The sequence below is a fragment of the Rhagoletis zephyria genome, unplaced genomic scaffold (assembly GCF_001687245.7).
Source record: "Rhagoletis zephyria isolate East Lansing unplaced genomic scaffold, Rhagoletis_zephyria_1.1 Rzeph_scaffold_00280, whole genome shotgun sequence".
Lineage (NCBI taxonomy): Eukaryota > Metazoa > Arthropoda > Insecta > Diptera > Tephritidae > Rhagoletis > Rhagoletis zephyria.
Genome location: NW_016157364.1, coordinates 219404 through 291492, shown reverse-complemented (window position 1 = coordinate 291492; position 72089 = coordinate 219404). Strand labels below are relative to the sequence as shown.

Below are 72089 nucleotides of genomic sequence, written 5' to 3'. Positions count from 1 at the left end.
AAATCAGGTGAAAGGCACTTAGAAAATTTTATGAATAAAGTTTTAATAGAGTCCCCACCCAAATATATGAACGGTCAATAAACAATTTCCATGCGTAAATTAAAAGAGAATTGGTTGAACCAGAACTTAAAATTAGAATTTTTCTAAATAGAGTTGCCATCTATATAAAATTTAATATTGGCATCAAACAAAAGGTGCTTAGGAAATTTTTAGTCCAGCAATTTTCAATTACGAATTCAATTAAATTAAATTTATTAGTTGTATACAATATTTCCAAAAATTCAACTCAAAAGAAAGCAGTTAAGAAATTTTAAATGTGGACGATATTAAAGTAGAGTTGCCTCCGTCAACTACAAAAATCAACGTTAGTTAAATTGATAAGCTGAACACAATTTCACTAAATATAGCTCAAGCTAAAGGAGTTTAAGAAATTTTTAATATTGAATTAGTCCTAATAGAGTTGCCATCTTTCTTAAGAAAAATAATGAATCAGGGTGTTTTAAATTTAACTATGTATACAGTCTTAAATTTAAGTATGTTTTTTTATTATTAAACCAATATTCTATGAAGATACTGAATGAATTTTTTTTTCGACAAGGGTTGCCTCCGAGACTGCAGATTACCGAACGGCTTAAGTAACAAGAAAAAGTTTGGCAATGCTTTAAAAAGAGAAATTTTGTCAATAGAGTTGCCACCAAGCGAAAAATCAAGTTGATTTAAGGACTTAGGTTTGTAAGATATTCAAGCGTGGATAACAAGTTAAAGGTCTTTAAGAAATTTTTTATTGAAAATAACTATTTCTGAGTAGGGTTGCTACCTCGAAACAGTTGAAATAGCAGTTTTCATAGCGAAAATTAACAAAGTAAGTTGGGCAATGGCTAAATTTACATATATTTCAGAATTGGACTTAAAGGAATTAATTTTTCAGCAAATGGAAAATCTCAAAAAATGTGCACTTAAAAATCTCGTTATTTCTTAAATTCAATAATTTTTTTAAATCATTCGCAATCCACACTTCCCCAGCAACATTCAATAAATATGTAAACGCTCAGTCTCCTCAAATATGTGACCTTGACCCACTAGCCAGCCAATGCTTTCATACCGAATTCGGCGCGCGCGCAAGGTCACTAGTTTCGCATAACAGCAGTGATCCCTTCAAAAGCTATTTCACTTTAATCCCCTTTGGCTGCTTGTGTGCATTTACGCAAGTACTGCACAACACTGTGCTAGCCCTTTTTTTGCATTAAGGCTCAGCGAAAAGACCTCGAAAGCCAGCCCAGTCGGCTTTTGAATGTGTGAGTTCGTATCGGTGGCCGGAAACCCAAAAGCGACCATCAATTATGTAGCCGCGCATTTTAATAAGTAATCGCGCGATTTTCAGCGATTTCCAGCAGCAATTTATAGCCCCCACGGCAACCGCCGCCAGCCGCAAAGCAGGCGAAGAGCAGAAAAATACGAGAAAAAATTAAATGAAATAAAAAGTAAAAGAAAAACGCGTACTGTGTTGAAGATAACAGCAAAATCGCAGCTACTTAATTAATTAAAAAGACAAGCGGCGTTGCGCTGCTTTGCTGCCGCCGCCGTTGTTGTGTTTTGCGCCGCGCCGCGTCTTACTTCGCGCGCTCATTTTTAAGCGTTTATTAATTTTAGAATTTCTTGCTGTCAACAAAAATGAGGGTGATGTTGCCACAGCCAGCAGTTGGCGGCTGATTGAGGCTCGTTTGTGGATTAAGAGGAAGATGCAGGCGCAAGCAATCAACCTCACGGAAGAATATGTTTTCATAAGTAGCAGGCGGCGAGGACCACAAAAGCATAAAAAAAGGTTTTGCGTTTTTAACGCCCGCAGGTGAAATAAAATGAACGCACCTGCTGCCTGTTGCTGACGCGGAGGCGGACGCGAATGTCGTTGGAGTTAATACGTAAGATATTAAAATTAAACACTTAATTTGCTTACAACGCTCGACTGTTGCGAAAGGACAAACAGCAAGGCGTGCAAGTAAACACAAACAGATGAAGAGAACGGCGAAGCGCAAGACGCAGCAGGCCAAACGGAGGAAAGGGGTAAAGTGACAACCACTTTTGCTTCCGCCTTGCCAACCCGCGTTTTTCCAGACAGCATAGAGCGCTACACACAGCTAAATATGCTTGTGCAAATGCAGCGCCGTTGTTTGTTGATTTTATTGTGATTAAATGTGGCAACATGCAGCCGTTGCTAGCCGCTGGCGTAATTTCTTAACTTTTGGTATTTCCTGCTTTTCTTAACATCTTCCGCTTAAACTGCTGTGCTGCTACTTTACGATAAACTTTAGTTTCGCCTTCGCTTCCTGACTTAGCCATCTGCCGCTCATCTTGCCCCTCCTTCTAACTATTTAATTTTTAATTTAAAATGTTGCAACTTTGGCTGTTGACAATCGCTTGCTGCTTGAGTGGCGATTTAGCGAGGATTTATTTTGCGCTGCGCGCGAGAAAATATATTTGCACGCTCAGAAGGACGAATGGTCGAGGATAATGAAAAGAATTCAATTTGTGGAAATGACGGCTTGCAATTTGCAGAAGTGGTGGATGGGTTTTATACAGTTTTGCTTGCTAAAATTAAATTTCTAGCATAAGCAGTGTTGCCACATAACGAAAAATGTAGATTTAATATCCGAGAAAAGTAAAAAACTCACTCAAATGAACTGTATACAATTGAATTGAGAGTATTTTAAACAGAAACGAGTGCAAACAGGGTTGCCAGCTGTGCTGAAATAGAAACAGTTTAAATAAGTTTTTAAAATAGAACTAATAAGGATACTATCTAGTATCAAACAAATGTTGTGAAAGAAAGCTTGAATGGAAAAAGATTATGAGCCGTTGCCACGCGTAAGAAAAATAATAATAATTGCAGCTCACATTTTTGTTAAGTCTTTGGCTGAGCTTCTCCTCAAATGGAGGGACATAGAATTTTATATTATGCTCGAAATATTTTTGACCACATTAAAGGAAATCAAATTAAAATTCGTTGAGGAGATATTAAAACATTTGAAAAAGCAAAAGTAGTTTTAGACAATTTTTAACTAAAGAAATGAAAAAAGTAAGTTCAGGATTGCCACCTAACGAAAAATCGAAAATTTCTAAGTTCTGAATTGCAATATAGAAAAGGTATTTTCATTTAACTGTTATGTATTACATCTTTACTACAGATATAAATACATACGTATTTTTTAGTATGGTTGCCGATTAGCTAAACATTCCAAATAATGCATTATATGTAGATATATTTTAAATTTCGTAAGGTTGTCACCTTAAGAAAATTTAAGAGTAGGAAAAATTTGTGTGTAACTAATGGCGTTTTCTTTTCTACCGAAAAATGTTGCCTTCTCAGTGCCATCCACGCACAAATACTAAGAATAGGGTAACGAAATGGCAACATTTTTTGTAGAAAAGAAAATGCCATAAATAACTAACTAAAAACTGGGTTTAGACAAAAGAAATTGTTTTCAATAGGGTGGCAATCCTAAAATAAATAAAAATAAAATTTAGATAAGGTTAAAAACTTAAATTTACTTTAAATAAAAAATAAAAATTTAAATTTACTTTAAATTTTTGCCAGATCGGGAAAATAATATTAAAAAAATTTCGTTTTGAGGCTAGACTTTTAATTTAGAAGTATTTTGCAATCAGGTTTTGATACAATTAGAATATCTAGGCTTGTAAATTAAAAAAAATTTAAATATGAAAAAAATAAATAAATTGTAAGTAAAACAAAAAAAAATATATATAATACAATATAAAGTAAAATAAAATAAAAGAAAAAACTAGATATTTTTGGGATGAGCACTTTTCCATTTAGATGATTTAATTTTTTAGTAGAGTTGCCATCTAAGGATAAACAAATTTATAATTACTGGTTTAGATTAAATATTAAAAAAAAATATATATAAAATAAAAGGATTTTGGGAAATTAGTTTAGATTTTCAATAGTATTACCACGGAAGTTGTTATTCAATGAATTCAAAATTCGAATAAAATTAAAATTAAATATTGGTAAAAAAAAATAAAAAATTAATTTTCTTTAATTAGAAATATTTCTTAAAACATTTGCCATTTGACAAAAAAAAAAACTTAATTTTATTTAAGTATTTAGATCAATATAGATATCAGATGAAAGACCATTTAGAATACTATAAAATAGTCATAATTTCGAGTAGGGTTGCCACGCAAAATTTATTTTTATTGTTTTTTAATAGCTAGGTTAAGAAATTTGCTTAAACTGACTTTGACAAACGTGATTTATGTATATTTAATAAAATTTCTCGAATCAATGCCAATGCAAGAGTGCCTTAAATACATACCTTTTCATATAATCCCTTGGCACTGCATATGCCAGATAAATGCTTTGAATTGTATAAAACTATATTTGTAAGAATTTTAACTATGCTGAATGCTTCCAGGCAACAACAAATACACACATAAAATTTGCATATTAAATTCACAATTTATTGACACAATGAAGCAAAAATATTGGAATTTAGAGTGTGACTGACTGGTGGTATGTGTAATACACTCGAAGGCATGCAGCATGCAAACAAATGCTTATAAATGTATGTATGTGCGTGCTTACCGCAAGTGTTGTGGCATATTTGCATATTCATATATGAATATAAATTTTTGCAATAAAAGCCCCTACGAGTATCTAAGTATATACAACAGCAGCAACTTTACCAACTTTGTAAATATATTTAACGCTTTTATTTATTTAGTTTAACATATTTATTTATACATACATACATATATTTTTGTGTTCTATTTTGTTGTAAAACGAATTTATTTTATCTGCATCTTCCAAACTATTTGCAGGCTCGTCTCGAACTCCCCGCATGCGGCATGCATAATGCAAGTGGCAAATGAAATCAAATGGTACTATCTTTAAATGTGTATGTATGTATTTTTGCCTGCGTATGCACTTGCTCTACTTAATACTACATATTTTGTAAATTTCATCACTTTGCATATGAAATTTATTGCGCGCATAATTTAACGAGTGCGCTGTTAGCTCTGAACTGAGCGTCAAACCGATGAGTGGCAGCAGATTTGCAACATAATGGCAATAGTAACACATTTGCTTATTTTCGCAAAATGGACGTGCAGATATGTATTTATTTGAGAATTATTTGCTGTATAAGTACATAAGTAACAGCATAAGCAGGGAAGCATATAGAGCGTAGAAATGAATGCGCAAGCTCATAAGCAAATTTTGTACTCACACATGCACACAAGCGGTTATTTGATGAACACATAAAAAATCTTGCTTGCAACATTTTTCAGACTCACACTTCTTGTTTATCATCGAACTTATAAGCATATGTATCTATCTATGAGTCAACAATAGAGACACGCTAGCGCATCTGCCAAGCTTCAACAAGAAAGCATATTCCCTAGTGCCATTTTACAATAGTCATGATTTTTTGATTAGCATCATTATTACAACAATTTGCTTTCAAAGCAGCCAATGACACGGAATTCCTGCTTTCAGTAAATATACATACATACATATGTACGTATGTATCTTTTTTCATAAAATATGCATCACTATGTAAGTACTCGAATGGCTATTAGTTTTCTTTTTTGTTTAAGGCATCTGCCATATGTGTAACTGCCACATGCCACACTTAGCGCCTAAGCGTTGATTGTCACGAAACATTATATTATTTTTAAATAGAGCCGTGCTTACCCACACTTTGTTTGATACCCATATGTTTTTTAATATTTTACATACAAAAATTGTTTCTATAAGTTCAAACTCTTGTGAGATGTCAAATCTACTAAACAAATTTTTTGTATGAAAATATTCAAAACAGCTGTTTTTGTGACAGATATTTTTTTTATTATATGTCACATATATTTGATTTGTGCAATTATTTAAATTTTGAGATTAGTGGCAACCCTACAAAAATATGTGTGTATACAATCTTGTACATACACTATTCGATTAAGACCATTGCTTTAATACAAAATCCAATCTACATACTTGTGTGCATTTTTAATTATTTTCTTTTACGGTTAGCTGGCAACCCCTACAGAAAATATATGTTTCTATTGTATCTTAAATGCAATTGGTTGGCTACCCATCTCCACAGAAAAAAACGTGACCAACTTAAAAAAAAAATAATAATTTATTTTAGCTAGCTGGCAACCCTATAGAAACTATATTTCTATTTTATCTTGAATGCATTTTGTTGGATACCCATATCTATAGAAAAATGTTTATTAACTTAAATAATGAAATTATTTTAATTGCTATTTTATTTGGTGGCAACTCTGGAACAACCTTTTTCCAAAATAATATAATTTTAAATGCCCTTCGTTTGATAACCATTTTGTAATATTTTAAATTTTATAAGCTTTAATTTTTTGGAGAGACGGCAATCCTGCTTAAAAACATTTTAAGATACAATTTTTTCGTTTCAGCACCTTCTTGTATACATTAAGTTGTTGAACCCGAATATTTTATTTATTTATTTTATAAATGCTTATTATAAAAAATAGCAATTATAATCAACTTAAGACTTACGTAAGTTAAATCATTTGATAGCATTATTGATAGCCATATAGCCAACTTTTGACTTTAAATAAATACTAGTGAATTCATTTGAATTCTTTAGGTACATACACTAGGCGACAAATGAAAGTGCACACCTTATTCTAATAAAAAAAATTACGATTTTTATGAATTTTTTTTTTTGCATTAATTATTTATGAAAATATAGTTCATTCTATAATAGTGTAAAACATATAAATCAAAGTTTCATACTTTATATAAAGTTCACAAAAATTCAAAAAAAAAATTTACTACTTATGACTCTACTAACGATATGTAGGTGGCAATTCGATGCCGTAAAATTTCCCGGTTTTAACTGGTAAAAAATATATAACCCTATTGATATCCATTTTAAAAAAATTCGACTAGCTCATGTATATTTAATATGTAATCATTTCAATAACTTATTTTATTTTTTAAAATGCGTCATACAATATTTTGAATCTTAAAATGCAATTAACCAGTTTTTTCAGCACTCACTCACTATTTACACACGCAATGCAAACATTTTCGAAGCTCTCAATTTCATCGCCCCTTGCTTCGCTCCTCGACCGCAATAATAAAATTAAATTTTCATTTAGACAGCGGCGCGCTAAATGTCTTCTGTGTAATGCCAGTAACGCCTCGAGGCTAAACATTTCACTTGAAACTCTTATCGCTTTCCGTCCGCTAAGCGAGTATTACACCCTTTCTTGCAGCTCTGTGCTTGCTGTCTGTCACTGCTTTTCGTTTGACAAAGTAATTTAATGACATTTTAATGTGACAAGGTCGGCGTCATGGTTGTGACAGACAGCTGGTAGTTAGCGAAATTTAATGGCGTGCAAGGTTAGAGGGGAAGGAATATTTTGGAAAATTGTCTTTGAATCGAATGAGACTACTGAGAGGGGAAGTTTTTCGTCGGTTTAAGCATAATAGTTTAAAGGGAATGAGAGGAAAGATCATGGAACAATATTCCATTAACCGTTAACAGCTAACAAAGCCGACAGAGAGAGAGAGAAAATGGCCTTCCACGGTCTTAGCGTTATCTTAGAAGAAATTCAGTTCCTATAAATCTAATACATTTGTGGGTAATTACCACACAAAAAAATATTGGCTGGAAAAAACAAGTATTTTACTTATCGATACAAATCAAAGGTAGTTCACTTGTGATTTTAGGTGTTAAAACGCACGATATATAAGGCGAAAACTCACCAAATTACACCCAACTACGTGGATGGACCAAAGCCTTAAAGATGAAGGAATGGTACTCATCCTTTGGACCAAATTTCGGAAAATGTGTGTAGCAAAGTAATTTCATTTAAAGAGGAGTTTTATTTAGTCAATCTTCCAGAGATCCCGAGTCCTGAAGTCTCTGAATATTGTCCTACACGCACCTTCGTAACAGCTTGGAAAATTCAAGGCTATTTTGGTATTTCCTGAATCGAAAACCCGTCATTAAGGAGACCGCTAGGGACATGAATGGGATGCACAATAGTGGCCAGCAAAAAATCAGCCCTACTATGTATTCTAGAATTTTTTATGAGAGCCTCAACTTCGGGGATCGTTCTCTGTTTACATAAGAATCACCTGGGAAATCAAAGAAAAAAACTTTCGTTGCACAAAAAACTTGAATACAAGGCCACATTAACCTTTACACCACTTCACGAATGAAAATCAATGCCCTGTGTTATAACTAAATAAATTTATAGAAATTCCTTATAAATGTGATGAAGGGGGAAGCGCAAGAGGCAACGATAGATGTTGTAAGAAACTTCAACTGTGCAATAAGAAATTTTTAGTTCTGAAGAGGTCGAAAAGAGGATCCAATTCAATATTCCTATGCTAGATGCCAAGATGCAATGAAACCTGCAAGGAGAGCCATACGAAATAATCAATAATTTTTCGTTTATTCATTGTTACACCCCCTTCAGACAAGTCAAGTCTTGCTTTAAAGTCTGCTCGGTGCGTAGGCTAAGGAGTAGAGAAGAGAGCGGAAAAGTACATTCGTCTCAACTCCTTCGTCTGAAAGGAGTCTTACATTTGAAATGCCTTTTCCTCTGTTAAGAGCTAATCTTGAGGACGGCTTGGTACATTTGGAGGAAATTTTTATTTATGAATAGCATTTGGCCACCACCCGCTTATATTCTAAACAAAATTTAGAACAATGTATAGAAAACAAAATTTAGAACAATGTAGGAAGGGGGTGGGAAGTTTGCAAAAAAACTAGTCTGATACTTGAAAGCGAAAAGGAAAGTGAATTAGAAAAGCTTTGTATTTGTCAATGTTATTGTGGCTTGTTAACATTTTATTTTTAATATTTTTATTGAGCTTAGTACCACGATTGTTTATTAGGAAAAATTGAAAAAGCAACAAAGTCTAAGCGGTAGAAGTTATAGCACTATTTCGGAGATCACCACATCTCCTCATCAGACTTCTTTTTCTAGACTTCAGCAGGGATCGATCGATTGCTTTGAAAGCATTTCTAAATGTGGGTTGCCACGTTTTCAAAAAATTTATTTTATTTAAATGTGCAAATTAAGTAAAAAAAAGCATTATGGGTATGAAAAGAGATATTTAAGAACATTTAAATACGAAGGCATTTGAAAGGAGAGTTGCCACTTATTTAACAAATAATAATTTAATTAGATATGAAAGTTAGGTAAAAAAGAATGCAACTCGTATCGAACGTAAGGCGCAATTTTAGTTTTAACCAACATAAATACATATATACTTTCGTAAAAAATGCTAAAAACCGAAATTAACTAATTATTCAAAACATTTGTATACATAAGGGTACGAATCAAAATATCTACATATTAGATTTCAACTTCTGGACTTTTTACGGTTTTCATTTTCCCAGGTTGCTCATACGCCCCGCCCCCCTGCGAAATGGCAAATTTATTTAAATTTTTTTTTTGCCAATAACTCATACGAGTGGAAAAGTTTTCAGGCGAAAAAAATAGTTTGCAAATGAAAAAAGATTAGTTTGTTCATGTCTATGGGAAATGACAACCGTCTGAGCAAACAAGCGGCATGCAAGCAATCAACTAATGGAGACAGTGTGCAAACAAAAAGTGGAAGCCGCAAAAAAAAGAGAAAAAATTTAATAAATGTGATTTGATATTAATTTCAAAGACAACAGTAGGTCAATAGTAATACACAAATTAAAACATAAAAATATGAAAAAGCATAAAAGGCGCTACTTAACAACAACTTGCAACGAAAAAAATTGCTCTGTAAAATTTATTATCCAAAAAATTTAAAAATAATAATTACAATACAAAATTTACAAAATTTCATTGATTGACGAAAATGTGCGAAAAAACGGCGGCGCAGCAATCAGCGAGCAATAAAAATTTGTAAAATATTTGAAGTATGTGACATACCAAAACAAGTGCGAAAAAGAACGGCGAAAAGAAAAATGTCACAGATTTTTTTGTTGTGTTTTTTCTACTTGCGCGATTTTCGCTGCTGCCACATTTGCTAAATATCTGCTGGCAACAAGTACTGCCGCCACTATTGGCTGCTGGCTGTTGCCTGCTGTCAGGCGACAATTGATTGATTTCGCATTGCAACAAATCACACAACGCCGGCGAGCAGCCGCCGCAAGCACTTGCACATACATACATACATACATCCGTTGTAAGTTGCCAATATTTTTGCTGTTTCTTTTTTGTGTAAAATGTTTTTTTTGATTTTTCCGCCTGCAGAGTTGCAATAAAACATGCAACACTTTTGCGCTGACTGCCTGCGCTAGTTTTTTATTTTGCGTTGCTGTTGGGTTTTTTCTCGCCGCTATGCTGTGGAATGCTGTTGCTGCCACATGTACGAAATTAACATGCAACATGCAGTTACGCGTTCAAAAGCGCGACACTTGGTGACACATGAGGCGCATACAAACAGATGTACATACATATGTACGTACACACGCGCTCATAGGCGTCATGCAACGTGAACGATTTTTTGGGCATTTTTAGTTGTGCTTACATTTTATTTGCGAAGAAATACCGCTGGCTTCTTAAACATTTTTGGTTTATAAATTTGTAAAAATCTTTTGGCTCGCTTTTTAACTTAAATTTTTTAATTAAAAAAAAAAAGTTTATAAATTTTAATTTGCTTAACTTTTTCAATTTCTTTTAATTTCAAACTAAAAACTACTAACTTACTAAAAAAATGCGACATTGTTTACTTTAATTTTTTTAGTGTTTTATAAAAAAAAATATTCTTTTATTTTGGACATTTATGGGGTTCCCGCTTATTCGAAATTAATATTTTTGTATTTTTTTAATATTTTTTTTACTTTTTCTAAATTAGTTTAATATTTATTTTGGACATTTATGCATTTTTCGCTTATTCGAAATTAATGTTTTTACAATTTTCAATTTATTTATTTTTTTTTTTTAACTTTTTTAGATATGTTAAATTATTTTATATTTTGGACATTAACGCATACTTTTCCCTACTCGGAATTAATGGTTTTATAATTTCTTAAAATTTTTTCTGCTAAGATTAGCGCCAACAATATGTGTCACCAAACATTTTAGCGACGGCAACACAAAAAAATTTGCCCCCACAGTTGCCTGCTGTATACATTTGTCGAAGACGAAAAACATTAATAAAATTTTGCAAATATAATAAAGAAAATAAAGCGCTCAGCAAATCGTCTCCGCCGCAACGCGTTCGTCGATTAATCGCCGTAGTTGTGTGCGCCGCCGCATTTTTTTTCTTCACTCACACAAACTGAATTTAAGGCGCGGCTTGGACATGAAAAACAACAACTGTTGTAAACAAAGAAGGCAAAAACCACTAGAGAAATGACAAACTAGTAGCGGCAGCAGCAACAGCACAATGGCAACAACAAAACAAGTAAGAGTGTCTAAGTTCGGGCGGAGCCGAACATTAAATACCCGGCGCAAGTATTAAATATATGTTTTCCACCTTTCCGAAAGCTACCGCTACATGATAAGCCGGGGTGTATACATTTTAAGTAAATTAGCGTCCTTAAATTTCGAAATATTGAAATTTCAAGCATATCTGAAATTTACCGTTATATGAAAAGCGGCCTCAATTTTAGTCCGATTTCAACAATTTTCAACGGTTTGCTTTTATGTGGCAAGCACAATAACCATACCGAGCTTGGTACAAATTGCTAGAACGGTTAGCGAGATACATATATGTGATCACAAGTGGGCGGTGCTACGCCCATTTTCCAAAATTTTGTCATAAACGTATTTCTTGGTAAAGAATTGTTGCAATCATCAATTTTGAATAAATTAGCTTCAATATTTACTGATTTATCGAAGATTTTGTATTTCTCGAAATTACCGTTATATGGGAAGTGGGTGTAGTTATTGTCCGATTTTAGAAATTTTCGGCCAGTTGGTATGCTGTACCAGGACCAACAACTGTGCCAAGTTTGGAAGAAATTGGTGTAGCGGTTACCAAGATATACACATGTAACCATAAGTGGGCGTGGCTACGCCCATTTTCCAAAAATTTATAATATTCTTGTTTTTCGTCTAAAAATTATTGTAAATATCAATTTTGAGTGAATTATCTTCAGTAGTTACTAAAATATCGCAGTTTTCGTTTTTCTGAAAATTACCGTTATATGGGAGGTGGGCGTGGAGGTGGGCGTGGTTATATTGTGCACAAGTGCGCTCGGGTATAAAAAAAAAAACAAGTTACTGCGAGTGGATCAGCAACAAAAGCGCAGCTACAATCATTCAAATGTATTGTTAAGGAATGACGAATACAGCCAACAATAACAACAACAAAAAGATATAAAAGTAAAGCAGCCAACAATCCGTTACAGTCACAATCGTTCACTAAGCATCAATGTTGCTGGTAGCCAACAACAATACCAACAAGCGATCAATTGTACAAGTTTTTTTTTATGTCCGTCGGCCTGGTTGTCTGTCTGTCTGTCCGTCGCAAAGTGCAACAAGATTTGCATTGACTGCAATTAGCCGGGCATTGTAAGCTGTACAGCGCAGCACAGACGTGCAAAAAATGTTCGTACACGGCGAAGAAAATGTGGAAAAATGCATGGCAAAAACAAATTAGAAAAGTAATCGCTAAAAATAAAAAATTTTACAAAATATTTTGCGCTAAAATTTTAATCGAATCCAAAATTTAAATATAACTTTCAAAACATATTAAAACACTCGGAAGTTTTGAAAAATAATTTGAACAATTGAAATTAAAATAAAGAAAGAAGAAAGTGGTATTAATAAAAATCTAATGTTTATATGTTTTTAAGATAAATCGTATTTAAAAAGTTAATTACAAAACGTTTAAATTTTTTTTTAATTTTCAATCAGTTTTCATATTTTTTTATGTTCAAAAACTACGCAAAAAATCTAGGTCAAATCGTTTTCATTTTTGTGTAATCAAAAATATTGAGTGTAAGTCATAAAAAAGAACCTTTTCATGAAAATCAAAAGATCAATTTATTAATATTTGTACCATAAATTCCCGATATTACCAAATCTTAATAAAAATTAGGCCTAATTAGAAACAGAGGCCATTGTAGATAATACCACGTCATTATCTAACCACATGAATTTTATTAACACGGCAGCGACATCATGAATTTGTATGAGTTTGACCTAAAATAAGAAGAACCTTATCTGCCACTCGACAAATAGAAATAAATTAATTATCCACGTAAGGGTACTTGCTAAAATAATTTGGTAGATGTAGCCCGTAGCCCGTCATTTTCAATGCGTTTCAAGCATGACAGTACTCACGAGAGACGAGCGCTGCGATTTTCCCTACCTGAGATCTACCATCAGCCTCCTCTCAAACTGTTTTCCTTTCCGGAATATTTAAAAAGGGTCCCATTCTTTTTGATCAGAAGAACAACTATCCTCGCTTACAGAAGAGAGACGACAAAGTTACTTGGGAGAAATCCGATCCCATCTTAGGGCGAGCGCGCCAATGAGGTTTCTCCATCCGGAAGTTTGCTCATACCAAGGAAGTCTCTCTATTTTGCCAAGACCCCCGGTGGAACATCGCTTCACTCCAAAATATTTAGACAGTTCCCAGTATGCTGTACCTCCCGAACTTAAAAAAGAAATCGGGTCGTTTATTGAATTATGCTCGCCTTCAGAAGGGAGAAAACAATAAATACAATTCCGGAAATTTCAAGGGAAGGTGCGCCAAAACATCTAACCTTTCTTATACAAGAAGTCAGTTAAGCCATTAGGTCATGATTGTAACCTTATAAGGGTCATGTATTCGGATACAACGTTTTGTTCGCACCAGATGGATTTAATGGCAAAGGCAGCCAGAGAGCTGAACTCTTACAGCTTTAACTAACCAGATGAGGCTATAGGTTTATGAAAAGACAAGAGTTTCCTATAGATAATGGTGTAGTTGCTGCCTTTATTAAGGTCCTGATGAATGCATACCCTGAGAAACAAAAGCGATTAGTTTTTTGTGAATCGCTGAAAATTGTGGATTTTTGAGGAGCTTAAGTCTCGCATATAGTTAGTCAAAAAATTTTCGAGAAGGTAAAGCCGCATCGCTTTGGCCATTATGGGACAGTGGCATAGAAAGTTCTTGGCGCTTTCTAGCGCTTTATGAATTCGTTTTTTCGTGAACATTAGGCCAAAGTGTCCACTTAAAGCATACCACACTTTAGCGAGATCTAGGATAGTCATATCAAACGATGTCAAGTATTGGCGAATCCATCCAGCGCTTTCCACGAAAAAGTAACTAAGCTACTCAACTCTTGGAAAAAAATATAAACCTAAAAATTATAAGCGTATTATTTGTAGAACAGTGCAAAAGACTTGAAGCCTAGACCTCAACCCAGAGTACATCGGCTATTAGCCAATCTACTGCCCTGGCAGAACCTATCTATGTTCGTAAGCCGAATAAACCAACACCCAACGCGCTCCCTTACTTCATCACATTTCAGTTATTTGCTTTTCGCATTACTTTTTTCTCATTTTCAACCAGCTCACGTGAATGCGACGCAAGATTCCCCACAAAATAAAACACTAAAACACACTTCAATAGTTTCTTTTTACTATTTTTCATCGATTTTTCGCTTGAGTGTCCAGGCACGTTGTTCGTGTAACTGTAAAACATGAAATGCGCATATTTACACACAAACGCTGGCAGTGAAAATGCCTTTTTCAAGCAAATTGCGCGACTTTTCTTGTAAATACCTCTTGTAGATACTTTACATCTTAGCCTTTGACTTTTCTTACTGAGACGACACGCTTACTTTTGCTCGTTTATTGCGTTGTTTTGTTCTCGTTATTTGTGTCGTTATTATAATTGTTGTTGTTATTGGTATTGCTGTTGCCGTTGTTTTTGGTTTCGTTTCAACGTTTTGACTGTGATTACTTTTGTTTTGCTATGTGCAAATGAATTTTTGCTAATTGCACAGCGGGACTTTACAAATGCGCCTAAGTCGTGGAAGTGGTGGAGGAGGTAGAGAGCAGACGCTAAAGCGACGACAAGAAGACGATTCCGGTATCGTTTGGTACATTTTATTTTATTTCTATGCAAATTTTTTACGAAGTCGTTGTAAGGAAAATTAAATTTTGGGATTTTTTGAGAAGTGCTGGGGAAAAGTTTTATGGATTTAAAGAGTTAAATTCGGCTATGAATTCGGTTGCTTAGTGAATGTCGGTAAGTAGTCGCATGACTGGGCATATGGGACCGTGATATAAAAGTGCGAAACAGTCTTTTATGATCCAAACCGGACTATATTTACAAGATATCGAGGTGGAGTAACCTGACTACTATTGAGCGCTCAATTACTCTGAATTGGCTAAAGTAAAGCGGATTCAGGCTTAGGTTTGTTGGATTTTGGCTGTCACTTCATAAAGGCCTCTAGTCGCCAAGTACTTTTTCTTTCCTTCCATCCGTGGGTAAAAACAATATTATGATGGACAGCTTTGTAGTTATCTCTCCAAGCAATCCTCTTTTTAGGAGTTGCTATAGGGGAGTTCGGATAACCTACACGTGTTCCTTTACTGAGCTGGTGAAGTAGTCATTTGCGGCCGATACAATGATGATTTACCCAGACTTCAAACCAGCCTTTTCTCGATAGCAGCTCGACTTCAAAGCACCGCCGCCAAATCCACTGCCATTGGAAACTTCTGAACAGACTTAATATTTTCCGCGCACTATTCGAGCTTGGTCTNTATCGATGTATGCAGATGTATTCAAAAGCAGTAATCTGTCAAAGTAAAATTTGCAGATGTTCATGAAAGGTATGAAGCCTTCGGCATAGCCGAAGACAGCGCTGCTCTTACTTGTTTTTTCTTATTTCTTCGATTTTATGATATCAGATATATTGCCTTGAAAATTACCATATCTACCTTTATATGCAAATAATTGGAATCTGCGCTCGCCTTGACTGCAGCATCAATAACATCAGGAAAGTTTTGTTTCAAGTCTTTTAATTTTTTCGTCGAATAAACCACCCTGTTCCTCTTATGTCGCACCATTACCACAAATTGGACGTGTACTTTAACCAGCATTTACGTTTCCTCTTCTCGAATATTTTTTCTTTTTACTTCTTCAATTTTACACCGATTCGTTGAAGTTGCCTACGAGATCCACATACCTATGTATTAACCTACCTTATGTTCTCGCAAGCAATAAGCTCTCATCGCCAAGCATCAAGACTGCCCAGGAAGTCAGCTCCATACTTAGCACATTTCTTCACGCTCTACATTTTCCTCACCTGTCACAATTTTAATTTCACAGACTTTCTGCGTTCTTTTCTCTCTATTACACATCGACATACCGTGTGATTCGTTTTGTATGGCTCTGCATGTGCAGTGAAATGTAACAGAAGCATCGTCGCGACCAAGTCAAGTTTAGTAGTTATATGATTACCAGCAAAACTCAGTGCCAATGTCTATGCTTTTACATAATTATAAGCCTTTGGTTTGCTCGTTATTCGTATAGTTGAGTAATGTGTGGTTTGCCCGGCTTATAGAATGCTCAGAAGGCGGCTCAGCTTTTCATGCACACTTCACATCGAGTGAACGCTTGACCGCTCGTGGCGTGAGAAACTTTTTGTTTCACTACTGTTAACCACAGCCTACGCATAGCTCCAGATCTTTTGCGCTTGTTCTTCACCTCGCCGCTGTTAACCTTTTTTTGTTTCATTTTACGTTTGCGCTTAATTCGTTGTGCACGTTCGCGATTCTCTATGTCGCTTATCTACTTTGTTCCCAATTTAATTTTTTGTGCTATTTTTTTTTAATTTTCATTTAACTACTTTAAAATTGCGGAAATTGCGTTTCTATTTTTTCCACTACTTTTTTATTGATGAAACACGCTAACTTTTGCGAGTAGCTCTACACAGTTTCGTGTTGCAAATTATAAGTAGTATGTCGTCCCTCTTTTTACGTAATTACTCAAAATTGCTTTTGGTAGCAATTTGCAAGATTTTTTTTCTGAAATTTTTATTACTATTTGTCGAAACTTTGTCTTATGGCAATGTCCCGTCACGTGGGGTCAACATGTGACATTGTTTTCGAAACTAAAATAATAAAAACAAAAATTTAAACAACGCAGTAAGCTATTTAGAGTCCCTCAAGCGTGAACTTAACCTCATTTGTGCTGTGTGCAAAATTAAATTTTCTTTTATTTCATATGTAAAAAGAAGATTTGGAAGTAATTAAGCTGGCTGTGACTTCACAAAGCCAGCCTCGTTTTGCTTGAGAGGAAGCGAACTCTTTGAACTCAAAAGTTTATAAAAAGATTTATTTTTAATCAAAAAATTTTTGTGAATATATGATAACGGGGTAAAATGCAAAAAATTCTGGGACGAACAAATATTTGAATGCTAAAAAAAAACAATAACTGCTGGTTTCACCAGCAATTTAAATGAAAAATTATGTTTTCATATTAACTTCAAATAAATTTTCTTGATTTTTCATATTTCCAACCCCCGTAGCTCGTTTCTGTAACAATTTTCTACCAAGGCGAATTGAGATATGAATTCGCTGCCCTGTTCTCTACTGCTAATGAGTAGTAGAGAATGACGTATATTCCTACTAGTAGAGAAATAATCGGTAGAGTTATAGAAACGAGCTACTAGAATTAATGGTAAAGCAAATTAAAAAAAAGAACAGTATTATACATATAATATTTTTTATATAAATTTAAGATTTGTAATTGTCAAATTTAAAATTTTTATTAAACAAGTTTTATACTAAAATATTGTTTTCACAAAAATATTAAAAAAAAATTTGCTAGTCCAAAAAATTGTAAAATAAGAAAAGTATTTTTGGAACAGAGGCCCTTTGACATTAACTTGAAATTTTGATTCGGGATTTTTATTAATTGAAAGAGTATAAAAAACCAAATTCACATTGAAACAGTTTCAACCTCGAACCTAATTTTTTTTGTATTTTTGGGACAATATTTTTGGGACACTAGGTTTTTGGACACGGGTTTTTCTACAGTCAGAAGTGTTTTTCTCCAATTTGGTACATAATTGAGTTTTTGGGACAAAACTGTTAAGATATTTCGTTTTGGGACAACTATTTTTAAGCTTTTTGGCACATGCAATTTTCCATAACGCATTTTTAGGCAAATATTTTTGCTATTGATACATTTTATGGGGTAAACAAATATTATTTTCCAAATTGTTTTTGTTTTTCTTTTTAACAAACGCAGTTTTTTTTAGTTTTATACTCACCTATGGTCATGTAAGTTGTAAAAAGCATAGCTTTTCAAGACTCCAATGCTGCTGAGAAATACACCTTTGAAGCTTTGGGCGAATAATCGAAGGCAGAACTACAGCACGCAGAAGAAATTTTTTCAAACAAAACTGGAGATTTTGCTAAGAATAAGCTTTGCCATTTCTCGCAAGTTGAATATAGTAAAATAAAAGGTTAGAACACAAATTTCACACGAAATTGCGCAATTCACATGCGAGTGACAAGCACATTTAACACAGATAGTTGTTTGTGCCTTGCACGCTGCTCGCAGTCGTAGTAATTTTTCTGATTATCGAATATTCGACGCTCACTCGTCAAAATCAACAGGCAATAGGAAATTTTCCATTAATTTGCGAAGAAGTAAACACATTTTGCGCAGCTGCAAAACGCTTACCGGCAGCGCGGCACTTTGTTTACATTTTGCGGTATAATGCTGCTTCTTTTGCGACTTTATGTTATTTTTTAGTTTTTTCACTTAACTATATACATTCAACGGCGCCTCACTTTGATAATATTTCGCACATTTTCTTCGTTTGATTTTAATTTGTGTTTCGCTTCACTTAATTTTGTTTTAGATTTTCGTTTATTTTGTTATGGTTTTTGTGGAACACGAAAAGTTGCTATACAAAATATTTTTACTTGCATATACATACATATGTATGCATACATACAAACATGTGGGCATTCTAAATTTTTATCGCAAATTTATCGCAGCTCGCTAATAAACACGTAGTTCGATAACAACAACAAGAAAAAAAACTACAAACTTTTCTTTGATTTATTTATCGTTCGGGCGATTGGCGCACGAGACCCAATAATAATAGCAATACATGCACAATAAATATAAAATAATGTCGCTACAGTAATGCATCACTTAATAAAAAATTGTTTTGGGTGCGGCGGCAATGAGATTTATTTATCGTTTCTTGACAATAATAACAAATTGATTGCACTTGTAATGTTATATATATTTAAAAAAATATTTTTTTATTAGTCGTTTTCTTTTTTTTTTTAAATCCATACATACAATATTATTAGAAATTTAATTAGCAAACGCAATTAGCTTTCAACAGCTACTCTCCTACTTTCCTAAGCGCGCCGCGCCACATCACGCCACAGTTGAAATCTAAATGTGAACTGCCGCTTGTGCAAATAATAAAACGAGGCGAAATTTGCATATGTCTACGAAATAGAAATTTACTTCAAAGCGTAGCTGGCGTGTAGCGGCTAGAGAGGGGGCGGCGGCAGCGGCGGCGTATAAACCACAATATTTATTTCTTAGAATGAGCTGAGCACAGCGAATGAATTGCATCTTGGCATTTCCGCTGTATTGATAAATTTTAATAGTTCAGCGAAGACACACTTACACACACACAAAGCTTTTGTTTAAATAACAGTATATGTATTTGTAGACTTTATTTGCACAAATTTATTGCATGTATGTATGCGTGCGCTTTGTTTACTAAATATATTTACTCGCTACTTCAGTTAAAGTTTTCTAAGAATTTTGCGATAAGCCTTATTCAGCCTTGGCAGTTCGCATTTACTTCCAAATGCTTTGACGTTTTTAAAGTGCCGAACGTGAATATTTAAGCTACATTAATGCATAGGCTCAATACCTAAAAGACGCCCAGGAGGAAAAAATTAGCTAGAGAATAATATTTCTAGTTCGGAACTAGTGAGATTTCGCCAACTGGTATCAGCTGAGGTGTCTTAAAAGCTTACTAGAAGTAGTTTAGTTGTTTTTTGCTCAGATTAGAACCTACATATGAAGGAATACCTAATCTTCACAACGATTAGCAAGAAAGTCGGAAATAGTAGTAAAGTCCTCAAATTTTTTTCCCTACGCACAGTTAAATGAGTGTGAGGTGATTGGGAATCATGATTTCAAACATCTGAATACCCCGCTATTCCTTCTAAACAATTACTTCTAGGTCAGGAGAACAGAAGAAACAGTCGAATTTACTAATTTATTAGAAATCTACCCCCGGAGAAAAAACTCGCACTACCGGTGACTCGGATCTTCTTAGATCCTCTTAAAAGCGAAATTGTTGTCGGTGAAAGACTAATGTATTATTTAGAGGAACGGCCTATTCTGTTACACTAAGCGGCCAAAGAAGCAATCACCAGTAGCCCTGAGAATATTGCGCTAATATAAAATATACAGTTCGATCCCTTATCAGCTTTTTACAGATCCTAATAAACTCACTGTCATTCGAGGGGCTTTGGTCGCTCAAAAATAGTACGGATTTTCGAAACATAAGATTTCTATGTATTTTTAATGCTGCTTAAGCTAAATAAGTAGGCATTAAATTGATGGTTGGTTTGAAGAATATTTAGCCTGGTTATAATATTAATTTAGCGTCATTCCAATCAGAGTGGGGTTTCTGTAACCAGTTAGCGCTAATTTGGGGGTCGCGACAGTTTTAGGAACGTTAACTGGTTACAGAATATAGCAAAATAAGTGGTATTTTGAGCTTAAACTGGAATGTGGTGAGCAGAGCAAACCTAAATGATGTTAGCGCAACTCTACAAGAAGATTTTTAGGAATAATACGTAAAAATAAAAAAAAATATAGTTTTACAAACCCACGTAATGAAGATTTTTTTTTAATAAAACAATCGCTAAAGCTACAAATCTTATGTTCGAGGAAATTCTTTAAAAATTGTTAAGCTTGAATTGCAAGACCTTTGGGTCTAACATCAGAGAAATGCTTGCCCTGAGAAGATTCTGTATAGCTTAATATAGTCTTCGAACTCCGGCGTGAATTATTTACTCTGTTCATTTTACCAATACGCAATTTTAACATTGTGCTGACACGTGATAAATTCCGTTAGTAAAAATGCGCTTAACACGCTACTCGGCATGCTCGTAAAAAGCATATTTTCCACATCGCACAGTCGCCTTGTAATCGCTAATAAAAGTTGCTGCTGTCGTTTCTTTTTTTTAAGTTTTTTTTTACAAAAAATGTGGAAAACAACAAATAAATATTGTTGAGCAGATTTAATGTGGTGCACAGTAGCGTTTTTACGCACACAGAAAAACCAAACTTTATTGCTGCTATAAATATTTGCCATTTTTTTTATCAGCGTTGAACATTCCTGTTTCTGTGTGCGTGGGTTTTTATGCGTCAAAAGTGGTAATGAATTTTTAACCAAAAATTACTAAATTGTGTTGGTTTAATAAATAAATTCTGGAAAGCTTTTTAAATTAGCCTTTTATCGAATTTCAGATGTCAATGGCAAGCAGACAGGAATTTATGCGAATCAACAGCTGGCATGTAGTAAGATTATGTTGTTCGATTTGTGGCTTTTCCATATTTGTGGATAATTAATTTGTTTCATATGTTTGGGAACGTATGAGTTTACTAATTAATTAAACAATAGTTCCTCTGCGTTGAGTGTATTTGCAAACAGAGTGATTGCTCAAACGAAGGGATGTAGTGTTCCATTTACGTCGACTACTGCGCCATTGATCGGTGTTAACAGTATGCGCGCTGCCTTAACTGTAAAATAAGGTGAGGTTTAAGAGTTTTTAGCTAACACGTGTCGTGAAAAGGAAAGCAAAATTTAACAGCGTTTACTTAAAATCTACTTTAATAAACGAAGTAAATTCTTTGGGTTCGCGTTAGTTAAAATTTACTTTAGTTCATAGTTTTAGTTTGTCTCAGTCTTCTAGTTCTGTATCAATTGGGCCGTCTCAATTCTCTTCTCGAAAAGCTTGGGTGCATTTGCTCTTTTTGCCTTTGAACGTCAAGCAAGATATGCAAGTATATTTGATTGTTATATGCCACTTCTGAATTCTGCAAAAATGCATTCAATTCAACTTACCAACCATTTCTCAAATTATACAGGAACATCATTGTGGACGCTCGCGGTGTTTTAGAAAACATATTTTATTTTAAATGCACTACCGAAATGAACACAAGTACATTTGACAAATGTAAAACAAAACACCACCACCAGCGCTCTTGCTAAAAGCTGTCACTCACTTAGCGCTTGTCTCGCGCGCTAAATTTTCTATAAATCAGCTGTGAAAGCGAAATATGACAGCCAATATGGCGACGCTCATAATTTGTGAGCTACATACATACATAGATAATAAATAAACGAGAATGTGTCGCCGCAATTGTCAGTACAATCATAAAATAAATGACAGCTGTAGAGTGTCAAAGATATGTGTCGTGCATCAAGAGCTACAGTCACAGCGCAGCAGGAAAGAGAATACTCTTAAAAGCAACAACCAAAGTAACAACTTTACTGCGACGGTAATACAATTTTTAATGTGCGCTTTTACACGACATTAAATGTTAAAATACGCGCCATTAGAGGGAGAACGCACATAAACAGAAAAAGGAGCGTTGCGCGTTACAAATGCCCAAGCGTTCGCCTGTTTAGTATTTGGACAAAATGTAACTTTGGGGCGTGCATGGGCGCACTCTTCATAAACATAATATTTTCAAATGTCGCACCGCTGGATATTCAAATGCAGACGCCCGAGTGTGAAGCAGTGTCCGTATAATGGCCTTAACATGACGCGCATGTGATAATTTGTGCGTACGCGCGAATGTACCACATAAAATGCCGCACTTAAAATTCGTAATAAATGTGAAAAATTGGCAAGGCAGCAAGCGCCAGTTCTAGTGGTTGGTAGACAGCTAGATGCGTTGCTTGTAACGGCCACATGACAAGTGAATAAATGGCGGCGAGTTAATAAAATAACAGCAGCAGCACTTAACTGTTTGAGGCGTTATCAGGCAGATATTGCGGTTTCAAGTATGAGCCCGCAATTCAACCAACAAAAAACAAAAGCAAGACATAAATGGAAAGAAATTTTGAGGCCATAATCTAAGTGAGCGCTTGTGTAACGCGCGCATAAAAAACAGCAACATCCAGCTGGAGAGTCAGCAACATAAAGTAATTGTTAAATGCACGCGTCGCCTGTTTTTCTAGTTGCACGCGCAGCAACAACTGGTTTCCCAAATAGCGCACTCCTGGCGGCCAGGCCGGGCAGCTTACGATGAGCGCAAGTAACGGTGTTAACCTGCTGCAATACTAGTTGCATTACTGCCGCATATCTGTGTCTCACAGCCAATGCCGATGCCAGTTGCCACGCTGATGCTGCTAACTGTAGTCACTTTTTGCATTTTGCACACGTTGCCGCGCACTCAGCACAGATCGAGTCTTAAATGCATACAAACTTACAAGAATTAAACTGACCCCAGGCCAACTGCGCATAAATCAAGTGCCAACAAGAAAAAGTGCAGCAATTCAACGGCAATAAAAATATATGCGCAACTTGCAAGTAAGTATGTATATGAATAAGTATCAGTAAAATATTGCTCTGTAGTTAGTTGATGCTGGCGGAGCGCGGGCTGCGAATTGTCGAGCTCCAGCAGCTACTGTTAGCTGTTTTATAGCAGCATTATTACTTGTTTTCGTTGGTTGATTGTTAGTTTGGCTACTGTACACAGTTGCCTATTGAAGAACGCTGGAGTTGAATTTTTTTCCTATTTGCACTTCGCTGCTTTTCTCTTTCGACTCGTTTTTTTAATAATACACACAATATTTCTGCAAAGCAGCGACAGCCGTACCAGCATTAAAAAGGCGGAGTAGTAGGCGTGGCATCAACAAGGGCGGAACTGATTTGACGGCAACAGATTGGTCAGAACTGCGAACTTGATTGAGTGCAAAACAACATTTTTTTATTTACAATTTTGCAAGGCAAACCATAAAGTGGTAATGCGCTTGTTTAACTCACGCGCAGAATATAATTTCAGGTGCAGAGCAAGTTGTCTCTCACAGCAGTAGCTAGCGGACAGGCTATGAAAAATATAATCCAACGGCTGGCTGTATTTTGAGTCAAGGACAATCAGCTGTGGTGACCTGTAAGCCGACAAAGCTTTGACCTAACTGCGTTAGGTGCAACACCAATCTGGATTATGAGCAGCTTTATGAAAAAGGCTTTATTATTTTTAATGTAAGTCAGTGAAGGGTTGACAGTGGCGAGTCATCGATTTTTTTCTTGAGAAAAATCTTAAATCGCAGAAAAAACCTTTAACTAGACATGCCAAATGAAGTACCGCTCAGGGAGTTACTATTAAAATAAGTTCAGAAGCTTTCGCTTAACGATTAAGCTCTCAAAATTACGGATATAGGTAGTCGACTTCTTATCCTTAATCGATCTTTGACTTTAATAGCTGATACTCTTAAACAGAAAATATTATTTCCCCTTATTCATTCAGCCGTTGCAGGCAGAATTGAGGCCATGAGGGCCACAGGAGCCTATCTACAATAATTTTTTTTAGTAATATGAGAAAGGATATATAAAAAATAAATGCGACCTTTTACTAAAAAGTTCATTGTACCTACGTGATGCTATATATTTTATTATAATTTTATTTATTATTTTTTAATGTCAGTTAGCCTACTCAGGGCCTCAATTGAGCTAACGATTCAAGCGAAAAGTACCTCTTGGACTATTTATTGGAAAGAGGCTGAGCTCTCGGATAGTCGGATCCAGGAAAGGCACTATCTGTGACTATCTGACTGTTTTCCTGCTAAACATGCGGACATTGCACTACACTATCACTAAGCTTCCTGAGCTAATTGGCAACCTTTTCCATAAAGCGTCGTAAACAAGTCACTTAATGAATTTATGTAGAGGAAAAGGTTTCCACTATCTAAACTGGTGCCTAATAAACTAAATAGTATTCCCTTTTTTTTGGAAGATAAGCATGAATAATTTGAATGAGAGCCGATTTGACATAAGTTACATAACTCTTTTCTGAAAGCGGGAATTTCATGAGTTTTATGTCAAAAGTCTTGGATGAGTTCTAGGGAACCAGAAAATGGCAGTTCATACCAAAATTTCACAAATTTTGCCAATTCAATTCAATTACGCGCTCTTTCAAGCAACTCCAAACCAAGCTGGAGAGGGAATAATTACGCAACAAAGCCAAAAATCGCGAAGCTAAATATTATACTCAATAAAAAGAAGAGCTACGAAAAATGTGGCGCAAGTGTGGATGACAAGGAACGAACAATTAGAGCAAACCCATACGTGAAATAACAGCATTAGTGACAAACAATAGGAGCAACGACAATAGCAAAGCAGCATCAGCATATGCGAGGATGAACATGTCAAGGCCTTAGCGATAACAAAAAATAATGAGAGCAACGGTAGTAGCGAGGTGCGCTCATAGCACAGCACAACCAGTGTTGCCACAACAAAAGTTAACAAATTCAATAAAAAACTACCAAATTTATTTTATGTCCAGAACTGTACATAGATATGTATGTACATATATTCGAAGACACCAAGCTTTTCATGCAACCAGCACTCCATTCGCCTATATTTTTTTATATCTGCGTGAAAGCTAAAAGTCTCACAACTACATAAACGCTAAATAAAATAAATATATTGTGGATACGGTTCATTATAACAGAGGATTATTAGGCGCATAATTTCCCGTAGAGATTTCATTTCGCCACTGAGATCACCCGACTTGGTACCGTGTAAGGCCGTATTTGTGCGAATAAACCTACTTTTGGAGCACATACATATATCTCAAAATTCAATGCTTGAAGGCAGTCCTTAAAGCTTTCGACTCATACTTAGACAAAGTTAAGTCCCCTACTAAATGATATTTGAACGAACATATTTACATAGAATTCTACTCATATGGTTGCCGGGTTACGCCAAAATATTGTTGGCAATTGCAAAGCTGACGAACTGAAAAGGAGGGGTAGGACCATCCACTTCCTTCTGGAAAAGGACGCGGTAGATATAGCAATACCCACTTTGAAGAAGGAACGCCGAAGAACTTTTCGTCTTGCGAAACTTTCAGGATTACCTGGTATTTCTATAAAAGGAAACGCTTACGGCCAACTTCCTAATGTCAAATCAGAACTTGTTTTGACCTATGTTACATGTAGGACCCAATCGAAAAAGTTGCCAAATTGAAAAGTAAGTTGCCCAATTACCAAAATTAATAAATATAGAAAAAAATACCAATTTTGGTAAAAAATTACCAAAGCGGCAACGCTGAGCACAACCCAGTTGTAGCGACAGTGCTGCCCGGCCTTGCGTTGACGATACTCTAAAGTAGTGGACAGCGCTGCTTTTCCGCGAATGCGAGTGACCTTTTGGCCTTTTGGTAGGTTGTTGGCTGGGTGAGGAAAAAAATCTAAATAAAAAACAAAGAGACTACTTGTGTTTGGATTACAATCGCCCGTCGTCTGCCATTGGGTGGAGGTGCTGCTACTAGACTTACGCATACGCGCATTTAAAAAGGTAAGAAATTGCTCAAGCCATACACCAATAATAATAACATCAGCAGTGTTGAAGACGCAACAAAAGGGTGTGCGTGCGGGAGTTATTGTTGCAACAACTTAAACAGATATATTGAAGGCAGACAGTCGAAGACTTTAAAAACGCCAAGCAACGAAAATAGGTAGCGAAAAAGTGAAGAAAGGCAAGCAGCGTGAGTTAGGGCAGCAATAGTGAGAGCGACAGCCGTTGATGCGACGACCTTGCAGACGCTGGCTGGCTGTCTTGTACGCCAGTGCCATTGGCATTATAGAAGACGCCCTTGCATACGTTGCCGCGATGCGGATCAACGCGCTGCAGAGGCTTAAGTGGATTTGTCGTTACACCGCTGCCGTTGGCACATTAGCAACGTCAAGGCTGCAGCGGAGCAGCTGCACTTCAATTTCAAAGATGCCACACGGTTCAGAGTGAAAAATCATTGAAGCATAAATAAATGCAAAATAAAGGTAATAAAAAGAAAAAGCACTCGAGGCAACAACTTGGTACAGATCGCGAGCGTGTACGTATACTACTTATTGCGAAAGCCACAGGCGCACAGGCGATTATCCGTTGCGCTGACGGCGCGCTCGCAGAGCAGTGGGTAAGCTGAGCTTCCCCGAGTTGTTGATGCTGCTGCGGCAGCTGCTGAAGCGAAGGTACATTGCGCGCATAAATTGAATAATTTATAATTGCAGTTTATCTGCGCTTCTAGCTGTCAGTCATTCCTCTCAACATGCATATCTACTGCGTTGATTCATTCATTTTTCGCTTACATACGTCCCATCAGCGCTGATGTAATTTTTTTCCAATTAAAAAAGGAAATTGCGGTGCGCTAGCATTTTTCTCACACTATTTTTTTTTTGTTGCCAACAGGATGGAACTAATTACGTGCCAAGCAACAAAAGGGAGCAAACAGTCGCACATAGTAAATGGGAATATATGCAACTAGTTATATCATCTCATCTGCCATGCTAGAGCTTCTAAAGTGCGTTTGTGTTTTGTTTTTGCGTTTATGTTACCACCGCGTGTGTTTAATTGCTGCCGCATGCCACATGCCGACGCGTCACATTAGCAAATTATCCATACATTGCTTTAGCCGCCGCCGCACAATTTCAAAACACATAACTCCACTTTGCCTGCGGACTGATGGCTGATGGTTGCTCCTGTTATTGTTACTGTTGGAAACCAACAAACGCGCGCATTAATACGAATTTAATTGTTCACAACTTAACACACACTCAAGTGGCAAACGCCCACCAAGCCTCAGCGACACCCTCAGCAACCTGTACGGCATTCTTTCCACTGCGAGTGACTATTTTACGCTGCCGGGCCAGCTAGGCACTGCAAAATAAGGTGGCATACAGACTTCTACGATTGTTATGGACATGGCTGTGGTGTTGACATATCTGTAAATCTCTTAACAACTTTTTAAGTCATATCAACACGACATTTACGGCAACAGCAGCCAGTGAGTCGAAGTGAGTTAGTGCTTTGCGGTGCGGCGAGGCGTGGCGTACAAATAGACTGGGCAAGCAAAGCAGTCATATTTAAAGGATTTCAACAGCTATTACGAACTGTAGCAATTACATAAAATTACTTGAATATTTGAGCAGGCTTACATAACTGGCTCTCTAAACAGTTCTTCAGTTCGCTTGGGAATTTGTGGAATGTTAATGTGGCAGCAATAGGCAAAAAGAATGGCTGGATTACTGCGTTGGGAAGGTATTTGTATTGCATTGCTTTTTTATTTAATAACTATCTGCTTTTCTAGTATTCGGAGACTCAAGTGGGGCGCACACGGAGAATAAAATAAATAAAAAGAAAAAATAAGTTAGGTAAATTGGAATAAATGTGCCGGAGAGTAGTAACACGATGTGTGTAAGGATTAGGGACACTCTGCAAATGCTTTCTATTCTGATTAATCTGCTGATAATAAAATAAGGTAGTGAGACCATCCGCAGCTCTGGATAATGCTCTCTTGGTCTTCTTCGAGGGCCATAATTATTAAGTGGGTAAAGTCAAAAAGCAGTAAGTACTTGGTAGCGGTTGAGAGCTGTGGACAGCCCTGCCTTAAAGGCGGTGAGACTTCCGAATTTCGCGCAGACTATTTTTTATTTTTATTTGTTAAATTCTTCAGCAAAGTGTTCTGTTTTTGCGGTACTTATGTACATATCTCGCTATATCTTAAAAACGTTTCCTAAAGAAAAAATTTCGAGCAGCTGTAGACAATTTTCTTGTATGTAGCTCGCATGCCTGGGAATTCGGTGCCAATTCATTTACACAAAATTTCCAGTTAATTTCTACTGCCTGAGTCAGCCAGCTTGATAATTGCGCCATAAACTCGCAAACATTAATTTTATTATTTGCTATTATTGCCGCAAAATACGCATTTTTTCGCAAAAAATCTTGCTCACACTCACCACTTCCGGTCCTAGCGGTCTGGTCCTTTGTCTCCAAATAAATGCAAACATTTTTAAATACATCCGCCACGAAAATGAATTTCTCATGTCGAGCAACCACATTAAACATCGTAAACTTTGCTCGCCTCCACTTCACCACTCTCTACCGAACCACACCGAAAGTACACACGCCTACGGGCAATGGGTTAACTGCCGCTGCCGCCAGTGGGTATGCGACCAGTCAATTTATTACTCAACTCACATCTGTGTAATTTGCACTAATTTAATTATAAACATAATGACTGTTGTCGCGCTGAAAACTCTGTTATCGCTGCTGTACTTTAGGCTATTATAGGAATTGCTGCCGCCGTTAAATGCGCGCATTTAGTGTAGATGGTGATGGGGTTAGGACGGTGGTGGTGGGACAGCAGAAGGCACTGTTGACGCGCTTGTTGTTCGTGTAATTGTCATCGTAGCACAACAATTTGTAAAACATTTTGTTGTTCAGTAAATTTACGAAATTGCGTGCGCATAATTGCCTGCCTGCCTGCCTGCCTGCCTGCTCCCCCTGCTTTGCTCTAGCTGTTGTCGGAGTTTTGTGACTAGTCGTGACGCCTTCGTGCACAGCTCGCTTGCAACCCTGCGCTGCTGTTCGGACGACAACAACATTCAACAGGAAGTAAGCGCGCGCGCGCGTCAGTGGTCAGCTGTAGCAAAACTGTTTGCTGCTAATGCAAAGCAGCTACAGCTTCATACAAACAAACAGGTATAAATTCCGGTTATGACGGCGCGTATTTGCAAAATAGTTTTGCATTTGACTTAATTGCAGCAAGCGCACCAACAAAATACGATTGCACGCACTCCGCCACACCCAACTATGCTTGGCGCGCGTGCTCTAATGCGCTTTACTGCCTGCCAACATGCCACCTTGCCAGGGAGCCGACACATGCCATATGCATGTTGCATGAAAAAACTCATTAACCGCTGAGTGCGGCTGCAAAAAAATTTGCTTGTTTGCAACGATGTGCCAACGCGCTCGTTGTCGCCTCATTTCGCGCGTTATTTGTTGCCGCTGCCGTCACTACAACGGTCGCTACATACACACAATTTGTTGCTGTTTATTGCCGGGCGACTCAAACTGATTTGTGTGTGTGCGCGCGCTGCGCGTTGTTGCGATTTGTGCGATTTTTACGATTTGAAAAAACGGATGCAAGCCGTTTGCCGTTTGCTGCGCGCCCCTAGGTTTGCGTGTCTAAACTGCTTGTTATGCGGTTTCTTTGTTTTGTTTTTCAAATATTTCTGCAGCAACTTAGTCAACTTTTTGCGCACGCAAGTGCAGCCCAATCCCCAAATCAGTTTTGCCGCTTGTGTGTACGCGCGTGCAATTTGTTGCCGCCAATGTAGAAGCAATGTTGCTGATTAGCTGCTGATTGTTGCATATTATAATTGGTGTTGTTGTTGTTGTCGTGCTGTTGCTGTCACCGCATATCTAATCAGCGATATAAATATTCACATGCTCATTGTGACACATAGTTGTAGACTCGTGCCGCCGTCCCTTACGTGCCTGAGAGCAGCAGGCGGTGCAGAGTGTTGGCGGAAGAAGCAAGAAAAATTCGCGCTGCATCGGTCTTGACCCGAAGCGCTGGTAAGTAACTCATAATCAGTGATGGCCCTTATCCCACCTCGCTGGACATGTCTTTCACAGCCAAAGAGGCGGCGAAAAGATAAATGGCGCGGAAATGATAAAAAGGCAGAATATAGAAAAGATTTATGGTCTGCCAGGCAAGGAAGATTGCATCTATAGGACAGAGAACGCCTTTTCTGTACAACGAGTCGCTTTGGCCAAGTAGAGGCTAACTAACGAATACATTGCTACTTCCTCTCAGAAACTGAATTAAATCAAACAAGGGCGCACTTAAGACTTTGAAGGACACGCGTACAGACTCAAAAACGGCCTAAGGTTATAATTTAAGTGGAGTGAAGAAGCGATACTGTGATTGATGTGGCAATTAGTTTCATACAAAATATGCCTATCAATCGACTCGGTAAGTGGTTAAAAAGGATGCCAAATTTTCCACAATAAATTAATTTATGTATACAAATAGTGAGCGTCCTTGAATTTCTTGAATACTAATTCCGTTAATTTGATTGCAGAAAAAAAAAAGATTTACCACCTAGTATGAAACTTTTAACTGCAATCGAACAATCAACACACGCACCACACTTCTATAAAGTAATTCGTTTATAAGTAATACGAGTGCCATATAAAAATATAAAAATATGTATGTATGTAGTCACGTAGACTAGCCAACCACGCGCGGTGATCCATCATGCGGTGTAGACAATTTAAATCCATCAACGGAAAGCTCGTAAAGTTCCATTAACGGAAACACAGTTAATAACAGTTGAATAAGCGCGTTTAGTGCAAAAACTTTTGCCACATGCGGGCAAAGAGGGGAGCCAGCAGCAGCGGAAACTTTTTCAATGTGCAAAAAAAAAAAACAACAAAAAATTTATAAAATGCATGAAAATGAAATTTAATTCAAGAGAAAAAATTGAATTGACATTAGACCGCACAACCTTACAAGCAAACAAAAAGTAAATTTTTATTTTTGTTTAATTTTTCGTTGACACTTGAATTCGGCATTACCTTCTTAAATAGTTCTACTAGAATATTTTTTAGCTAGCTTTAATTTTATGATATTAGAGTGGTACATTAGGGTAGTGGGAACTAGGATCTGGTGGTTAAAGTATCACAACGGTGTGCTTGAGATCAATGAACGTTCGAAAAAAACATTGTCTTCTCGAGACAAGAACATCGATATAACATATTTTAAGATCATGCCGCAGATATGACGAAATATTACAAAAGGCGACCTCTACGTTCGAAAAAAAAAATCGAAATCCCCTTTCAAAAATACTTTACTCAAAGGTGTACGTCGAATTTTTTTCCTTGTAGGGCGTTGCGGTCTAATGTCTAGGTATTTATGTATGTTTATGAGCGTTGTCATTTATTACCAGTTATCAGCTGAGTAGAAACCCCCTAATTTATCAGCACAAAAGAAGGCAATGCAATTATAAAGTCTAGTATTAATTACTAAGCGCCTGCTGTTACAAATTTGTTTGTTGAATTTGAGTTTTAGCCTAACTGTGATATGATTCCTAGGCTTTGTTGTGATTGTTGTTGGTTTGAAACATTTTTGACAATAGACGGTAAATTAAAAGTAAAAGAAGAGAGAAAATAATGAACGATAAATGAAAGATGACGATAGAAATATTGATAATGACAAAAACAAAAACAAAATGCGAGAAATGCGATATGTGCAAATTTCGTCAAAAAATATCCCTCGCAAGTCCAACTATAGTTACGCTGACCAAAGTATTTTGGCGGATAGGCGCTCTTTTTATTACGAAAAAATTACATCGACGTTGACTCTCTATGTGTGAGTCTAACAGCCAGTTTCACCAAATTATTTAAGTGAAAAGTTTCGAATTTTCGGTTTCACCAATCAATTTTAATTTTGATTTAAGTGACCTATGCTCTGCACTTAAATAAAAGTTAAATCAGAACAACCACACTCAGAGGTGTTACACGTTTAATCACCTGATCATTGTGTAACTGCTGCTTACTTGTATACCAGCCCTGCTTTTACAACACAGCGTGCCAAAGCTTTCAAAAGCTCTCAGTACAAATGAAAGCGAAAGCTAGTCCTAGTCTGTTTTACAACCACTTTTTACTCACTTAAATAAATAGTTTATTGAAACTGAAAATTATTTAAATGAGAATTAAATACAAAATTAAATTAAAGTTAATTTCCACTTAAATAGTTTGGTGAAACTGGCTGTAAGACATTTAGGGCCGACTGATTGTCAGAGAAGTCTAAGCCTTGTTCAGGTACTCTCTGTAGCGGCTACGACAACACCGCCCACATCGGCTAGTCCCTCAGTCGTTCGGACAGGTTGAGTGGGCATGCGAAGAGATATCTCCAGTCGTGGGGGCGTCTCTCCGCATGCCGCAGACGAGGCACTGTCTCATCCACGTCTGGTGGTTGTGTGCTTTAAACGAAATTCACAGGTCGATAGTCTATATAACTCGAGACTAACTCCCTGTGAATGCGGTTGAAGCCTGTCGGTATGCTGTCGGGTCCAGAGGTTGCTGGACTTGCTCCGTCAGTGCGTAAAGATGCATTCTGACATGCTCTGCCGCAAGCAAATGTCTGTTCGGTTGACCACGTCGGTGACACCCCACTCCTGAATTGGGAGCATATGTGCGTCGTAATGCAGGTAGTGTTGCGGCGACATCGGAAGGCATCCGGTCGCTGTCCGTAGTGCCGTGTTCTAGCAAGTCTGTAGCTTCATCCACTGTGCCATACTAGTTCCCAGTGACAACACAGGCGCTGCATAGTTTACAACCGACCAGTCAATTGTCCTGCACGTTGCAACGTTTCTTTGTTTTTTCCTCAGGAGCTGCCGGCTAGCGAGTTGAGTACCTTGTTGTTTATTCTTTATTGACATTTAATCTGGTATTCGCTTGCTTCAGATCCCTTGCTATGATTTTCTAGCAGTTCCTCTGTCATCTTTTGGCCAGACACGTCACAACATACCAGGTGAAAAGCGAACACCTTAGACATCCCTTGGAGTCTTGGTCTTGGAGTTCTATGTGACAGATGAAAAAACTTTAAGAGACGCTTGTCTGGCTGTATTGCTTTCTTTTTGGTAGGCACATGGCAAGGATTCTAAGCTTTTTGCTTTGTTACTCTCCTTTCTATTTTTCTTCCTTAATCCACACTCACTTCCCTTTCTTCATTCATCCAGTGTCCAAATCTGGCGGGCAAGTGCTCAAATCTATATCGCAAGTCCTTGAAGAAATTCAAGTAAATATAATAATGTATGTTTAAAACAAAATTTTTCAAAACTGAATTCAGTACTCACTAACAGGCCACCAACTAACCAAGCAACTCTTGCGCTGACAAGTCGCACTCGAATAGAAAAACTTTTGACTCAAGCAACGAGTGAACAACTTGAGACAACTGCGAGAGTAAATACAAAACAAATGCCCGACTCGTCAAGAAGACTTGTTGAGATGCGCCAGAAGACGCTAAAAAACTTAACCCAGTTTTTTGCCAAAACAAACGGCAAATATTTATAAATGCATTTTAAAGTATGAAATAGAAGAACTCGAGTGTAGAGGGCCGGAAAAAGTGGTAGAAGAAAGAAGAGAGGGTAATAAAAAATGCCAAACATCAAGTGGCAAATGGCGAAGGACAACAATGCGGAGGTTAAAGTTGAATCGAAAGCGCTAGATTGGCACAGAAGTGAGTACATAGGAAAGTAGAGGAGAAAAGCGAAGGCGAAAAGAAAAAGGCAAATCTCTAAAAAAAAAAAAGCCAAGTGGTCACAACGCCTACAGCAGTCGACTGGCTACGGGTAGTCAGAAAAAATGGCGATTGTAGTAAAAAAAAAGGCGGATGGCTACTGGATAGTGAACTGAAGAGCAAAAAACTTTTTAAATATATCTTAAGTCAAGTACTTATTATAGTATAACTGTTATTGGTTTATGCATATTTGAAGTAAATTTTTTGGTGATTTTCACAGAAGCTAAGCTTACCGCAAAAGCAAGTTACTACTATAGTCAAGCGGAAAGTGTATGGCTAGGCAAAGTTTTGTCGACCCAGAACTGTAGCGCAGTGAAGCGAACACACAGAGAACAGAAAATTTTTTCCCCTTTCATCTTCACGCTTGCCGCTGCTCAAAAGTCAAACACCACATTTGCGACAATATTTGGCCGCCAAATGCCGTTGCCGTAGCTATAGCCGCCGTCACTACTGAAAACTTTTGCCAAACAAATATAACGTAAACGGCAACAATAAGCCTAATAGTTTGGCACAAGCAGTTTAGCAGCAGCATCTGCTGGTGGCGGTTATGCAGCACAAGCACACTTGCCACAACATATTTATTTGTGTATACATACATATGTATGTGTCGCGTCTGCTGCATGAAAACTCCAAACTCCCAGCCCAGCGCCGCATTGAGTGCTAAGTAAATAAGCGCGCGCAGCAGCTAAGTGCAGGCATTTGGTGGCTTGTGGCTGGCAGTTGCCAGCTGAGGGCTGTTGGCATAAACAGCATTCGCAACATTTACTTAAGATGCACTTTGAAGTTGCCACTGAGCTAACACGCATAACTGTTTATGCTCCTTCTGGGTACTTCTGCCGCGCGCGCATCGCTTGTTGCCGCCACTTGTTGGCAGGTACTTTTCTACGCCGCTTTACCACTAAACTTATTTTGAAATATCACACTGGCGCACACACTGCACATACGTAATTTTTTTATGCATCCACTTGCCTTGCACTTCCTTTTTTGCATGCGCTTTTTATGGCAACAAATACCTGATTTAGAACGCTGTGCTGCGGCAAGCAACTCCACCTCCGCAATTTCGCTGAAACCAGTCGCCGCTCGTTGCACGCTTGGCTGACTGTTGCGTTGGCTGCCGTTGGTGGCCAGCCAGCCCACCTCGTCTTCCCAGCTTTGTTTCAAGGTAAGTTCAAGGTGAATTTGTGGCACTAATCCCGGCAACTTAGAGGGCTTATATGCACACCAACAACAAAAATAAATATGAAAATTTTATTGAAACCAAAAACCAAGTCAAGCAATATTAAATTAGTATTAAATCTGCTGTGGATAAAACTTTCAGAGTTGCAAAGGATTTGCTAGCTGTTTTAATGTGGGCTTTCTCGTTTGGTGGCATGCGCCCATGGCAATGTACTCTACACCGTGGTGACCTTGAGTAAGTGAAAAACAGCGTGCTGCAAGTGAAACTACATAGTGCCGAGCTTTGGGTAAAGTGCTCGAGAATGCCTCCGGGTCTTTTTGGCCTTCAAAAGCGCTGAAAATTTCATTGACGGCAAGCACTTGAAAAGCTAAGAGTATTAATAACGCCGCTATACTTAGTTGTTGGTAGGTTACAGCCAGTAACTTAATGAGTTTAACCCACAAAAATATAAAAATTATTAAATGACCCAGCAAGTGATTGGATATATGCAGCTGATTTAAGGGAGACGATATTAACGCAAGTCGATTACTATTTCGTTATCCCAGTGGGTCGAATGCGCGGCGGATAAGGCGATGTTCGCACGTCTAATTAACAAATATAAATGCATAGTTAAATAAAGAAAATTAAACTAAAATAAAATATAACGAATGAAAGTCAAAACTGTTCTTTCTAAACCGAAATATTTAAAATAAACCAATGAAACATTTATTTGAAAGAATTTTAAAACATTTTGAGGTAGCAAAATATTTGCATGGGCTTGGTAAAATTTATTATTTGTCCAAAAATAAAGTAAAAATATCAGAAAAAAAATTTGTTTGCCTCTAAATAAACTACAAAAAAAAAATGTTAAAAACGCAAAATCTGTCTAAAGTTCCGCTTACAGCCGCTGAAGCATGACAATACTGGCAATAAATTCATGCACAAACAAAAGCTCAGCACGACATCAAAAACACAAATAGAAAAATACCCAAACATCAAAACCTCTCAACAACCCGATAACATCCCACCACAGTCGCCTAAGTGACACCCACAAGCCACATCCTTTAGCGCTGGATATCCTGTGGACCGCATCCTGGATGCCACCAACAGTCACACGCCCCACGCCCCACGCAGTTGGAGCACAACAATATTGCCGCTTTGTTGCCGCCACTCGCCTGCCGAATTTCGTTAGCCAGCTCCAGCCAGCAATTGGCGGCAGCGCGACCGCGTGTGAGATGCCATTTCCGGTGAGTTCAGCCAGCGTGAAATACCAACGTACCAATAACGGACATTTGCGGCGCTGCTAACGGGCTATTTTTTTTTGTTGCTTTTATTGTTGTTACTGTTCGGAGTTTGGCGCGCATATTAGTTGAGCAAAGCCAACAAGAAAAAGTAAAAAAAAAAATCTGACAGAAAAATTGTTGAAATTTTTTGTCAAAAATTCTAAAAATCTAACAGGTGCGTCTGAGCGATGCGGTGAATGGGTGAAGGTTATAGCAAAATCAATGTGTGTTCGTTTTTATGGTCGCCACTTGTGTGGCCATGCGTGGCAGTAGCGCATAAATTCCCAGCATGTGCACCCTTCCTGCCATTAGCGGTGCGCATTTTTCACCGCGCCCTACTTATTGATTCCGGTTTCCTCGCATTTCATTCGTTAAACTTTGCAAATTTGGCGCTAAAAGCGCATCCGCTGGCAAACAAGCAAATGAATATTTGGCACCACATATTGATATCCTGGGGAAATTCATGGCCAATCTGTGGGTTCGCATGTGTTTTCATCTCAATTTATGAGCAAATAAAATCAACTGTCAATGAATATTTACAAGCATCCTCGAACTAAAACCAATTGATTTGGGAATGTGACAATTTTGGAAATTGGGTCTTCTAGAAAAAAGTTATTTAATATTTTACTAACGCAGAGAATGAGAAGCTCTTTAAAGCTTCCAATGGATTTTATATGAATGAGCAGACAGTAAAAGCTCTTTTTGAACGTCACTAAATTATTGTTATTGCGTCATTTCAGAAAGAAAACGCCTCAGCGGAAGCTTTTAGCCAGAAACACACCGAGGGGGCTTTCTGAAAGCGGTTAGAAGTATACTTTCATTTCCATTCAATGCCGATAAGTTGGAACTGAGCCAGCAAACGTCAATTTGTGACAAAGGCTTAAGAAAAAACTTTCCCAAAAGCTTCCGTTTTCAAAAAAGTTGCTTAACAAATTTATTTAAAGAAGAAATACATTGGGATTTAAAACTGCTAGAGAAGTCTTATGCCGAAAAAGCTCTTAAATTCATGTATTCGCTCTTAGATAGCATAACGGTGGTAGTGCCTAAATTTATACCACATCCTGAGCTTTCTTAAGCTTTCACTAGGTTTTATATAGAATCACAAAGAACGAAAGCTTACTCCAGTCGTCACTCACTTGCACAAAAGCTGGATTAAAAGGCGACTATTACAACGTAAAGCGTTCGTCTTTAACTGCATTTAACCAATAAAAACTTTCAAGATAAAATAATTGAAAAGCTTCCACTTCAAAAAGCTCCAAAAGCTTTCGATGTGTAACTGAGCTTCGAAAAGTGCAGTTCATGTTATTAACTTTACATCAATTCTCATTGAAAAGCTCTTGTGCAGAAAAAAGGACTAAAGCTTTCTTAGAGTACTTGAGTTTTGAAAGTTTCTTTAAAAAATTTCAAGTTGCTTTCAAACACGTATGTACAGGCATAATATGACATAACGTCCCTTTGCATACGAAAAGCTTAACCGAAGTCTGCCAAAGCTTAAAATCTCTCAAAAGCGACATAATATTAAAAAAACTTGAAGCAGATCGAAATGGTACTAATTAAAAAGGATGCATGTCTTAACATGCTTTGTTAATAAACTCAAATTCTGAAAAAATACAGAAGCTTGCGAAACGTAATTGAGCCTCGCAAATTGCTTGACGTTTTATTAAGTATTAAAAAGTTCTAATTAGTTTAAAATAAAGTCAGGTTTATTTTTATTTTACACCTAATCGTTTCTACTAAAGCTGCAATTACTCAAATTCGCAGGAAAGTATCAAGCAAAAGCTTAACTCGCGTAATTTAAAAACTCTGTGCATCAGTAACTTTACAAAAGCTTGATGAGCTTCCACGTACATTTAAGAGCTTAAAAGCTGCCAAAAAATTTACTATTCAATCAAATTTTGCAAATTCAACTTGGCAAAGCATTTTAGATGATCTTATTGAAAAGCTGAATAAAAAAGCTCGAAATACTCAAACAGAAAGCTTATAATAAAAAATAGCTCCAATTTCTGAGAAAAAGCCTCAATTCGTAAACAAAAGCTGCAATACCTGAAAAATCGTAAATACTTTAATGAAAGCTATAGCATAAGGGCAGCTTTGATTCTTAAAAAAGCTTCGCTACTAGAAAAACACGTCTGTTATCAAAAAAGCACCGTTCTCAAAAAAACTACATATTTAAGAAAAAAGCTCCAAAGCTTAGACGACCAAAAAAGCTTTAGAAAAGAATTGTTTATAAAAAAATGCAGCTCACTCTATTAGATTATGCATTTTAATTCATAGATATCGCAAAATACAATTCTCAAATTAATAACTACACTAAAGCTACCCCAAATCCACATCAAAGTCCCAAAATCTGACAAATGCGAATTAATTTCTGCAATAAAGTTTCATAAATAATAAAATAGGATTATTTTCCCAAAGCAATTTTCATTTTGAACAGAAAAATGCAAACAACCTCTTTTTGCCAGCAATTTGCAACAATAAAATATTTTCCATTCGCTTAGTGCCTAAAAGCACACTACATGTGACACCAATTTGCCATGCAATTGCAAAAACAACAACAGCAAAATCGAACAAATGGTCCGAGTGGATTTAGTTTGTAGTTAACACCGTTATTGAAAATGAACAACCAACCAGCAGAAAACAAACAAACAAAATGAAAAGTGAAAATGATTTCCAAATCACTTTCAATTACATTTGCTAATTGCAGCAAAAACTAAACAAAAATAGCAACATGAAAAAAAAATAACAGCTGCAACTGCAGCGACAACAGCAGCCGCACAGAGTGTGAAATCCGATATGAAACCACAAACAAATACGAAAACAAAATTCTAAATGGATTTCGAGATGGAAATGGAATTGAAAATGGTTTGTGAAATGACATGCATTGCGGGCGAGTGTGCATGATTGTAGGTGTGTGAGTGTGTGTGTGTCTGTGTGTGTAAGGGCAAGTGGCAATATGCTTGTATTTTACGCAAATTTAAATGCAACAACAACAATAACAACACATGTGAATGCAGTCATCGTAAATATGCAACAAAATGCCGTTTTGGCCGGCCAAAAAGTGATAGGCGACAATGATAATAACAACAAAACAGCAAAAACTCTTGTGTAGGCATGTAAACAAAACAAAACAAAATGAATGTGGAAAATCAGCAAATCGGCAATTTTCGGCTGATGGCTGCATGTTTTTCTGCTGCAAATTTGTAAGTGTGTGTGTATGACTGTGTTTGTGTTCGAGTGTGGCAAGGTCGCCTGAATGCCGTTACATGTTGCCAAGGTATTTGGTATTTACAGCATCAATGGCTGGCGGGCAGATTGGCAGTGAGGCAGCTTAGGCGCTCTAAGCCTCGGCGCTCGTCATGCGAACTGAGAGAGGAGCGAGGAAGGGCGCACTGCTGGGCTGTCCGTTTACCCGCTGACTGCGGAAAATAAATGAATTTTCAAATGAAAATCGGATTTGTTGGGATGCGAGGGCATGTTGCCCGCATACATAGGCAAGTGTGTATGTATGCGTGTTGCATATGTAAATTGCAAATTGCAAGTGTTGCATGCAAAATTCAATTGCGCGCCAAAGATGTAGGCAGAAGGCAGGTGGAGAGGAGAGCAACCAACAAACAGCCCGATGAAATTTAACCTGCAGCGGATTAGGATACGTAACATGCAACTGTATCTACAAACATACATACATATCCAACCGAGTGGAATATATGGCAGAGTGGAAATTCGGTTGCAATGCAGCTGCACAGAATTGTTATCGCCACTCATGCATATGGCAGTCTATATGTACGCGTGCACGTATGCAGGCATGTCGCAAGGTCAAATCTGAACCTAAATAGAAAAAAAAACTCAAAATAAACAAACCCCAAAAACACCAAACCACGGAAAAACTTAAAAGTCAACGCTGAAAATTGAAAAATGTCGCTTCAAAGGCGCAAAAACAGGCTGTCAGCCGCAGATCCTACCTGTTTCAATGTGTGTGTGTGTGTGTGGTCACGGTCACTTGAAAGTGAAACGCCAGCATGGTGTAGGCATTGTTGCAAGTGCGTAAACAAATGTATAACAAGCAAAGAACACGAAAAAAAAACAACAACAGCAGTAATAAGAGCAACATCAAGGAAGAGGAGCATAAAACCGAATAAGGCAATCACTTACAAAACAAAAGCAATAAAATAAGCAAATACAGCAAACAATAAGAAGAAGAGCACAAAAGACCAATACTCGTACGAGACAGGTAAGGACGTTGCTGTATTCGCTGCTATCGAAAGCTTGAAATACCTAACAACATATGTAAAAGCAACTTGATCTTTTTGCCTTAAAACCGCATCATACTAATGTGAAAGCTAAAATTGGGAGCTTTCGCCGCCGAAAGCTCTTAAGAGGCGCTTAACATGCATACTTTAGAGGTATTTTGAGCTCTTTGTTGGCAAAGCGGGTTTATTGGCAAGTGATAGTTATGCAATAGCTGTATCGAAAACTTACTTTAAGACATTCAAGTTACAATGAGAAACGAGTCAATGAAGAGGAGACAGTGTCAAGTCATGATTTCACTTCAACGTCCTAAAAAATTAAAAAAAAAAATCTTTTATTATAGATTAGCTCCGAAAAAATGCACGCTAGGGTAAGAGAGCTGAAATAATGAAAAAAAAAACAGTTGTCTGTTAAGCGCTGGCAGACCTTTTATAATCTCAGTGAAGCATTTTAAGCCGAAGGGCCCTTTATTTGGTATTTAATTGGTATAGCATTTTAGCAAGGGGAGAATATGAAAAAAATTTAAACATTTCACAGTGGAGATTCATACACTAAATACCGCTACCTGATTTGCGGTATTTGTTGAAAAACTCAATTCAAAGGCCGCTTGAGAATTACAGAAATGAGCATGAGTTCACTGAATGAAAAATAAACAAATGGATCGATTTTATTTTTTTTTGAAGAGGGAGAGAAGTGAAGGAACATTTAAGGGATAACTCCAATCCTCTAGAGCTACTATCTGCACTGTAAGCAAAAGTTAATGTTTTGAAGATTTTTCGTTTATTTCCTTTTTGTGTTCAGATTCAAAGAGCTGTACTATATTTGGTTAATACACCGAGGAACGACTTCGTTCAACTCAATACCTAAGCTCCTAAAAGCTTGTACAGCTCTTCGATTCTTCGAAAAAGGAAGTGCCACGGCAATGCCTTCAATTTGTGAAATTTGGCATGCAAGTCATTTTAAAAGAGGTGCATCAGTTGATTGATGAAAAAATTTGCAAACAGTGTTGGCTTTTGTTTCGCCAGAAAAAAACGTACACCACGAGAACTAAAATTTCTAAATATATTGCTAATATCGTTGAAACTATTAACAACTAAAATATTTCACATACAAACATACTTTTAAATTTTCGCTCCAAAATACGCTCCAAAGACCTCCACAGCAACCATAAAAATGTAGTTGCCTGTATACACAGTTTGTAGCAACGGCAGTTGTCAATGGGGAGTTGCCAGTTGCCATCTATAATATCGTTTCGGCAACTGACAACGCAACTGAAGTTCGGTTGCTATCGATAATCGACCCGAAAATATCGGAAAATTAAACTGTGTATGTTTAGGTCAGTGACGATCAGAGAGAGAGCTTTTACTATGTGCGCTGCCGTACGAGTATGAGATCTAAAAAAGGCTTTAAAAAGTTTCTCTCGCGGTATATGATTTCATAGTGATGGACAGACAGAAATTTTAAACTGTGTTCTTTTTTCAAATATCGGGCTCTACCTAAGGTCCTTGAAAGCCGCCTGAAGCTCTTTAACCTTGATAAGTTACCCAATTGACAATGGTATCAGAGATCCCAGACATACTATAAGCTCAAGAAGCGACATAGGTAGGGTTAGGTTTTAATAATGCCGCTAATGCTGGAATCCGCTAGGCATTGAAATTACAAAAAATCTTGACATTTAAAGAAATGGAAAAAATCTTGACATTTAAAACATGGAAATGACACGTATAGATATTTTTTTAGCCCAACTTTATCATTAAAATTTTTGCTAGTTAATGCCTGGTAGAAATTCGGCATAAGAACTAATGAGAAACGATTTATAGACGAACTAGCTCAATACTTGGAAAAATATACCGTTATTTATCTGCGTAAAGCCTCTCGGGTCATCGCTGGCCCATTGATTAGGTAGTCCTGACTAGTTTAGGAAAAGTCTCACAAAGTCTGGCTGTGTCTATCGGCCTGTCAGCGACATTCACGAACCTTTTGTCCATGTAGATCACATAGACTATGTCGCTATCGAATGGTCGATCTTTTAGGACTGTTTTTGGCAACGTTTCCTAAGGAAGTTCAAATATTTTAAAATTTTTTGTACCCTACTTGAATCGATTCAAAAGATGAGACGTCTATCTGCTGTCCGTCTTTTGAAAATTAACCTCGAAATCGCTATAATGTATTTATGTAGAATAGCTCTTTTTGGAAGATAATTTACATCTCTTGGCTAGAATGCGGTTCTAGGCATTCAGCACACCTGCTTTATTATGATTAATGCAACTATGTTTTAGTGAAATTAGTTGTAATTTCATGCCACATAAGGCATGCACGCTGTATAATTTAATGGTAAAACAAAATGAGAATTTTCTTGACTAATTTTGTTGCTGTACAAAATCTTTATTGCCGTGTCTAAATGGAATAATCTCGTCTTGCATTCCATAGGAGTAGAGATACCAACGCAAAAAAGCGCAATATTGCACTTTCATGAAAGGTATAAAAAGATTTAGTACGCTTTTTATGTAGCTACAAAGATAAAAAGTGGCATGATGCCTGACATAAACGCATGAATATGCAACACTTGAACACCTGCTACATCCGAGTCGATAATGGCAATAATAATAAATACAATGTTGTTGATGATGATAATGTTATTGCAATACACACTCCAATGGTCGGCACGTGCGTGCAATACTATCATTAGTGTTGTTGTTGTTCCTACTACATACATATTTTTACCTGTATTGAGCACGACAACGACGACCGTACATTGGAGCAATGACTACGACTGCATGCATTGGGCGACTGTGGTGTGCGTCAAGGACACGCACGCATACGTACTCAAATAAATGCCTCCGTCAGCCGTCTCGCACAATCCACCTTCTGGGCTGTCAAGCTCGTTCGCATGTATCTCTTTTCAGCTATGACTTTTCCTAGTAAGCCTTAGTCACATCGTCCTTTTTGGCCCACACGCTCATTCTCTACTCTTACACCAATCATCGCAAGCCTCTCTACCTACACAACCAGCTATACATTCTTACTTTTATACACTGCCGCCTTGTTATTAGCCATCATGTATAATTGCCACAATTTGGCAGCAGGCACATGTATGTATGTATGTATGCAGGCATGTAGCGATAGTGAAACAGGCACCGAAATTTGGGTCAACAGCTTTTGGCTGCTGCTTTATGTCAGCCAACAGCCAAAGAGTATGTGGCATGTTTATGTAAACCTCACCTTCAATATCTAAAGGCGCAACGAAAATTGGCAGTTTCAGGCCAATCGAAGCGAACGAAATCGACAGCATGACTGCCCAACTGACTGAGTCACAGCATGCTTAAATGACGCAACGACTGACCAAGCGACCGGTTATAACCAACTGGGCTTAGGTGCGCAGTTTTAGTGGATTTATAAGTAGGTCTACTGATTTATTGCAGCTACTGTAGATACACACATAGGTACATAAGTACATATATGCAAAATTTAATTATTTTGCGGAGAGAAAATGAAATGCCATTGCAGAAAGTTTTAGAAGCGGTGCAGTAGTAGCTCATATGAGATCGATTGAAATAGGGAATAGGGAAACAATTTCTCTCAGAAAGGGCATAATTCATATGCCCTAGGAGGAGCCACGAAATGCCCAAAGGCATTCTATTGCACTTGGTTACTACTGTAAGTGACACCCGATGAGAGCGATTCTTACAATTAGTTGGAGCAACTCGCGCAAGATGTATGTACCTAATTTCTAACTAACAAACGGATAACGCAAATACCTTAAAATATACTTGACTGATGGGTACATACGCAAAGCTTGGAGGAAGGTCAGGGTGATATTATTTATTTCAAAAGCAGGGAAGCTAAACCACTCCCAAAGGATTTTAGACCAATAAGTCTCTCACCGTTTGTACTACAAACTTGATTACACCTTAGCTAGATACTTGGATGTTGAGGGGGCTTTCAACAAAGTTAACCCTTCTAAAACCGAACTTGTCTTGTTCACAAGGAAAACAAAAATTCCCCTTACCAAATCTGGACGGAACTACATAGCCTGAACTTTTCCTCCGAGGCGAAATACTTAGGTATTATCCTTGACTCCAAACTTACGTGGAGTGAAACGTAGAGGTAAGAGCAAAGAAGGATCTAGTAATGTGTTATACCTGTAAAAGGGCTTTCTGGAAAAACTGGGGGCACTGTCACCGCATATCAGTCACGGTATGTACAACAAAGTCATGCGACCGATTTTAACATAAGGAGCGCTGGTCTGGTGGAAAGCACTGGATAAAAGCAGCAATCAGAGAATAATTGGAAGAGTGCAGAAACTCGCAAGCCGAAAATATCGAACATCCACGGCTTCATCTGGGATGGTAAATGGTTTAACAGACTTGATACTGACATTATGGATTAACCTCGCTTAGAAGAATGTGCATTCTCCTGGCACTCACAGAGGGTATTAACAATAGGAAAATCAGTCTCCGAATGGAAGTATAAGTCATTCGTAGGCGCCTTCCTAACCTACCTTTAAAGAGCTTTTTCCAGAGTTCGACGTTTTCAAGCTCTCGTCCCGTGGATACAGTAATCGGAGAGCGATTTTCATCCATTGCAGGGGAAAAGGTCTGGTTTCTTTCTGAGATTGGCGTTACTCAGGATGCTATAACAACGCCCACCTATCCAAATTAGACCCCGCCATACCAAAAACATAAATGTATGAAGAGAAGCTCGGCATATAACCACTTTGCATACTTCTTTCGTTAAGCTTGGACGTCTAGACGTTAGTTTTATGTTTAGCGTGCTAACTTTACAAATGAACTCATTGACAACATTTGAGAAACTCATTTACCTATTAGGCTGCTACAACAGGAATAAGGACGCAGCTTTTAGACTCCAACGAGACTTTCTAGGTCTATCCAAAATATGAAAGTCTAGTGGAAGCGCATGAGGATTCGCGTAAATATAGTTTACCATATAAATTTTAAAAGTACTTTGAGATCAAGCAAATAGGAAACATGTAGCACACGTTCTCCAAACTTCGGGAAAAGAGTACAATGGCACGAGTTAATGGATTTCGATATCAACACTCAAGTTGGCTTTAGTTACAGAATTTAAGTCTTCTTAAAAGAGGAAAGAAGGAAACATTACCGCTCACAAATAGACGCTACGAGTAGAAGGAGTTTAAGACTAAGTCGACTGTTAATAAGTTGAGTATAAAATCGAAATAGCGTACACGAGTCATACGGACTAACCCATACGACACTTCCCTTCGGAGCTGTGTCACATTTTTTAATCAGTCCATGTCCGTTTCCTAGTTTCCAACCAACTACTATTGCCCCTACTGTCTTCTGTGACCCCTAATTCCCTTCGGGCTTTTTGTCGTTATTGCTGATTCATTGTTTCCCTCTCGAATTCAATCGAAAATCAACATCAAGCGGCACGCATTCACAGCAACCACAACAACAGCAATGCATACGCAAAGGCACATTGTGTATTTTTCCTTATGTTGGCACAAATGTGTGTTGGAAAATCCATTGTTGCCCCTGCACTTGCCAGTTTCAATTTCGATTTCATTTGCCTTTTCATTGGTCGACTTGTACGCATTTGAGCTCGTCAGCGCGTTGCGGCTATCGATTGGCAAAGCGAGTGCCATTTTCAGTTGGCCACAAACAAGTCGTTTAAGACTGGTCGATGATCATAAAGCGGATGTCATTGACGCAATCTGTGTGGAGTATACAAATGCATACAAAATTTGCATTGTTTTGGGGTATGCGTAAATTTGAAAAGTTTAAAGAGGTGAATATGAGTGCGGAATAGAAGGTCAAAGTTTGCGTCAAAAGATAATTTTGGAATTCGCGTAAGGTGAACCGAAATCTAAGCAGGGGTTAGTGTCTGCTATAAAAACTCTGCTGTGTGGAGAAGAGCGTATAGATAGATCGAGAAATATGAGGTGTAATCCCATATTCCTCGGACTCGGACTAGTAAAACTGTCAAAAAATAAAAGTTCGCTCAGAGAGAGAGAGTAACATTGAAAAGTACGGGATCGCTTTCTAGTAAAAAATGGTAGCTTCTGTCAACTTCAACATAACCTCCAAATTTTGGTTGTAAATTTTTGTTTATTTTGTATGTAAACACACTTAGCTCACACATGTAAATAACCAAAAATACTTTCAAATTCATTAGAATCCACTTAAACACGTAAGAAGTAATTAAATACTTTTCAACATGAATTAGCAGAGTGCACTTTTCTTTTGTTTACAATTTGGTTGCCAAACACACTACAGCTGATCGTTTGACACATTTACCAGAATTTACCAGCAAAAAATTCTCGGACTAAAACTGGTAACTTCTGACAGAGAGAGAACCGTATTTACTCTCTTTTTTGTCCTCTCAACAGTCAGAGAACTGAGTACGGGATCGATTTCCAGTAAATTCTGACTGATTCTGACTATTTTTGACTAGTCCGGACTCGTACGGGATCGCAACTATTGTAGCTAGTACGAATGCCAAAACTGGCGGCAATTCTTTTGATTGCCCAAATAGTCCCAAGTGAGTTCAGAAGATCCGGGCTTCGATGTAGCGACCTTCCTAACACCGTTTGTCTGCCAAGGTCGAGTCTCTGAAGGCCTGTCGCGTTAAGCGAGTGGGCAAGAGTTGGTTAGTGACACACATTAAGGCTTTTCATAGGTCCGATCACAGGAATTAAGGCATCTCTAAATTGCCGGACGAGAACGCGGCCAAGTGTTAAGGGTACGTGGACTGCTATTGGTAAAATTGTAGTCTTAAAACTGTTAGCCAAAGCCTTATCAAAGTGGCAGTAGACAATAGTGAGTTAAAAAATAGGATGTTCTTCGGAAACCTGAAAGGGCCAGCAGCATACTGAAAGTCACCAAGTGGAGTTCTAAGGAGTCGGTTTCCTAAAATGGCCACTCGTCAAGGTCGTACAATAAAAAAACAACTAGTGCTCATAAAATAGTGAAGTTAACTTCCTTCCGAAGAGGAAAATTTTCTGCTGCTATAACTCAGGTGTTCCACAGTCCTCTGGCCAATACTCGGCAGGGTCGAAATCGCTGGGTTTGAGAAAAGAGAACGCAAAATTGAACAGTTTGCTTTACAGAACTTAAACTGGGCTCTAGCACGGCGGACCTAAGTGTAAACGAGCGCTAGACGCAGCGATCCAATGAAACAAGAGCATTGGTTGTTATACAATAACAACTCGTAAATAGTGCAAAGCATTTTTTGAAAAATTACAGCAAATGGCGCAGCACAAATTTTAGCTACTGCATTGTAACAAAAAAAAACTAGAAGTTTTTACAGCGGGAAAACCAACAACAAATGCACACATCATTCATATGAGAGTAGCTCGTAAGCCAAAGGTACAACAACACCTTCAATAATAAATGAAGTGCAGTAGCAACAAATACAACAACACCAACGTACAGTGTTTTGCCGAGCATATACATACATACATAAAAATTTTTCTAAATAAACGAAATGAAAAGCGACAGCCAAGCGCAACGAATGTAAACATTTTCATTCAACTTGTCTTGGCGCAGGCAAAAAAATTTAGGCCACACAAAAGGCACAACAAAACGAACAACGTTGCAACACAAAAAAAAAACAAAATGAGCCTCTATTAAGAGATGACTGAAATGAGAAAAATAAGGAAGCCAATGATACTATGGAGAGGGGAAGGAGGAGTTCCAACCGCGCCAATATCAAAGAGTGAGCAAGAAGTCAATACAACTACACAAGTATACACAGAGATACATGTTAGTAGTGTGTTGCAAGCAAATATTGTCTGTATGTAAGCTGAAATACCTGCCAAATATCCTCAAGCCAATGCGAATGTGACAAATGGTAAAAAAGGAGAGATAAAAGCAAGAGAGAAAACAAAATTTACAGCAGAAATAAAGAGAATTCATTATGTGAATGCAACATATGTAAATAGTACGTACCTAGCAGAACAACAACAATGCATATGACACTGACGTTGAAATAAATGCGTACTGATCGAGACTCGGCGCGATGAAAAAATATGTATAGGCAGACAAGGAGTGGCAGCTAAGAGGATAGGCTACTCAGTTTAATAAAAGGTAGGAACCAGAATTAATGGACAAATAGAAGAATGTAGATATGTATGTAAATGTATGGGCCTAGCCAGAGAGGACAAACTACAAACGTAAATATAAATCTGTGTATACACTGCAGTCCAAATAAAGTTATAGTTTAAGAGCGCTTTAATAGGCGCAGCAACTACTTGAAAAGCAGGTGGCATAGTGTGTGAATACATCAAAAAAACAAGAAGAGTTATTGCTCTAAAAGCTAACGGCTGTAGTTCATATTAGAAATTAGGGACATCTGGCGACTTACAGTTTTGTAAGTAATTTGTGGTTAAAGTTGCAACAAATTTCAAATGCAACTCCACTTAATCCTTTGTAGAGAAATTGAACTGAAATTTCGGTGCTGCCACGCATTACGAAAAAAATTTCGAAATACACTGCAAACAGAAACAATGAAAAATACTAGAAATAAGGTATAAGCATATGTACATACGTACATATGTATGTACATTAGACTACGTCACCAAAAAAAGGAGCGATTTTTCCGTCGGGATTACAAAATTTATTTCGGAAAAATATTAAGATTTACGTGAGCTGGACCGAATTGAAAATACCTCCAAAAATGGAGTTTGTATTGAATAAAAATAGTTTCTTGAGGGTTTTTTTGAAAAAACTCACCTTAGAAGACAACACTTCATAAAAAAAAAATTCAATGGAAACAAAATAATTAGATTTGTGATGCTGTTTTTTTTTACTTTTTTCAAAGATTGGTGTAAGGAAAACTTGAATAACTCAGCCAAAACTATCCTTCGCGCTTAGAGATTATAACCCTTACTAAGTAGAATTCTACATTCTGTGATGACGGGAAAGAAAAGCGGTCAAGAATATATAACATTTCTTTCGCATATGAATTTGGAAAGCAAAAATGCCTCCAGTAAATATCTTAAAAACTATTGGTAAGTAATATGTTTAGTTAGAGAAAGTTTTTATTGGGGAATATGACCCTATGCCCCCCCTTTCCTGCTAACATATATAAAACTGTTATCTTTTCTAATTATTTTTTAGATGTATGTTGCAATTATATTGCCGAAGTGTGTACGTAAATATAGTGTTTATTGTGTGAAATAGCGTCTTAAGGTTTGTTAAATTTACAAACTTTAATAATTATAGCTTAAAAACTGTAAGGCTCCCTCAGCTAATTTGGAATTAGGATAACTCCCCCTACCCTTCGATAGCTACCTTAACGAGGTACTTGGGATGGGATATTCGCGAAATTTAGAAAGTTTTGTATATGTACTCCTTGTATCAATACCAAAACACTTCTGCTAGTTTATATTATTATTATTATTAGATAGGGAAAAATGTTTCATGAACTTTATTAAGTTCAAATAGATCGACTTCGGTACCGCCTATCGCGTCTAGCTTTGGTAGGTTAATTTCTTTTTATATACATAATATAATATGAGTACCTAATTGCCCCATAGATACGATTTTTTCGAAAAGATCGGCCCCTAAAATGCAGCTATTGGAAAGTCCAGCTCATATCTTTTATTATGTACCTGCACTGATTATAAATATCTCTTAGATCTAGCCCATGCTCCAGACGACAATTTCCAATAAGTAGCGAAATATTTCCAAAGATGCACTTAACTCTGTGGGAAAGGGCAGTACTTAAGAGTTTATCTGCTGCCAGTTTCACCAGCAATTTCATCAAATATAATTTTGGGAAAATTTTAGTAGGCGGACGGCAAATTCTAGAAAAAGGGGGCATGAGGAGGGGTAGAATAGGACCCCTGATTTCAAAAATACCCTCTTTTTCCAGCAAACCTATAGTTCCTGTTGTTCAAGTTTTCGTATAAACGATGAATAAGGTAGCAAAATAACATCAAACTTGGTGCTGCCAGACTGGAATTTTGAATAATAAATGCGGATTTTTAATTCGGAATTTTCACTTAGCAGAATTCTCCTTTCTGCGTAGGTGGCCTTCGGCCGCGATTTAGGATTATAATCCTTACTTACTAAATAGAATTCTCCTTTTGGTGTGCACCAAATGGGGCTACCGCCCCGGTGATGTAGCCTTGGGAAAGGATAAGGTAACTAGAATTCCCTTTCTGTGTGGTAAACTTGGGGCTGCCGCCCCAGTGGTGTCTATTATGGTTATGATCAGGACTAAGACCGCTATCGATCCCTTTATAAATTTTTCCAATCAGAGAAATGTACGTATTCAGCACGTATTAAGCATTGCCTTCTTTGTATGTATTGTTTTGTACAATATGGCAACACATGTTATGTGTCAGTTTGCAACCATGTGTTATTGTAAATATGGGTTCAATTCAATGTAATTTACAAGTCAATAAAAGTTGAATTAAAGTGATTTATATACAAGATAAAATAAAATAAAAGTGTGTAAAGTATTAAGTACAGTGTTATGTGCATTTATATATATGAAAGAATGTGACAAATGCACTTTTTGTTAAGGAAATCAAGTGGAACGGTTTGAGAAATTTTAACAACAAATACCTTATAAACAATGATGTTGTTTATATTTCTTAGTTCTACATGTTTTAGAGGATACCTCCCTTAACATCCTGACCAAGTTTCATTTGTTAATTTCACCTGGTTTTCTTAAAACACTAGGTGCGGCTGACTACTAAAGCCCACTCATAATTTTTTTCTTTTTATCAATTTGTATATTATATTAAAAAAAAATATATAAAAATCATTTTTCACTTACATACATACAAAAACTGCTTTCACACTGGGTATAAGTCAACTAATATTCACTTTATGCACTTGAAAACACAACTAACACATTCTAATATATTTATCCAATTGTGTCACTTAACTTATTATACATTTAAACACCATAACCACTATTTAAACAGTTTATCCGCGAATCAAAACAAAATTCGCAAAAACATGATCGAAAGAAAACAATTCAATGGACTTCAGCAGTGATAGCAGTTGAGAGCGTATCGAAAATCGATAACAGCCATGTGTAGCATTAAGTACCCCACACACTGTTTTGATGATTGACAAATCAACTGAGCGGAAGTATATAATAACTGCGCGTACTGCCTATTGGAAGTATGTTAATTGGTTCTTGTTACTCTATCTTTTTTGAAGCAGGCTTATAATGCTAAAATGTTTAATAAGACGGACATGGGCAATTCTTTTCACACAAAGCAGAAATAAATGTGCAAAATAAAATGGATTTCAAAGAAATTATATTCAAACTTATTTCTATTTTAACTAGGCGTTAACTAGGTAACGAAAAATTGTTTTCTTTAAAACTATTGAGCTTTCAGTGTTTTTTTACTGTAATTAAATTTTGCTCAAATTCTATATCATTTTATGTATCTTTCCTCAATAAAGTAAAAGTGATGTAAAAATAAAATTTAATTCAATTTTTTTTTTTTACATCGACATTCCAACAAAATATGCAGCACAGCTCTTCAAGGGCAAAGCGTATTATATGGGAAAGTAGATAGTAGAGAGAAGCGCAACTGAGCAGTGTCCTCGCTTTGTATGTAGTATGACAATGGAATTTTGGCAGGTAGAGCAAAGTAAATGGATGTCTGCGAGTGACGGAGGGCAGGAGAGCAAAGAGAGCAGATGTGCCGAAATTGCACACCTTTAAAATTTTATTAACTTGACGTATAAAATTTTACTATGCAGTCGCGTACAACATTGAAAAGCAGGAAAAGTGAGGACACGTAGGAATGCTGTGCGGTAGCAAAAGAGTAGAAAAAGTGCTAAATGAACAACATACGCAAACTTTGAAAAATAAGCGTGCAAAAAATTGACGAGAATGAAAAAAGTAGGCACTTAAGCTCTTTCGAAGCAAATGGGCGGAAAGAGACTGAAAAAAATTACATTAAAAGTTTACGAAATGCAAAGGTGGGAAAGGGGTGTTGCGAAAAAGGCTTACGTCGAAGTTAAAGTAAAGTAAAATCGAACTGAGATACCTCTGACTGGCTGAAAATGGAAAAAATTAATTTGTAATTAAAATAACGTTAAAACCGCCAAAAACTGCAATTTCCTACAGCCGCTGCCGTTTCTCAGCTCAGCTCAGCTGAAATTTGAGTTTTTGTGGGCAGCGCCCGCCGCCCGTCACGCGTCACTTTGGGACAGCGTGAAATGGGCGGCGACCAATCAACACATTCTCCTATAGCCAAAAGACACAAAAACAACCACTTCAATTCAACAACAACAACAACAAAAACAATGACATGAAATATGAATAACAGCAAATTAAATGCAGCAGTAACTGCAGTGGAACAAAAGCAACAAAAACAACCAGGAGAGCAAAAACAAAAGAGATGATGTGGAAAAACGGGAGTGAGTATTAAGTGAAAGTGAAACGAATGACGGTACTCAATGGCGGAGGTGGAAGTAAAAGCCGTCATCGAAGGAGCGTGGAATAACAAGTGCACTGCGATGAGTGACGTGGCGTGGCGTGGCGTGGCGCGGAGTGTAAGGAGCAAGGAGAGAGCGACCAAACGAGCAAAATCCCGCGAATGTCCTTTCCAAGGCTAATGTGTAATGCCACCCTAAAAACAAAAAACAAATACTACATGCAACCACACACAGAGTGCGCAGAATGCGTATGTGTGTGTGAGAAAATAAGTGACACAAAGGATGACGAGGACGACGGCGACGTGAAGTGCCGACAAATGATAGTGAATAGTGACAACAATGAAGAACGAAAGAAAAATCAGAACTAGTGCGACAGCAGTTCAATTTGCAATGGAGCTATAGTTGTTGGGTTGTTGCAAAATAAAATAAAACTAAATTTAAGAGAAAAAACTTAAGATGAATGGGACATTGAATATTAAATTTGTTTGGATATAAAAAATAATTATTGCCCATGATTCAATAATACAAGGTTAGATAATTATTGACAGCTGCGGTTTGACACTCCCTTACAAAAGGTTGCATTTACGGAGGACAGAGAAAGGGAAAGAATGCAATCCCTTGTTTCGAAAATGGTAGTAGAAAAGTACGCAAAGTAGGCAATTAGTAGTGAAATTCCTTTCGTAAATTCTAATGTATTTGCAGGAAATCTGGCATTTTAAACGAAATGTTGAACGTAATATTGATATATCTACGTGAATTACGTAATTTATATGCTATTTAGCCGTATAAAAACTGCAAAATGACTCAAAATTTAAATAAGACTACTATGAGACTGATGTAAACATCCAATGCATATGTTTTCATCAGTTAAATATGCTTCATATGCATATACAAATAAAGATATTGCACAAAAGCTTATACTTTTATTTCACACCAAAGCTACACTGTTTCCATGTAAAATTGCAAAGAAGCAACACGGTGCCACTGCTAAGGGAGCGGTGCGAGAGAGACAACTGTCAGTTTATCGAACCTTGTATTATTGAATCATGATTATTGCCAAAATTTTTGATTTGGGTTATGTTTTTTGTATCGTGCGTATTCAAATTTCGAAATATTTACTTCAAATCTCATTTTTAGTGAACCAAATTCTTTGTTAATTTCATTTTACAAAAATTTTCAAGCTTAAGCTTCGAAAGAAATTGTTTTTTTTTCTTTGTAATTTCTGTTTCATCAAAAGCCACATCCCGGCTAAATTATCGAAACATCCTGCTTTATCTCGCTCAAACTGCAATCAATGAGAAGGACGAGGCGATTAAAGATTCTTCCATAATCGCGCCTGTGAGCCAAAGCAACGATATAAAATCCTGCAATTCCAGGTTGGGAAAGGAAAATAACTTTTGTGAAACCGTTCCGAGGACCATTCGGCCTCCTCCACGAAATTCACGATAACCCACTGAGACTTATCGACTTCGCCGTGGTCCATAACATGGGTAGCCAACATACCCATATGCCAATATGCATAAGGCAGTGACACTATACTTGCCGCTTGACTTTCAGAGTCGATCGATATAGGGAAATGAAGAGGATAGCGCGAGGGGCCGAAATTAGCGAGCGCGAAGTGCTTGTATCGTCAATTTCACAGCTGCAAACTAACAAAGCTGCTTGAACTTATGCCCAGTCAGCTGATCTGTTAAAGTACAACGATGACGGGCTGAGAAGGTGTATCAATTTTTATGCCAAGTACAGTCGATTGAACGAATGTCTGACGACTGTGCTCTGACCAATCTACAAGAAAAGCGGTCTCGCGTGGCTTTAGACCTGGTAGGTCCATCAAAGCCCGGGTAAACACATCTCGCCCAATTTGTTAAAAGACTTGTAAAAGGAGGCTCGACGCTCACCATCCTTTTTAAAGCCGCAGTTAATTGCGTGAAAAGGAGTTGCCTACAAACCGAGATGTCTGAGTTTGGTATTCCGGCGAAACTGGTGGGACTATATAAAATTACGTTGGTCAATACCTCAAGCTTCGTCAGAATTCAGAAGAATCAATCCGAACGGTTCAATAACCTCGGTTCGGTTCAAGTATTCAACGCGGAACCTGCTGGTTTTAGCAGAGGAAGAGGAAGGCCCCTTTTGCGATGGAGAGACCAGTTGGTGAAGTAACCGGCTTCAATTTTCATTTCTAAAACTTCTTAGGCGTTTGCAGCGTCAGACAAGAAGAAGAACCCTACTTTTATAATAAATTTGTGTGTATGTATATACCATGTCCAATGCAACTACACATTCTCAATGGATATTTGCCCTATCCACACCTATCCGCCAGTACAAATATTAGTTTGGATCCACATGTTTGTACACATGTATGTATGTATATTAGCCTGATAAACATATACATATATGCAATTGCGTGACGCAGGATGATAACTAACTCTCACACCTGTGCGCCGAATGCTGACCTGACTGACTGACACCTAACACCTAACAACAGCCAAACAAACTAAACATAAGTACAGGGCGCACCTACAATTCAAGCACACAAATGCGTGCGTGTGTGAATAACAATTTGTGCACATATATCTTCCGGCTAATCAAGCAGCCAGCAAGTCAGCTCGTCCTTCGTTCGTTCAACGTCAGCTCAGCCATTCAGCCATTGGATGAGCAGTCGATGATTGCACTGACTTACTCGCACTGACGACGACAGCCTGCATCAACTCAAAATGAATTCAATTATTTGCACCAACTGCGACTGCGAAAGTGCTGCCGGAGTGCAGTGCCGAGCAATGATAATGGACTACTTGGTTCACTGGGTTTGAAGTGGTTGCAAAGCAAACACACTCACACATGCATGCATGCACATCAGTGCATAGATTGCAAAAAAAGAGTGTCATCAAAGGTTTTAGTTGCACAGCAAAACAGCAAAAGTCATTTAGAAATCAATGGCATCAAGTGACTGCTGGCGCGTGGGTGTTAATGTCAACAGCTAAAACAATAAGAGCACCAACAACTATAACATGAGCAACAACAACTAACATTTGAAATCATTTGCGTCATCAGTGGCTTCATTGGCTGCAGTTGACGCTGGTCGCTTAGTTAATTTGCCTCTCAAGTGGCAAGTGAGTGGGGACGTGTGTTATTGTTTGCTATTGTTGTTGCTGTAATTGAAAAATGCCAACGCCACTGCTGCTGACATCTAACAACAAATTACCTGGTAAAACTATTGCCACTGAGGCACCTCGAAGGCAAACATAGAAGCACACAGCACATACATATGTACATACATTTGCATGGATGCTTTGTTTTACGGCAGCCTGTCATCAATATAATGTCAATATGTGCATACATACGTACATTTATAAAAATATTTCATGTTTGTTCAGTCACTTTTTGTGCGCTCGTATTGGTATTCTCGAATATCTACGCAAATCGCATTTTTATGTAAATTTCCTTTGCTGCTGCTAAGCTGAAGTGACTGGTTGGCGGCTGCATAGATTTGGCAGAAAATGTTAGCATTCCCCGGCAAATTTTTTAAGTGTAAATTAACTCCAATTCCCGATATAATAAATTGTGCCACTCAACTTAAAAGATAAATTTTAATAAGATTTCAAAAATATGTGCATATTTTATTAAACACAAAAAAAAACTTATTCAACAGAATTGTAGTAGAAAAAATTTACAGAGATTCAAAAAAGCAAGCATTTAAATAATATACATACGCATTGTGTATGCATTTTTACCAAAAAAGTAAAAATTTATATTTTATATTTTTAATAAAAAATACTAATGAAAATTTTGAATATTTGAGGAGAATTTAAAAAACTTTTAAAAAATAAATACTTATGTGTATAAAAAATTGGGAAATAAATTGTTTCGACTTGAAAAAAAATATTTGTAACATAATCGTAGTAGAAAAAATTAACAGAAATTTCAACATTAACAAAAAAAAGTAATTTTTAAGCAAATACAAAATCGACTTCAATTCTCATAAAAAAATTTAAGAGTATGTACCGTTAACTTCCTCGCGATCCAATGATCCGATCTAAACCAAGTTAGTATGGGACCACCTCTGAAGTACCACCTTTCATTTAAAAACAGAATTATAGAAATCTGTTGAAAGTAGTTCAAAATTATGCGATAACATACATAACAAAAAATAAAAATATTCCGCCGAATTGATAACCTCCTGTTTGTTGAAGTCGGTTAAAATGATATGCACATATGTACAAATATTCAAGAAAATTTAAAAAACAAAAAATATATTTTAACAAAAAAAATCCCAAGGAAAAAAAGAAATATTTGTCTTAAATTAATTATTATCGGGGAATAAATTAATTGTTCCAACTTAAAAAAAAAATTTAAAATGTATAAATTTCTTCCAAAAGGTAAAAGTGAAAGAAGTGAAATAAAATATCGAAAAAAATGTTTGCCAAAAATTGAAAAATGGAGTAAACAATTACATACCTAAATTCGACAAAGTATTAAAAAATTTCGCAGATGTACATATGTATGCCCTAGAGATGGGCAAGGACCAGAATATTTGCTGTCAGCACGAACTCGTGCGTGCATGGGCGTTCAGTAAAATTTCATAAAAGCACGAATAAGCGCGAAAAAGCCCGTTGCTAATATTACAAATTTAGATAAGCTTTTGTTTTTATCAAAAACAAAAATAGTACATATTAAAACTCTTTTGATAAGAGAAAAGCAAAAAAAGAAATATTTGGAAACCGATAGAAAAAATAAGATACTTAGTAGTTTTGTTTACATATCTGTACATAAAATACCTTCCACTTTTTTTACTTCCCAGAAAATATATTATAAAAATCTTTAAAATGGTAAATATTTGTTTAATTGATTGATCGGAAGTACGAAAATAAAGGGTCCTAGGAATGTATTAAATTTCAAATTTCATGGGAAAAATATATTTTATATTATTTAAAGATTTTGTCATTGCTTGCCGAGAGATTGATTGGTTTGATTAATAATCGCTCGCCTACAAACCACTTTTAATTGCTTTCTACTTTTATCAAATACTCTTTGATTTATTTGGGCTACTTCGGCCATATCTTGACCACTTGACTCTCATTAGATAAATATGTATGTATGTACATGCTTCGTCGATGATTCATCATTAATTAGTTTACGGCTTGACTCGATCATAGAATTCCGTGTGGTTTTATTTTGTGTTTTTCCCCCCAAAAAAGAATTTCTGTGAATGAAGATGAACAACAAATATAAATCGATAAAAACATTCCACACATGTTAAAAGTTTTTTTTTACCTTATCAGCAGGCAGATACTACGTGTGGTATAAGTAATCTCTGATTCCCCTCAGGAAGAAGCAGAATTCGATAGTTGAGTACTTCAGACGCGCAATCGAGCTTATATAGTACATATAGTACATACATATCGCACACCATCTTCAAAAGTGACACAACTCAAAATAACACGTTCGTCACATAGTAATCATATGGGCAAGGGAGACTTTACCTTAGGTTTTTTTAACAAATTATAAAAAAAAATTTGATCCAGCTTTTGCTTAAAGATAAATAAAAGCTCTGGGTAATTTTTAGCGCATAATTTCAAAAACATTAAATTCAGAGTTGTGTCAATTTTGAAAATCGTGTGCGATATGTACTCTTTATCAGCTGGGGTCTCTTTCAGAATTTCTGTTATGTGGTATTTAGAACGTATACCCTATTTTTCACCACTTGTTATTTATTTTTAACCGACTTCAAAAAAACGAGAAGGTTATCAATTCGTCGGAATATATATTTTATTTTATGTGTGTTGCCGCATAACTTTGGACCACGTTAACAGATTTTGATAATTCTATTCCTATGATTTTCTATCGGCAACGTGGTACCTCAAGGGTGATACCATACTAATTTGGTTTAGAACCGATCATTGGATTATGAAGAAATTAACGGTACTCCTAAATTTTTACATGAAAATCGAAGTGGGTTGTGTTTTTTGCTTAAAAATTACTTATTTTAATATCATCGTTCTTATATGTAAGTTCAAAAGTTTTTCGAAATTTGTTTACACAAATAGTCGAAATAGTTTGCCACTTACGCTCATTGCGAAATTTAAACGATCTCAGCCGCAGTTGTTGACTAACCGTTGCTAATGATTGCAATCAATGATGAAATCACTGAAGAATCAGTCACACATTTATTTGCGCACAAATTAGAGGATGATTCACAACGAAATGGGTAGTGATTACTATAGTAATTATAATTATAGAATAATGAGAGGCTTTCACGGCTGCAAACGAATTCAACTGACTGTGTGGCGCGTTTATGCATTTTACAAAAAAAATGAAAAATTTAAAAAAGAGTAAAATGAATTAGGCGGGAGTTGCCACTTGATTTGGAAATTTATCTACATAGATAGAGATTCGATTATGGGGACCGAGAGACTCAGTGGCATTGCACGAAGCTATTGGCTGCTAAACTAGTAAAACAGGTGAGTGAGTTTGAGGAAACTTCAAGAATACTGTTCGCCTTTGGTCAGCTCTGAGCAGAGTTTCGCTACTCCTCGCCACGCTTTCAGTTTAAATTACGGTTCACGAAAAGAGAAAATTTGCTTTTAGACGATATTAAGAAATTAAAATCGTCCATGTGTCTTAACCAATCAATTTAAAATGTTGATTACATATGCGCTAACAGCATGAACTAATATTTAGATGCCTTCATTTATAATATTTTCCATACCTCAGACATGAATTCACATCTGTTTTCGGCATCAACTCAGACTCCTCAGCAGCTGTCTTACAATTGCACACAATTTTCAGCGCTTTCCCTCAGCTTTACTTTTCTTTCCACTAAATCATTCAATATGTGACACAATCAAGCACACACACACACATAACATTGCATATCAATTGCAGCAAAGTCATTGAACATTTAAAGGATATTCGCTTAACCCCAACCGTCGCCGCTTGGCGGTTGATTGGAGTGCAGATCTAAAGGATGTGAAAGTCGTCCTCAGATGGGTAGCAAAAAAAAAATGTTCACTCCTTTCATTTGGCACTCTATGCGCTTGTTTGCATGCATGTATGTATGTGTGTATGTATATGTGCATATGTAATCACGTCATTTTTGCCGCCACTCGTCTACGGTGCATTGACTTGCTTGCCACCGCATGTGGCACAGCCAATGTCATAGCCATAGCCACAGCCACACAGTCAGCTTCCATCAAGCAGCTGTGTGACAGCAGTTAGTCGATATTCTTGTCAAATCGTGGCTTTGCTGCTCTTCTTCCTCCAGTTGTGGTTGTTGTTGGCGGTGCCTTGTGAGTGGCAGGAACAGCGGCGCTTAATAAATGTGTGGGTGGGCGAGCGAGTGAATGTGGCACTTGACACATAACAAAGGATAGTTCGAAAAATTTTACTGGGGAATTTTAGTTGAATTAGAAAAATCGGTGATGGGAGGTAGTCGGCGGATGGCGAATACGAGATGTGCGGGATATAGAGCGTAAGAAACGTCCTTAAACTCTTGCTGCGTGTGCGAGTGTGTGTGTGTATGCTGATGAAGCAAGTGAAACACAACTGCAAGGCAAATTTTTGTATGTGAATATCTGATTAAAAGTGTGTGAATGTAAAATTTACAAAGTGCGAATAATTGCCGATTTTTAACGGAACTCAAAGCATTATTTCGGAAAATGTTTGCAATAAAAAAAATTTTAAAGCACCTCAAAAAATAAAAATTAACTTTGAAAGTTATTTTATTGCTTGAACTCTTAACTCTTCAAGGACTAGGTTAATTGTATATATTTTTCTTGATTTTTCCTTAACTTTTCAAATGCCACTTGCTATTTTAATTAAAAAAAATAATTATAAATGAGCCGTTTATTTTCATAGTGGCATAAGTCATTTCATGACGCTTGACTTCAGTGATCATTTACCTACATATGTACATCTGAACATGTTTGTTATTCCTTCAATTTCATAAGCCATAGGTAAAAAGTTTTGTCATGAGTTTATATGCTATATGAGTTTATATGAAAAAAAAGAAAGGATTTTTTTTTCAAAATATGTATAATTTGAACCGCATTTTACATAGAGGCTCCTAAAAAGGTTTATTTATATATTAATTTTACTATTTTACCTAAACTTGTATCTATATTTATTTATTTTATTTAATATTGTATTTATTTAATTTTACTTTCTTTAATTTATTTGATTTGATTTGATTTGTTTAGATGTTCACGTCCTCTCCGAGCTTCTCTTGTAATGCTTCACCTTTTACTTAGAACTTTTCTCCACTTCCTTTTTTAAGTTGTATGTGTAATTCCCAGCCTTGGTTCTTCTTATTTTGTCTATCTCAACTCTTATTTCTTGCGCGTCTTTTTGTTCAGTTTTACGAAGCACATCGGCGTTTGATATTTCCGTTTTTCTTGCTACTTTACTCTCTTTTATTGCTATTGCTTCTTTTGTCGATCTATTTGACATTTTCACACTGTATTTTGCCAGATTTTGCTTACTCATGTGTTGAGGACTCCTTTGCTTTTTGCAATTGTTTCAGCTTCCTTTGGATGTGAAAATTTATACTTTTTACTAGTCTGTTGGATACCGCTTACTTTTTCTGGGGAAGCTAACCTTTTTGGTGTTTGACACCTCTTATCTGTATGCAGTACCCGTGATTCTGAAGAATTTTCACTAATTTTTGGTTCATGTTTCTCCTGAAGTAACCGATCCATTTTCTCTCTATTGCTTTTCATTCTTTTATAGAAAATGTGCATATGGATTCAATTTTCCTTAATCGACCTTTGGACCGTTTTCGATTCTGACACTATCTTCTGTAAGCACTCAATACGTTTTCCAATTTCATAAAACACCTCTGTATCTGCTTTTTTCAAAACTTCGAGGCACGTGATCAAGCCAGTTCAAGGTTTGGTCTACCTCTGTTCGTGTTACATTAGGCAAGGCGGTGCTTTTTTGTAGCCCCTGGTTAGTTACTTTTGGTGGGGTCGTTAGGGTGATTGATCCTCTCCTTAAGAACTCTAGTATCTTCGAGCCATTATCTGCCACATTGGCTAAGGTTTCCACCTCTGTGACATTACTGTCGCGGGTTTTGTGGCTTGCATTTTCTTTCTGCTGCCAGAATTTCTATAAACAGCCGCTTCTAACAAGAAGATCCGACGCTGACGATATAAGCCGCTCACTCTGAGGCAGACGCTACTGGCATTTGTTTTGCTGGTTTTGGTCCAACTCGGGTATTATTTGTGTGTTGGTGTTGGTTGATTTTTCCGACAGGGTGGTAAGATGATTTATTTTGGAACGAATTTCCGTCATCCCTTGTCAATTATTTCCCTGATACCACCCATATCTGAGAGACGTTCCGCATATGTCACGTGAGGTGGCGCATGTTGGATACCAGCGACTCCAAAAATATTTGATTTGATTTTTTATTTTATTTTGTTTTACGTTATTTTTTCTATTTCATTTGATTTGTTATTCTACATATGTATTTTATTTAATATTATTTTATTTTCTTTCATTTTATTTTATATTACTTTATTTTGTTATATTGTATTTTATTTTGTTTTATTTTACAATAAGTTATTTTCTAACTACGCTAATTAATTCCTCAAAATTGTTTGCTTCTAAATTTTTTTTATTAAAAATTTGGCTTTGTTTAACTTATTCATAATTTTTTTTTATTTTTTTTTGTATTTTATGTAATTTTATTTCGTATCTAATTTTATATTTATTGGTTTCTTTAATTGAACTTTAATAAGGTTATTTTTGATTACAAAATTTGGGTTTTGATTAAATTTTTAATTTTTATGTCTTGGTTCCATCGCTTTTTTATTTTTTAATTTTCTTTTTATATTTCATAAAAAAATAAGACTTCGCTTAATTTTTCTTTTAACATGCATTTTTGATAAATTTAATCATCATTCGAATCCGCTCATTCAATTTTCAAACAACAATTTTCAATTGCTTTTTTTAATTTTCTTTTCAATACGTTAGATAGAACTATTTTCTTCATTACATACATTTCTAGCCCCTACTCTCGCAGCTCGTCGCACATATTTTTCAATTTTGTTTTGCTCCACTTTCAACAAAAAGCCGGCTACAGCATGCCACTTGCCACATGCCGCATGCCACTTGCCTGCGAGTACATATTTCCATTTCATTTCCGCTCTACCTCGCATGTTTCATTTCCACATTGTTGCGGCCGAGCAGCATGCTGCCTGCCAGCGAGCCAACAAGATGCACGTGCTGTTGCTGTTGCTGCCGCACGCCGTCACACATTTTCACTCGTCCGTCAAGACTGCCACTCACTTGCCACCAAATATGAGTAAGGCACACAATATGTACATACATACATACATAACTGGCGGCACTTACTCACTTACAACTAGCTGCCAAATGTGGCGAATTGGCCAAGTGTCTGACTAGCTGCCTGCCTTTTTTGGCTACAGCGAGTATCGAGTGTCGCAGGCATACCTCCGCAACAACATTTCGTGCCACCAAAATCATTATTACAATTTTTTTGATGAATTTCTTGTTGATGTTGCTGGCATTTTTATTTTTATTTTTGCTCTGTCTATCATCATGGCATAAGTGCTGTTACTGTCCGTCCTTGTGGCTGTCGTTGTCACTGCCATATTGCGACGAAAAGTGACGAAAACGTCAGCAGCTATGACGTCGTTACATTTCAAAATGAGCTTATGGCACCTTTTACTTCCCACATGCTGCCTTAATTATTCTTCTCAACATTTTCACTCGAAATAGTTTAGTATTTTTCGTATTCCATCGACGCGTGCTCTCATACTGTTGCTCTCTCTCACGCGCTGCTGCTCTCGCGCAGCATGATTATCCTACAGGACTTCCGCTTGCTGTTGTACTCATCTAATTTTCCCTAAAATTTTTTTATTTATATTATTTTATATTTTTCTCCTGTTCCGCGCCACGTGGAAAAGCCATGCCCCCATATCTCGCTGCAGGAAACTTCTAGAGAATTTCGCTGGAATAAGCCAAGTTGGCAATATAACTAGAGAAAAATCAACAAAAACTAAAAAAGTTAAGTTACTTCCGCAGCTGTCCTACTCCGCTGCCGATGTTCGCTGTCGCTGCGGAAGTAAATAGGGAATACCTACTCTGCAAAGAACAACGTCCACGACTGAGAGCGCTGCGTCTGTACCATTCTGGGGCTGCTGGCTGGATGGCTGGCTGGATGACTGCTTGGGTTGGTTTCTGGTTTCGTGGCAACCGTCTGCTGCGCTACACTGGCAAACAAAGTGCCAAAAACCCTTACGAATAGCGTGTAAGGAGTAAACGTTGAAGGATGTTTGGGGCACTGACTCAGCACACAAGCAGACAGACATTGTTGCCACAGCCACACACCTACATACATACATATATGCATACAAATATTTAGACTAGGAGCCAGCAGAAAGTTTGTACGAAGCGCTGCGGAGGACGTTGCTAAAGTGGAAGAGCCCAGCAATGTTAGCGCAGTGAAACAAATACGTGGAAAAGCAGGAGAAAATTTGTTAAGGAAAATAAATAAAACGTAAAAAACACTACATCGCTGCCAACAAAAACTTTTGTGCTACGAAAGTCGAGCCATCCTGAGCACCCACACCCACTTAGTGTCCACTCTCAGCTCGTCTAACTTCCGAGCGTGCGTGTGTGTGTGTATTCTGGGTATCCTTACTACACTGTAGTAGTTGTGTTTTGCCATCCATCGCAGTTTTGTAGCCATATGTAAGAGTATGTGTGTTTGTTTCTTTCATTCCTCTGGAATGCCAGTCGTATGCTGGCGATATTCCTATTTGAAATGGGCGCAGTCGTTTGAAGTCAGGCCGGCATTCGATGTTTTTTTTGTTATTGCAATATAATACTCATTTTATATTGTATTTAATATTGATCGTCTTGAATGGCACTTTGATGTTAAGCAACGGGAGATGATACAGAATATTGAGCATCATAGAAGCAATTTGCAATCTAGACTTTCTTAAAAGCCAATAAACGCTATAAAGGAAGTCCATTCACAGAGATTTTCTGAAGTTGCATGGCTCAATTACCCACCGACAGAGCGCCCTTACGCACTTGGCATCCGTATCAACATATCATCTTCCTCTTGGAAGTCTCACCATAACTAGCCCTTGATAGGTAACGTGTTTAAAAGTGTCCTATAAAAACATTTGCTGCGGCAGAGAAACGTCTTCTTTTCCTTTTTTTATGGCACAAAAGGGCCCGGTTTCCCTTAGCCTAATAGCAGTTCGTGCTGCGATAATTCTGTCTGCAATATCCGCGGGCGCTATGTTCACCATATGTACATATGTTAAGCGCCAGTGTAGGTGTGGTTCCTAATGCTCCGCTAATTCCTGTTTTACAAGTGCAGCCTTCTCTATTGAGTTCCACCAGACAATACGTATAGGCTTAAATCTGGTTTCCTAGAGCTAATGAATTAACTTGGGCGAGAGACCCCACCTTTTACCGATAGCTCCCCTAGATCAGTATAAGGCAACCGACATCTTTCCTACCCTTTCCTCAATGTTAGGCTTCCACGACAGCCGCCGTTGATTACCTGTTTCAGGTAACCTTGAGCCAGATCAAAAAGAGTGTATAGAAATCGGCCCTTAACCAAAATTCCACATCACCTACATAGGCGATCACCCGACAACCCACTTTTCCCAGTTCCTCTAGAAGATCGTTTACAATCGCAATCCAGAGCAGGGGAGCGAGAACACCACCTTGTGGAGTGCTCTTATTGACTCTGCATTGAGTGCAGACGCTCCCCCACTTCGCTGCGACAGTTCTGTCACGAAGTAAGCTGTAGATAAGCCTTATTAGGTTGGTTTCAACCCCCAGATTATGAATATACTTGACTATGGCCTCTGGACTGCGATTGTTGAAGGCCCTCTCGATATCGAAGAAGGCCCCTACTGCATAATCTTCATGCGTGAAGACTTCATCTGACCACTTTACCTCTGTGTGCAATAAGCATATTGAGCTCTTGAAAGACAGTCTCGGGGAATCGCGTTTCTTATGTACAGGTCGATCAGTCTCTCAAGAGTTTTTAGCAAAAACGAAGAGACTAAATCCCTGGGGGAAACATGAGAGCCTTTTCCGGCTTTCGAGATGAACGCAACACTGACTACCCTCCAAGCCTTGGGGATGTACCCGGTCCTCACGCAGTTCGCATAAATAAAATCCAACCAATTGCACGACACCTTCAGAGCGCCTTGCAGCTGCGCAGGTATGATGTCATCGGTCCCCGGCGACTTGAATGTTTTGAACGAATTTATCGCCCAGACCAAGTGACGATCGCCCAGAAGATCGGAGAAGTACAGGACCTGGGGGGGGGAGATTCTGTAACCAGTTAGCGACAATTTTCGAATCGCTATCGCACTTTTTGACGCATGATATAAATGTTTGTGCGATAGCGATCCGAAAATTGTCGCTAACTGGTTACAAAATATCGCAAAGAAGTACATTTGACTGTACTTCGAAGTACGAAGTACAAGAGCGAGAAAAGAAGTACTGTACTTCCGAAAGAAGTACGGTTGGTCACATTAAACATACCTAGTAAGTATAGACCACCCTTATGCTAAGTGTGTGGCTGCGGTATTTAGTTCAGCGCGATTTAGTTCGATATGTTCCGCTGAATACTTTTTGGTGCAGCTTGCTATAAATCGCCTAAGGTTGCAAACAGAGTGGAAGCGAAACCGAAGACGAAGATGAAGACGAAACCGAAGACGAAAAACAGTGCAGTAGTAAACATATGAAAGTGATCACAGTGCAAGCAAAGACGGAGACGAAGATGAAGACGTTGCGCAAGCGGTCAGCTTGAAACAGTGCGGTACTGTTTCCAAAGACGAATCGCTTGCTGTGATGAGTTGTTTACAATTTATTTAACTGTTTGCAATTGTGAAAAAACGCGTTTTTTAAGAAATTGGCTAAATTTTTGGCAAAATGTAATCAAACGTATTAATTGGCATTCTTGTATATTCGAAAAATGTCTGTCCGTCTTGCCGTAACACATAATATAAGTGGCGAAATTCTCCAAAAGTTGTCCTATACAAATTATTTCATGAATTGCTGTTTCTTCTTTATTTTCTTTTGATTTTATCTAAAAAAAGGGTTTTTTTTAGAAACAAATCTTCATATCATTCATCTTCCACTATGTACACTCGCAACGCAAGCAATTCGTCTTCGGCTTCGTCTTCATCTTCGTCTTTGGCTTCGCTTCCACTCTGTTTGCAACCTAACAGTACGTGATTATCCATACAAAATGCATCCCTCCCTTTAATTGAGAATATATATTTATATGTAAACGTACTTTAAGCATTCGGGGTTACTAAATGGAAATTTTTTTTTACAAACTACCAAACGCGTTATCTTGCTGGTTTCAAAACGTTTAACCCTTAAACGACCAAGTAACAACAGTGTGGCAACGAAGTAATAGCATGCAAAAAACTTATGTGCATTCAGAAAAATTTTGCTATGCTTCTATACATTTTTGGACGTGTCTCTTTATTTTTATTTTCTTAGAATATGTGGAAAAAATTACTTAAAACAGCTTTAATTCAACCGCAAATAGAATTAAACAATTAAGGTAACATTTTTTGGTTACACGTTTTCGTTATGTATTTTCTCACTGTGTTTTTTAGGAAATGTCAATGAAGTACCAAACCTTTTTTCACTTATTTATGAAATCTTAAATTATGTTGTTAATATTTACCAAATTGTTATGTCCTTTTTGTGTTGCATAGCACTGCAATCAGTAAATTTTTTTGCAAGAGAAATTTTTTTCCAAGAGAATTTTTTTTATACATACATATGTATATTTATTTATTTTTGTGCTTATCAACACCGCTGGGCATCGCAAGCTTTATCGTTGCTTTTATTTACTTGAATTCACTTCGTTTTTTTTTGTTATTGCTGGTATTATTATGAACGCTAGATATTAGTAAAATTGTATATTTTTGTGCTCTAATTACATTCTTGCTGTTGTTTTTATTTATTATTATGTAGTTATATTTCATGGAACATGAACACGTTACGTTTTAGTCAATATTTTTTATCTATAATTGTATTGAACTGAATTACGACTTTTTTTTTTAAATATAAAAGCCCATTTTTGAATTTTTTCATAACACTTTATTGTTGTTGTTATCTATTGCTGCAAATCGTTATACTGAATTGCGTGCATTACATTGCTGCATCAATTTTTTTCAATTTCACAATTTTCTTCCATAACGAAATTCTGAAACACAATTCGCCGGCTGCTTCACCGATTTTACGTTTGCATGTAAGTATGTATGCATGCACATGGGAATAAAAAATGCAATAAAAAATAAAACACAATAGGGGTATTCTCTGAGTCTTGCAAAGCCCTTGCATGGGGTGCATGGGCTTCACGGTTTGCAAAGCTCTCCCATACGAAAACCGGTTTTAACTGTGCAATTTGTGCATCGTGCAAGGGCTTTGCAAGACTCAGAGCAAGGCGTATTTAACAAGGTGGTGTTAGCCCTATGCAAATAAAAAATTACTTTAACAAATTATACGCAGATATCCATACTGTCATTGGTATGAATTACAACAAACACGTCATTTTGACGTAATGCTTTTCACGGCGAAAAACTCAGCTGTCGCCCCAACACCACCTTGTTAAACACACCTTGACTCAGAGAATACCCCTAAAATAATTTCTAAAACTTCTAGCAAAAAAATCGCTGTCTTTACAAGCACTTTACAACACCATGCTGGCGATTTACGCTTTCGAGCCCTTTCTATTGCATGCGTTGCACTTATAGTACATACAAATGTACATATGTATGCATCACAAGTACCCACACAAACACACATGTATGTATGTACGGATGAATGTCTGCATTAAGATGAATCGAAATTAATAATAGTTTTTTCTTCTACATACACTTTTGTTATTGCACAACACTAACACAAACTAACTCAGACTTACACAGCTGGCGTTCTTGTCTGCCAAGCAGAGCAACGACGTACATTTAGATAAAACGCAAATAAAAAAATCACAAAATCGATTGCACTTTTTTGTGTTGTTATAGTATTTAATATTATTCAAAACTTTTTCTTTTAACGATTTATTGCTGTTATTTGTTTTTGTTTTAATAAATCTTTACTTATTTAAACACAACTACTACTGCTGCTAACGTGTCCCGAAATTAACGCGTATTAGCGTTTTTAACTGTTTCGATTCTTCCATAACAGTTCGCCTTGACTGCTAAATGCGCACTAAAATTGACAGCGAGTGGAGCGCGAACGATGAGCGCCACATTCTGTGCGAGCACTACAACATTCTATACGAAAGTTGATGTGTGGGAGTGTGTGCGTGTGCGATGAATGGCATCGTGCTTGCATGGATTTATGTACCCTGCAGGGAGTGACGTTAGCTTATACCTAACTTTAGTCTGTTTACGCGAACACTAGTGCTAGCTATTAACTGTATATTTTGTTCGAAAATAAACCAACTATTTTTGTGGGGCGCTGGTTGCAAAAAGTCACCCCTGGATACTTTTGCATTACATGTCAACTAACTTGTAACTGACTACTTTTGGACATAAAATATCAATAGCAAACATTTTGTTAATTTTTTGTTATTTTGTATTTTTTTACATTTTTAATTACATTTTAATTTATATATTCAACATTGCATATTTGTTTATTTGCTTACATATTCCGCAGTAGGTGGGTAGGTGGTCTATAGGACTATAGGAATTTCGTCAGACATAAATCCAAATGATAATATACATAAAATTTCGAACTTCATTTTATTTGTCCTGAATTCGAAAAAGGGTTTGTGAAGTGCAGAAAAAAAAATTGTTTCAAAATAGTTTTTGTATGAGGACTTTTAAATATAAACTTGTAAGGAAAACAAACTCCCGATTGCGTCTGCATGATTCCTGCACGACTTTACCACTCAGTTTAAGTTGGTTTTGTCAAAGCTAATTAAAAGTGAGGTATTTTTTGAAATCCCGCCACTAACTATAACTAACTATAAGTTGGTTATTTTTAACAATTGATAATTTTTCATTGCAGGATTTGCTTTCAAATGTTCAATTTGAGTTGTGTGCCAGCATCAAGTCGATTGTCCGACTCTGCATTTGACTTCAACTACTCTAAAATGCATTTGGCTATAAGCAAGTCAACATATTTCTTTTGCAAAGTTACTTGTCTAAAGTTATATGATTTTTCAACTAATATTGAATTATGTATTTGCAAGAGTATCAAAAGTGTAAGCACTTGGTTTATCTCAAGGAGGCTGCTAGGTGATTATACATTAATTTGAAGTTAGTTGCTACATACGCATAAATAAATTACCTTTTCTGAGGTAATTGGTTGAGCTATGCCGTACTGAGTACATACCCTGCAAAAAAACAATTGATTGAAATAATCAAGTTATAGTTAGCTTTTTTGCGGGATTTCGATAAATAACTAATTTTTAATTCGCTATGACAAAACTAACTTTAATTTAGTTGTAAAGTCGTGCAGGAGTCATGCTGACGTTATCGGGAGTTTGTTTTCTTTACAAGCTTCCATTTCAATATCCTCATACAACAATTACTTTCAATACGCTTTTTTTGAGCACTTTCAGCAGATTATTTTCGAATTCAGGACAAATAAAACAAAGATCGAAATTTTACATTATTATTTTGATGTTATGCCTGATGGAATTCAAATGTGAGACCACCTACAAAAGAACATGTAACCTTATCAACATATTACAAATATGTATGTAATGTTCAATAAAAAAAATATAGAAAAATCATTTTTTTTTCTATAGTTTATGTCCAAAATTATGGCGTTTCCTTTCTGCAAAAAGTGTTGCCTTTTCATTGCCTTCTTCTTAGTAGGGAACATTTTTCGGTAGAAAAGAAAACGCCATTAGTTAGTTACAAGTTAGTTGACATCTTCTGCAGAGGAAACCAGGGATAACTATTTTGCGGTCATCGCCCTTCAAAAGTAGTTAGTTACGGTCAAAAGAAATAGTTAATAAATAGTTACCACTAGTTGACTGCTAGTTAGTTAATAGTTAGCTAAAAACTAGTCCCATTTCCTGCAGGGTACACACACATATATGTGTGTATGCATAGTAATCGCCTGCTGGCTCGTCCAACGACTAAATTCCCGGCTGGCAGGCAAACTCGTCGTCGTGGGCTGGATGACTGGTTCTCGTAAAAATTTAGTAGCGACCATGATTCAATAATACAAGGTTAGATAATTATTGACAGCTGCGGTTTGACACTCCCTTACAAAAGGTTGCATTTACGAAGGACAGAGAAAGGGCAAGAATGCAATCCCTTGTTGCGAAAATGGTAGTAGAAAAGTACGCAAAGTAGGCAATTAGTAGTGAAATTCCTTTTGTAAATTCTAATGTATTTGCAGGAAATCTGGCATTTTAAACGAAATGTTGAACGTAATATTGATATATCTACGTGAATTACGTAATTTATATGCTATTTAGCTGTATAAAAACTGCAAAATGACTCAAAATTAAAATAAGACTACTATGAGATTGATGTAAATATCCAATGCTTATCTTTTCATCAGTTGAATATGCTTCATATGCATATACAAATAAACATATTGCACAAAATCGTATACTTTTATTTCACACCAAAGCTACACTGTTTCCATGTAAATTTGCAAAGAAGCAACACGGTGCCACT

The 72089-nt window shown here is 37.0% G+C and overlaps 1 long non-coding RNA gene across 1 annotated transcript; it reads right to left on the bottom strand.

The window, feature by feature from the left end:
* Positions 1-17969: 17969 nt before the first annotated feature.
* LOC108358658 (uncharacterized) lies at positions 17970-69677 on the bottom strand. Its single transcript, XR_001846809.1, has 3 exons — positions 69320-69677; positions 68123-68465; positions 17970-18884 (listed from the first exon to the last, which is right to left on the bottom strand). It is a non-coding gene; the product is annotated as an uncharacterized LOC108358658 (long non-coding RNA).
* Positions 69678-72089: the final 2412 nt, after the last annotated feature.